The following is a 72,089-nucleotide window of genomic DNA, read 5'->3' as shown; positions in this document are numbered from 1 at the left end:
GCAAGTGGGCTTCAGTAGTTGTGGCACGTGGGCTCTGCAGTTATAGTTTCTGGGCTCTAGAGCACAGCTTAGTAAGCTGGGCTTAGTGAGCAACAGTGCATGGGCTTGGTTCCTCAGTGGGATATGAGATCTTCCTGGACCAGGAATCAAACATGTGTCCCCTGAATTGGCAGGGTGATTCTTTACCACTGAGCCATCAGGGAAGTCCACATCATTATTTAATTCAGTAAAAGTTGAAACAAATGGGAGGAAAGGAAAAACAGAGGTCAGATACTGCTTTGGCTGGGAATGGAATCCATTTCTGCAACATTTGCCTGTAGAGGACCCATGGCAGTATGGATCTGGTTCTCACCAAGCAGGTTATCACCTGAGGAAGAAAACTCTAAAAGAGGGAGGCTTCCAGCTGCTGTCAGAGTTTTCAATCTTTAATAGCCAATCAGTCAACAGAAGATAGAGATTCAACTGGGCCTTTAATGAGATGAAAGGAAAGCTCAAAGGCAGAGGTTAAAAAAAACAATTAGAAAATAAAGAGATAATTCTGGTCCTGATGAAGCTGCTAATCTTTGAAGGAAATATGTAAGCTTTCAAAACCTCTACCGACATGATAAGAATAGGTCTAAGTTAATTAAGAACAGCTGATTTATGAAGAGTTTATGCTATCGGTTCTCAACCCTGGCTGCACATTAGAACTTTAAAATTCACTTGTCCAGATTGCAGCCCAAACCAATTAAATCAGAGTTGCTGAAGGTGCGACTCAGGCATCAAGAGTTTAAAAAACTGGTTACTCCAAGTAATTCCAGTATCCAGGTAAAACTGAAGTGTGAGAAACAGTGCCCAGGATCCTCTTCTCTGCTAATTTAGGAGTTATTCCAACCAACACTCAGGTTCAAGGCATGGGTCAGGAAGATCCCCTGAAGAAGGGAATGGCCACCCACTCCAGTATTCTTGCCTGGAGAATCCCATGGACAGAGAAGCCTGGCCAGCTACAATCCATGGGGTCACAAAGAGTCGGACACACTGAAGCTACACAAGCACCTGTTCCATTCTTAGTTTTATGATCCCTTATGCAGTACTTTGGCTTCCCTGGTGGCTGAGGATGTGACAAAACGACTAACACACACACACACGGTATTTCAGATTATTTTAAGAAGTGCTGAGAAATTACAAACTATTGAACCAAAAGTTTGTTTAAATCTACTTAAATGAGCATGTTACAACCAACATCCACTAGTATGAGTTAGTAGCTCAGTCATGTCTGACTCTTTTTGACCCCATGGACTGTAGCCCACCAGGATCATCTGTCCATGGGATTCTCCAGGCAAAAACATTTGAGTGGGTTGCCATTTCCTTCTCCAGAAGATCTTCCCAATTTAGGGATCGAACCTGGGTCTCCTGCACTGCGGGAAAATTCTCTACTGTCTGAGCCACTGGGGAAGCCAGCATCTATTAGAGCACTCATTAAAGCCCAGCACAAGACTAATGGTTTTTTCTAATTTATCTCACTTAAACTACTGTCCTCCCTTGTTACCGTGGGGTATTGATTCCAGGACTCAAGGTGGATATCAAAAGCCGCCGATACTCCATACTCAAGTTCCAAGGTGGGCCTTCTGCATCTGCAGATTCATCCAAGGGAGGGGAGAGAGGTACTGTCGTATTTACTGAAAAAATCCTAGTATGAATGGACTCCTGCAATTCAAACCTGTGCCGTTCTAAGGTCAATTGAAATTGAATTCTCCCAACCCTCAGGTTTCATTATTATTTTGTTTGATAATGAATAAGCTGAGGTTCGAAAATACATTACCTGCTTAAATTCATATAGCTCTCAAGAAGTGGCAGACAGAATCTGAACTTTCTGCCTGACTTTATGGTTATTAGTTTTTAAACCATGCTGTATATTCATCAGTAGAGAGAAGGGATGATGTTAAAGCGAATAACAGCAAACCTGGTATCCAGGTAGGCTGGGCCTTGCTGGGACTCACTTTACAGCTAGAGAACATAGATTGAAGTTTCATGTCTGCTACTGCTTTCAAAACGTTTAAAATTTTAATTTTTAGGCTTCCGTTTCTTAATAAAAAATGGAGGATGATGTTATTTACAAATTTTATGTAGCTTTTTCTATACATGCTTGTTCTTATTGAAAAATTTAGAGTTCAAAGATGCTTTTAGAGAAAAATCTCTTTTCAGTCCCCATGCCCCAGCCACTGGTTTCCTCCAGAAATAGCGGTCTGGAGATTTTATTATATTCCAGCAGGGAGAATGAATGACTGTGATTGAGTTACACTCTTCAAGACTAATATATCCTAGTGCTGGGGAGAGAATTAGTGCAATATGGGCTGTTAGCACAGTAACTGGTGCCAGTGATAAAGAATCCACCTGCCAATGCAGGAGACTCAAGAGACACGGATTCCACCCCTGAGTTGGGAAGATCCCCTGGAGTAGGAAATGGCAACCCACTCCAGTATTCTCTCTTGGAAAATCCCATGGACAGAGGAGCCTGGTGGGTTACAACACATGGGGTCGTGAAAGAGTTGGATGTAGCTGAGCACGCGCACACACATACCAGAATAGATGTTGGGCAGTAATCACTGAATAGATAAACAAGAATGCTGCCATGGTTGAGATGACTTGTCACTTATTTAAGTGGTGTCTTAACTGATTGCAATTTCCAAACTTTTGCTAATGTGTTGTTGTTGCCCTGATGATCTTTATGTAGGTATCTTTTTGCACACACGTAGTTCTTTCCATCGGATGAATTCCTGGAGGTGGAGTTTCCATAAGTATGTGCATGTACATTTTGATAGATATTGCCATTGCTTTCCATGAAATTTGGATTCATTTACAGACCACCAGGAAGAATTTAATTCCTGATTCACTGTACACTTGAGTCACTATATATCATTAAAATTTTTAAACTTTGCTAATCTGGTGGGTGAAAAATGGAATTTCAGTATAGCTTAACTAGCATTTAAAAATTATTCTTTATTGAAGATTTTTTCATATTTTTAGGAGATATTTGTATTTACCCTTCAGTGATTTACTGTTTCTAAACTTTGCTTGCATTTTGTTGGTCTTTACTTACTGATATTTAGAAGCTCCTGGTATAAGAGAAATTAAACTTTTTTTTGCACATGAATTGCAAATTTTATTTTCAGTTTGTTTTGGACATCTTACTTGCTTTCTTATTTTTCTCCTTAAATATTATCTCTCTGATTACTAGACAGATTGCAGGTTAAAAGCTTTAACTCTACTATGGACAAATACATATAAAGAAATATTTTCTGCAAGTTTTTTGTATCAACTAAATATTCAGTGGCCCACATATATGTTTAAACATCCACATCCATAAAATCTCTGGTTATCTTTCTGTAAGATGAAGTTTAATACTCAGTTTAAAATTTTTTTGATTTAAAGTTATTTATTTATTATAACTCTAACTTGGATTATAGTCTTTTTTTAAAGATGGGTTTCTCTGGTAGCTCAGATAGTAAAGAATCCACCTGCAAGGCAGGAGAGCTGGGTTTAGTTCCTGGATTGGGAACATCCCCTGGAGGAGGGCATGGCAACTCATTCCAGTATTCCTGCCTGGAGAATCCCCATAGACAGAGGAGCCTGGTGGGCTATAGTCCATGGGATCACAAAGAATCAGACACGACTGAGCAACTAAGCACACAGCACAAGCCCAGATCCAAAATTAGTTCCTTACCACCGTTAAGTATGATGTCTCAAAAACATTTTCCATAAACCATTTTACGTCACATCGCATAATAAACAAGTTTACCTAATGTTTTTGTCTCTCTCCTTCTTGTGAGTATGCAGCTTATTCCAAGAATGCTACGTTCTTTTTTCTTTTACAATGACCCGTTCCTTCACCCATTTCTCCCATTCCCCATCCCCTGTTTCTGCTCTGGCCACCATCAATCTATTCTTTGCATTTATGTGTATGTTTTTTTTTCTGTATGTTTTATTTGTTTTGTTTTTTAGATTATACATATAAGGCATCTGGTATTTCTATTTTCTGATGGACTTACTTCACTTAGTATAATGCCCTTCAGGTTTATCTATGTTGCTGTAAATGGCAAGATTTCCTTATTTTTTATGACTGAATAATATTCTACTGTGTGTGTGTGTGATGTATGTCTATATCTCAGATTTTATTTATACAGTTATCCATGGATAGACCCTTAGGCTCTTTATCTTGGCTATTGTAAGTAATGCTGCAATAACCATAAGGATGCATATATCTTTTTAATGTGTTTCAGTGTTTTCACTTTCTTCAGATAAATATCCCGAAGTAGAATTGCTGAATCATACAGTAGATCTGTTTTTAATTTTTTAAGGAAACTCCATACTCTTTTCCACGGTGATTGCATCAACTTACTTTCTCATCAACAACGTAGAAGTGTTCCTTTTTCTCCACACCTTCACCAACACCTTATTTATTGTCTTTTTTGATAATATCTATTCTAACAGGCATGAAGTGAAAAAAATAAATTTTACTCTCATAAAGTCTTGTGAATACTTGGTCCTGAAAGTCTGAACAGGTAGAACAGTTTTAGCAATGCCCAGTTTGTTTTTTGTCTTAAGACACTTGGCTGCTGCTGCTGCTGCTAAGTCACTTCAGTCGTGTCCGACTCTGTGTGACCCCACAGACGGCAGCCCACCAGGCTCCCCCGTCCCTGGGATTCTCCAGGCAAGAACACTGGAGTGGGTTGCCATTTCCTTCTCCAATGTGTGAAAGTGAAAAGGGAAAAGTGAAGTCGCTCAGTCATGTCTGACTCGTAGCGACCGCATGGACTGCAGCCTACCAGGCTCCTCCGTCCATGGGATTTTCTAGGCAAGAGTACTGGAGTGGCTTGCCGTTGCCTTCTCCGAAGACACTTGGCTGGGAAACATAAACTCTGGATTCTAACTGAACAGTCCTTGCGATTTCACAGTGGTATTTTGTAAGTTCTGCTAGTGAGTCTTGTGGCTGTAATTCCCAAAGTTTAATATATCTTGTTTTGGCCTTGAGACTTCACTAGCAATGCCAGGTCATCCAGTTCAGCTAACACTATTGTGCTAAGTCACTTCAGTCATGTTCCACTCTTTGCGACCCTATGGACTGTAGCCTTCCAGGTTTATCTGCCCATGGGATTCTCCAGGCAAGAATATTGGAGTTGGTTGCCATTCCCTTCTCCAGGGGATCTTCCTGACCCAGGAATTGAACCTGTGTCTCTTAGGTCTCTTGCACCGCAGGCGGGTTCTTTACCACTAGTGCCACCAAGGAACACCATTGCAGTTGGCATATTAACATTTTGTAACCAGCCTCACTCTGAGCCAACATTCCAAAAGGACAACCTAAATAAATACTTATTTGCTTGTATAAATCCTGTGTTAAATTCTGCAAATGAAGCCTGAATGTTTTCGAAGTCAACTTGGTGAGTAATAAAAATATTCTTACCAACGTGGAGCATATGCTGTAATCACAGTGTCATTGTTTTGGAAAGTACTTAGATTATGGCTAAATAGTCCTTTCAGTTTGTAAGGAGCCACTGTGCAATCTTGTGAAAGAGTTCTGCCATCTTTGCATGCTCTGACTTGCCATGAAGTAAAGAACTTCCCTCCGTAGCTAACTGAATTTTCTTGATTTCTGACTGCTCTAAGCTTTAGAGTGCTGTTTCTTAGAGATGTACTTGTTTCAGTTGAAATTATTCCTTTTTGCATCATATATGCCAACACCTCTATTTTAGGGATCAGCATTTTTTCTCTTTTTAAAAAAATATGTTTAATTGATTGTACTTTGGGGACAAATGGGAAGTTTGAGGTTAGTAGTAACTTAACCTCATTAATTTGTGCAGATACGTAATTTGGGGAAAATATCCTGAAATGTATTTGGCACGTTTTAATATTTTGCTTTATTGCTGCAGCAGGTCCAGTCAGAATCTATTGGAAGTAAACATGAATTTCATGACCAGATAGGATAAGAGGAGAGCACCGTCTCCTCTTCATTTATTTGATGCTTCGTAACTTTGAGGAGTTCATTCTGCTATCTGCCCATTAACCTGCCTAAGTGTTTTTGTTGTTTCTTTATTTTGACTTGATTGGTTTCATGTTTTGGTCCTTTTAGGAAGAATCCGAAAGGAGTGATTGATGGTTTTGGTGACTTGGTCCAAGTCCAAAATAAAACAGCTTTATGGACTGGAGAGAGAGGATGAAGATAACTAATGTGTTCAGGGAAATGTAGGCTATCTGAGGAGAGACCTGGGTTTCTGAGGGAGTTGGCCATGTAAAGACTCAAGGAAAAGCCTTCCTAGGCAGAGGAATAGCTCAAGCAAGGTGCTAAAGTAAAGTTGAGTTTGGTGCATTCAAATGGAAGATTGCAGTCTCAGGACAGATATCAGCGCTCAGAAGCAGCGTCAGTGTCCTTACCAACCCATTGCTGACGGCCACTTCCGTGAGCTAGGGGTGCGGAGCTGCCATGTTGGCCTCAGCAGTGACAGGAGCTGTCACTACAGAACAGGAGAGAAAGAAAATGGTGGATGCCAAATTGTAGCCATTCCTGGGGACTTTTCTTTTGCTGAGGAATTTAAAATGGGTGAAGTCAAGTGGGCCTTAGAAAGCATCACTACGAACAAAGCTAGTGGAGGTGATGGAATTCCAGTTGAGCTATTTCAAGTCTTGAAAGATGATGCTGTGAAAGTGCTGCACTCAATATGCCAGCAGATTTGGAAAACTCAGCAGTGGCCACAGGACTGGAAGAGGTCAGTCTTCATTCCAATCCCAAAGAAAGGCAATGCCAAAGAATGCTCAAACTACCGCACAATTGCACTCATCTCACACGCTAGCAAAGTCATGCTCAAAATTCTCCAAGCCAGGCTTCAGCAGTATGTAAACTGTGAACTCCCAGATGTTCAAGCAGGTTTTAGAAAAGGCAGAGGCACCAGAGATCAAATTGCCAACATCCGCTGGATCATGGAGAAAGCAAGAGAGTTTCAGAAAAACATCTATTTCTGCTTCATTGACTATGCCAAAGCCTTTGACTGTGTCGATCACAATAAACTGTGGAACATTCTGAAAGACATGGGAATCCCAGACCACCTGACCTGCCTCTTGAGAAACCTGTATGCAGGTCAGGAAGCAACTGTTAGAACTGGACATGGAACAACAGACTGGTTCCAAATAGGAAAAGGTGTACGTCAAGGTTGTATATTGTCACCTTGCTTATTTAACTTATATGCAGAGTACATCATGAGGAACGCTGGGCTGGAAGAAGCACAAGCTGGAATCAAGATTGCTGGGAGAAATATCAATCACCTCAGATATGCAGATGACACTACCCTTATGGCAGAAAGTGAAGAGGAACTCAAAAGCCTCTTGATGAAAGTGAAAGAGGAGAGTGAAAAGGTTGGCTTGAAGCTCAACATTCAGAAAACAAAGATCATGGCATCTGGTCCCATCACTTCATGGGAAATAGATGGAAAAACAGTGGAAACAGTGTCAGACTTTGTTTTTTTGGGCTCCAAAATCACTGCAGATGCTGATTGCAGCCATGAAATTAAAAGACGCTTGCTCCTTGGAAGGAAAGTTATGACCAACCTTAATAATATATTAAAAAGCAGAGACATTACTTTGCCAACCAAGGTCCGTCTAGTCAAGGCAATGGTTTTTCCCATGGTCATGTATGGATGTGAGAGTTGGACTGTGAAGAAGGCTGATTGCCGAAGAATCGATGCTTTTGAACTGTGGTGTTGGAGAAGACTCTTGAGAGTCCCTTATACTGCAAGGAGATCCAGCCAGTCCATTCTAGAGGAGATCAATCCTGGATGTTCATTGGAGGGACTGATGCTAAAACTGAAACTGCAATACTTTGGCCACCTCATGCGACGAGTTGACTCACTGGAAAAGACTCTGATGCTGGGAAAGGTTGGGGGCGGGAGGAGAAGGGGACGACGGAGAATGAGATGGCTGGATGGCATCACCGACTCTGTGGACATGAGTTTGAGTGAACTCCGGGAGTTGGTGATGGACAGGGAGGCCTGGCGTGCTGTGATTCATGGGGTCGCGGAGAGTCGGACACGACTGAGCGACTGAACTGAACTGAACTGAACTGTGCTGAGACTTCCCTGGTGGTCCAGTGGTTAAGAATCCACCTTTCAATTCAGGGGACACAGAATCAAACCCTGATTGGGGGAACTAAGTTTCCACATGCCAGGAATCAACTAAGTCTGTGCGTCGTAACTAGAGAAGCCCACGAGCTGCAATGAAGACCCAGCTCAGCCCCCCAAAATAAAAAAATAAAATGGGTTACACTTTCCCAAGTGGCATAGAATTGGAGAATTCTCATGATCCTATTTTTATCCCCAGGATGTGTTCTCTGGAAAGCAAAGATTATATAAGCAAGAGTCATTAAAGAGGACTTCTGTATTTGTTGAAAAACTGTTGTCAAGAGCTTTATATACAAATATGTATATAACAATCCTAGATGATATTATTAATGTTTATTATTTTAGTCAAGCCACTGATGTGGTCCCACTTCTATGTTCAAAGGATTGATGTAGGTGATTGTATCTCCTGTTTTAGCCCTACCTCTCAGGATGCTCATAGATGAATTTCACTCTCAGTTATATTTTTAGAATATTTGCATCTTCCTCAGTAGTTTTTATTTCATAATTTCATTTCTTAATCATTGTGAAGATGTCTTTTTCTGTGTTCTTTCAAGCTTTTTTTTAAAAAAAGATTTTGAGAGAGATGAAGGACTTAAAACATTTTAAGGTAACACAATATAGTACTGCAAATGTCCTAAGTATTTTCTATATTGTGCAATATGGCACACAGATTTTTCTACATGTCACTAACCTTTTACTTTGAAATATTTCTCATTCTTAGATAGGAAAAAAGAGAAATTCAAATAAAGATTAAGTTTTTCTTTGCCTCTTGCCCTTTTTTCTCAACTAGGGCATTTTGATCTCTGAGTACTTTTAGAAAAATTAGGCAGCCTTGGAGAGGTTAGAGGTGTTTGAAGTATGAGAAAGTTGTTAACTGAGTAAAAAGAGTTGATAGGAAGTACTGAACTAGAAATTAGAACATTTGCTCCAAATATTTCCTCTATTTAGAATAAAAATTTCTTTAATGTAACATTGAATTCTATTTTTTCCAAACCATTCTTTTCTTTTAAAAACTCCTGGTATAGCATGTGATATTGTTTTTCCTAAATGTAGTATTTATTACCTCTCATATTATTTAGGAATTAATAACCAGTAAACTTGATGGCATAGGAAAATATTACTATTTCTTAAAATTTCAGATGTGTTAAGATGAAATTACTAGATAAGTACTAGGAGGTATGCACATTGTATTATGTCGCATTTAAAGACATCTTCATAGATGGGGTGACCTTACTTGTTGACTTTGTACTTATTGGTTTTAAACTCAAGTGATAATTTATTTTCCTTATTTAGAAAATCTTAGGGCACAGGCTTGCTCTAATTTCTAAATAATAGTTTCAATAATTTCTACAGTAGGAATAACTAGCTGAGAATATACATTTTTCTTTCTCCAAGTTGTCAGACTGAGCTAGTAGATTTTCTTTCTCCAGTTCAGTAAATCTCAAAAAGACAAGGTTACACTATATAACCAACTAATTTATTGATAGAAAACTCCAGATCTAAGTTATTAGTTTATATTTCTAATGAATGTGCTTAATTTGGGATTATTGCATAAAGGAATTAATGAGCAAAAGAAATAATCTTAAAATCTTAAAAACTCTGACACTTTCAGACCTGGTTCTTCTTTTTTTAAAAAATGTAGATATCATCTTTTTTTTTTGGCTGTGCTGTCTGGTATGTGGGCCCTTATTTCCCTGACCAGGGATCGGACCCATGCCTCCTGCAATGGAAGCAGGGAGCCTCAATCACTGGATTTTTAGGGAAGTCTCCAGGCTTGGTCTTACATTTTTTGTTTATTACAAATTATAATTTCACCTGATTATAATGTTCTCAGGGATATTTCCCTTATAGTCTGAAGCATAGTTGACCAACGACTTAAGCTACCTGAATGTGACTTTCAGGTTTTATAATCAAACGACAACCCTACAGACTTGTGGTAGAACTGTTGTGGGCATTCTGTCTCTGATCAGCTTCATATGTATGCTAAAAATGTCTGAAGTGATCTGAGATAGCTTTTATACTGAGTCTTGCCTTGTACAAATTTAGTCTAAACTTAACAGATCTCTTTAGAATGTTACTATGTAAAATGGAGACATACTGTAAGTCACCTAAAGCCACAAGTATCTTCAGTTAGGCGTTAAACATTTAAGGATAACTTTTAAGAACTTTGCAGTGTATTTATTCTCAATGTTATAAAAATTGGCACTGTATATGAACAAGAATCAATTTGTGCATGTCTACAAAGAATGTTATAGCAGTTTCACTAAAGGTAGAATTCTCTTGAAAACCAGCAAATAGTATTCTTTTTTAATGTTATGTTTGTTACAATTAGAAAGTTACACGTTCTGCTTCGGTTCAGTTCAGTTCAGTGGCTGAGTCCTGTCCGACTCTTTGCGACCCCATGAATCACAGCACGCCAGGCTTCCCTGTCCACCTTAGATGCACTAAATAAACTCAAGAAACCTTAAGTGTTTCCTGAAAGTAAATCTGAACCACAAATCTATGTTATGATCTACCCTCTTTTAGAATATGCTCCATCTTAGAACACAGCACCATAATCTGTCAACATTTTTTTCAGTTTGAGCTCTGGAATCTTCCTTGTTTTTCAGATTAGGGGCTTTATGAATGATCAGGTCAACTGACAATTTTAACAGGTGGAAGGAAGTCACAGTTGCCAACTGAGAGGTTTTTACAGATGGAATCAGCTCCCAATTTACTGACCCAAGGATACAATGAACTCCAGGGATTGCTTTCAGTATTTTGGAAGAGCTTTTGTGATTTGGGAGTTTGCTGTTTGTGCTGGCCAATGCAGGATTTGAAAAGTTTACACTAAAACATACATTTCAGAGTTCATTTGCCATCTGAATAAAATCGTTAGCTTTGATTTCTCTTCTACAAAATGAAGGAGTTAAACTGAATGCATTCCCAAGTCTGTGTGAGTTCTAAACTTCAAGATTTTGAATATAATGTGGCTCCCATTGCAATGTTAAAATTTATAAGATATGGTGCTCTTTTTAAAATTTTTGATGTATAATTGCTTTACAATGGTGTGTTAGGTTCTGCTGTACAATAAGTGAACCAGTGATGTAGTAGACTTCCTTATTTTTTTAATTGGAGGATAATTGCTTTACAATATTGTGCTGGTTTCTGCTGTACATCAACATGAATCAGTCACAGGTACACACATGTCTCCAGGAGAGTGTTGTTCTAAGGTCTTCATGAATTCCCCAGTTCTTGAATATGGAAATACATCATGTTTCCTAAGTGTAGCTTTATGATATAAGCGACCATCTCATCAATATTAGCTGAAATTTTGTATTTCATTTCATAAACATAACAAAAGTTGAGTGTATGTGATAACTGGTAGAGAAAAAGAAAGATTGATTCAGATAGGAGTGCTGGACTGTTTTCTAGATATAAAATCTGGCTTTGCATGGCTTTGATCTTGGGAACTGAGAAAAAGAAGATACTGAGTCTCAAATTTTATCTTAGATCTGTTGATTCAGAATCTGATAAGTAGGTAAGTACCCAGAGAGCTGTAGTTTTAAAAAGCTATGGTTCTGGGACTTCCCTGGTTGTTCAGCAGTTAAGAGTTTGCCTGCCAATGTGGGGAACGTGGCTCAGTAGTAAAGAATCTGCCTGGCAATTCAGGAAATGCAAGAGACTAGGATTCAATCCTTGAGTTGGTAAGATCCCCTGGAGGAGGGAATGGCTACCCACTCCAGTATACTTGTCTGGAGAATCTCCTGGACAGATGAGCCTGGTGGGCTACAGTCCAGTTCAGTTCAGTTCAGTTCAGTCGCTCAGTCGTGTCCGACTCTCCGCGACCCCATGAATCACAGCACACCAGGCCTCCCTGTCCATCACCAACTCCCGGAGTACACTCAAACTCATGTCCACAGAGTCGGTGATGCCATCCAGCCATCTCATTCTCTGTCGTCCCCTTCTCCTCCCGCCCCCAACCTTTCCCAGCATCACAGTCTTTTCCAGTGAGTCAACTCGTCGCATGAGGTGGCCAAAGTATTGCAGTTTCAGCTTTAGCATCAGTCCCTCCAATGAACATCCAGGATTGATCTCCCCCAGAATGGACTGGTTGGATCTCCTTGCAGTATAAGGGACTCTCAAGAGTCTTCTCCAACACCACAGTTCAAAAGCATCGATTCTTCGGCGATCAGCCTTCTTCACAGTCCAACTCTCACATCCATACATGACCACGGGAAAAACCATTGCCTTAACTAGACGGACCTTGGTTGGCAAAGTAATGTCTCTGCTTTTTAATATACTATCAAGGTTGGTCATAACTTTCCTTCCAAGGAGCAAGCATCTTTTAATTTCATGGCTGCAATCAGCATCTGCAGTGATTTTGGAGCCCAAAAAAACAAAGTCTGACACTGTTTCCACTGTTTTTCCATCTATTTCCCATGAAGTGATGGGACCAGATGCCATGATCTTTGTTTTCTGAATGTTGAGCTTCAAGCCAACCTTTTCACTCTCCTCTTTCACTTTCATCAAGAGGCTTTTGAGTTCCTCTTCACTTTCTGCCATAAGGGTAGTGTCATCTGCATATCTGAGGTGATTGATATTTCTCCCAGCAATCTTGATTCCAGCTTGTGCTTCTTCCAGCCCAGCGTTCCTCATGATGTACTCCGCATATAAGTTAAATAAGCAAGGTGACAATATACAACCTTGACGTACACCTTTTCCTATTTGGAACCAGTCTGTTGTTTCATGTCCAGTTCTAACTGTTGCTTCCTGACCTGCATACAGGTTTCTCAAGAGGCAGGTCAGGTGGTCTGGGATTCCCATCTCTTTCAGAATGTTCCACAGTTTATTGTGATCGACACAGTCAAAGGCTTTGGCATAGTCAATGAGGCAGAAATAGATGTTTTTCTGAAACTCTCTTGCTTTCTCCATGATCCAGCGGATGTTGGCAATTTGATCTCTGGTGCCTCTGCCTTTTCTAAAACCTGCTTGAACATCTGGGAGTTCACGGTTTACATATTGCTGAAGCCTGGCTTGGAGAATTTTGAGCATAACTTTGCTAGCGTGTGAGATGAGTGCAATTGTGCGGTAGTTTGAGCATTCTTTGGCATTGCCTTTCTTTGGGATTGGAATGAAGACTGACCTCTTCCAGTCCTGTGGCCACTGCTGAGTTTTCCAAATCTGCTGGCATATTGAGTGCAGCACTTTCACAGCATCATCTTTCAAGACTTGAAATAGCTCAACTGGAATTCCATCACCTCCACTAGCTTTGTTCGTAGTGATGCTTTCTAAGGCCCACTTGACTTCACATTCCAAGATGTCTGGCTCTAGGTTAGTGATCACGTTATCGTGACTATCTTGGTCGTGAAGATCTTTTTTGTACAGTTCTTCTGTGTATTCTTGCCACCTCTTCTTAATATCTTCTGCTTCTTTTAGGTCCATACCATTTCTGTCCTTTATCGAGCCCATCTTTGCATGAAATGTTGCCTTGGAATCTCTAATTTTCTTGAAGAGATCTCTTGTTTTTCCTATTCTGTTGTTTAATGGAGCTCAGTGGAGAAATAACTATAGAAGGAATAAAGGGATGGAGCAAAAGCAAAACCAATACCCAGTTGTGGATGTGACCAGTGATAGAAGCAAGGTCCGGTGCTGTAAAGAGCAATATTGCATAGGAACCTGGAATGTTAGGTCCATGAATCAAGGCAAATTGGAAGTGGTCAAACAGGAGATGGCAAGAGTGAATGTCGACATTCTAGGAATCAGTGAATTAAAATGGACTGGAATGGGTGAATTTAACTCGGATGACCATTAAATCTACTACTGTGGGCAGGAATCCCTTAGAAGAAATGGAGTAGCCATCATGGTCAACAAAAGAGTCCGAAATGCAGTACTTGGATGCAATCTTAAAAATGACAGGATGATTTCTGTTCGTTTCCAAGGCAAACCATTCAATATTACAGTAATCCAGGCCTATGCCCCAACCAGTAATGCTGAAGAAGCCAAAGTTAATCGGTTCTATGAAGACCTACAAGACCTTTTAGAACTAACACCCAAAAAAGATGTCCTTTTCATTATAGGGGACTGGAATGCAAAAGTAGGAAGTCAAGAAACACCTGGAGTAACAGGCAAATTTGGCCTTGGAGCATGAAATGAAGCAGGGCAAAGGCTAATAGAGTTTTTTCAAGAGAATGCCCTGGTCATAGCAAACACCCTCTTCCAACAACACAAGAGAAGACTCTACACATGGACATCACCAGATGGTCAACACCGAAATCAGATTGATTATATTCTTTGCAACCAAAGATGGAGAAGCTCTATATAGTCAGCAAAAACAAGACCAGGAGCTGACTGTGGCTCCGATCATGAACTCCTTATTGCGAAGTTCAGACTTAAATTGAAGAAAGTAGGGAAAACCACTAGACCATTCAGATATGACCTCAATCAAATCCCTTATGATTATACAGTGGAAGTGAGAAATAGATTTAAGGGACTAGATCTGACTGATAGAGTGCCTGATGAACTCTGGACGGAGGTTCGTGACATTGTACAGGAGACAGGGACCAAGACCATCCCCATGGAAAAGAAATGCAAAAGAGAGAAATGGCTGTCTGAGGAGGCCTTACAAATAGCTGTGAAAAGAAGAGAGGCGAAAAGCAAAGGAGAAAAGGAAAGATATAAGCATCTGAATGCAGAGTTCCAAAGAATAGCAAGGAGAGATAAGAAAGACTTCCTCAGTGATCAATGCAAAGAAATAGAGGAAAACAACAGAATAGGGCTACAGTCCATGGGATTGCAAAGAGTCAGACACGACTGAGCACACATATATAGTATACAGTTTTATTCCTAACCTCATTTGATATGTTATCTTTAGCTGACTTTTGCATGACTCATCCAATATCTATACCATTTTGAAGGGATAGTATCTGTTTTCACATTAGAGTATAAATTATCCCAATAACCATGATTATAAATACAATAAAAGAAGGTTGGGCTAATCACTCTAAAATACAAACATTTAATACAATTCTAAGGGCTTGTTTATTTATTTATTTATTTGAGATAAGCGCTAATTTCAAATAGCAGTATAATGGTGGCTCAGCTGGTAAAGAATCCACCTGCAATGAGGAAGACCTGGGTTCAGTCCTGGATTGAGAAGAGCCCCTGGAGAAGGGAAAAAGGCTAACCACTCCAGTATTCTGGCCTGGAAAATTCCATGGACTGTATAGTCCATGGAGTCACAAAGAGTCGGACATGACTGAGCAACTTTCACTTTCACTTTCAAGGTGTTTGCTGTGACAGCCTAACATCTAAAAGAATGTCTAGCCCATAGGAGAGGCTGAATAATAATTTATGGAATGACTTAATATGTTTGAATGGAGTTTTGACAATGAATACTGTTTTGAAAGATTTTTTAAAATTCCATTTGTGTTCATTCAACAATTTTGGGGGTATGATTTACCCAACAACAGCAACAACAACTTGAATGGCTAGGGGTGTGTCTGGCCCCAAGGACTTCAGAGACTAAAATAATGTTGGGTCTGCTCTTGTCTCTCTGCTCGTCTCTGTTCATTGGCCACATTCTCCCTCTTACAGATGTGCTTCCTTTGTTTGGTGACAGCAGGAGGTCATGGCCACAGACTGCCTTAGGTTAGTGACCTTCACGGGAAGAGGGAGCACCTCCCTATGCCAGCGGCCATATACAATATCCCAAAGAATAACTCTTATTGGCCTGGGTTGGGTCACATGTCCATTCTTGGACAAAGCATGGTGTCCAAGGAGACTCATTGCTGGCCAGAGCTGGTTACATGCCCACTTCTGTGACTGAAGGTGTATGTGATATATGTGACTAATGAATTGTGATTAGCAGCTGGAGCCACACAGAGTGGGGAGCAGGGAGAGAATTTATGTTTTTGTAGATTTATTATTATTTTTTTTTACTATATATGCCTGGCAGGTATTTGCCATATCAAAAAATATTTGTTACATTAATGAATGGACCTGTTAAGCTCACAAGACTCAGTTCCTCCCACTACATTCCCTTCTAAATACCTCTCATTTGAAAGGACAGACACGATGGCTTTCTCACTATTCCCCAAATATGACAGCCGTTTGTGGCCTGTGCAGTCATTCCCTGAAGAAGCAGGAGTGTTGCTGCAAGAATGTTGAAGATGAGACTAGGCAAACAAGAGAAATGATATCTGCAACACAGCTTCCTGTTTACTGGGGTCTGATCTACAGGGTGGTCCTCCGGCTCTGATTGTCCTCAGTGAACTGGAAAGACATGTAAACCAAGAAATAGCAGTTCAAAGAGGAGGTGTCTAGAGGGAAAGTTTCAAGGTGCCATGCCCAAAGGGCCTCACTTATCTTGGGGAAGACTGGAACCCCTTCTTAGGGAAGATGCCATAAAGAGTGAATTGGAGTTGGCAGGGAGCGTTGTGTGTAGCCCTCAATAAATATTTGTTGAGCGAATGGGTGAAAGAAGATTGAGATAGCATTTGAGGCAGAGTGATCAGTTTATTCAAAGGCACAGACTGTGAATGGCTGTCATCTTTGGGGAATGGCGAGAAAGTCATTGTGTCTGTCCTTTCAAATGAGAGGTATTTAGAAGGGAAGGTAGTGGGAGGAACCGAGTCTTGTGAGCCTACTATGTCCATTCATTTATGTAACAAATGTTTTTTGATATGGTAAATACCTGCCAGGCACATGTAATTAAAAAAAAATTAAACATTTAAAACAATGAGAATGAATTTGATTTGGTATGTGAGAAGGAAGAGTCATGTGATCAGATTTGGGTTTTAGAAAGAAAATTATGGCATCCATATGTAAATGTATCTTTCCAAGGAAAGGAAGACATTCATTTATTCATCCACTTTTACCATTTACTTATTCCACTCTAGCTTGCTCATGTCTCTGAGTCTTTTGACTCTTCTTTACAATTAGCCATGATAGCTGTGATGTTTCTGTTCATTCAGTGAGGGCTGTCACTTTCTTCCCAGAGTCAGCCTAGCTACGGATTAGTATTGTCTCTGCAGCTCTTGGCAGGGATGAAGTGCTCTGTCGCAAAAGCCTCCTGCCATCGTAGAAACTCTTTCTAGTCCAGTTTTATGTCCTGCTCCTACTGATGTGTTACCCAGAATTCCATCGTACTCCTCCAGTTTCTGCTGGTACATTATGAGGTCTTGCGGCAATATTAAGGTTTTATCTCTTTGCTTGTTAGAAGATCCTATACTTAGCTAGGATTTTATTTTGACTTAGTCCTAGTTAGTCCTTAGTCCTTGTCTGGTGGGCAGGAAGTTGGAGTAGATCAAGAATGCTGTGTGTGTGAGTGCGTGTGTGATCTCGTAAGGCAGAAGTTCCATTATAATTTTTAAGAAAGGGTGGTCTGTCACTACTGATGACGTATTTAAAATCAGTTAAAAATCAAACGGACAAACTGTGGCTCAGGCATCCAAAATAGAGCCGTGGATAGATATGGCCATTATGGATATGGTTTCAGACTTGTTTCTGCATCAATGAGAACTTGAATTTTCTGAACTGTCAAATTCAAGGACAGCAGCAGCCATTCTCAAAACAATTATCTGTTACCAGCTGCCAGCTGCAACCTTCTGGTCTGTCTTGAGGTCTCCCCTCATTACTATGTGACCAATACTTGTTTAATAAGCATTAGAAGTAAGCATCCTTACTTCTAGCCAGCTCTTGACAAACATTTCATGAAATTTTGCAGTTTTTGCCTGTGTAAGTCTCCTCCATTTTGTAGTCCAGTGGAACACAATTTAAGTGCTTCTTGAATCTCTGTCTCCTGGACTAGAGTCTTTGGCTCAATTAAAACTTTCTTCTATTCCTTATCATAGATTGTTTAGTGACTATTTGCATTGACACTAGCCTTTAACAGGGAGGAGTGAACCACTTATTCAGGCCCAGATGTCTCAGGAAAATCTTAAAATTTAAGATTTTTAATGTTTTAACTTAGATATCACCACCCCCTATCTTACGTTCCCACTCCATCAGAATCAGAATCAGAGCCCTGACTTTGGAGTACTAAATGGCTACACGTTGAGAATACAGCCTCTCCTGGGGCTTTGTTACTCTTAAATTAAGTTCTGGATTGGATCCTAAATTTTTCTTGCCTTCTGGTTGTGAAAGATGAGAGTCTGTATATAGCTTAAGGAGGCCGCCCACTTGCACAATTACACTTTAATTGGTGATCAATCACAATCACTCTCAGGAGTTTATTGTCTTTCCCCGGAGTATCTGTTGATCCCATCATGCATCCAGATGTCTGATATGCTGCATCAGCCCTGCTTCCCCTGTATGGCACACAGGCCCAGAGCTCCACAGGTGAGAGTTCTGACAGCTGCTCTGCTACCTGTGCCTGGTTTTGTGCTTCCCCCAGTGAGGTGGTCCTTATGGCCAGCAGGTCAGCTGTTCATCTATATGAAATCCCTTCCAAGAGAGTTTGGTATGGACATGTACACACTGCTGTGTTTAAAATGGACCTACTGTAGAACACAGGTAATTCTGCTCAATGTTATGTGGCAGCCTGGATGGTGGCGGTGGAGAATAGGGGAGAATAGATAACATGTATATGTATGGCTGAGTGGAACACCTGGGTTCAATCCCTGGGTTGGGAAGATCTCCTGGAGGAGAACTCCCATGGACAGAGGAGCCTGGTGGGCTACAGTCCATGAGGTTGCCAAGAGTTGAACACAACTGAGCCACTAAGCACAGCACACAGCAATATAAAAGGGGCTTCCCAAGTGGCTCAGTGCTGAAGAATCCACCTGCCAGCGCAGGAAACCGCGAGTTCAATCTCTGGATTGGGAGGATACCCTGGAGGAGGAAATGGCAACCCTTTCCAGTATTCTTGTCTGGGAAATAAAGTTTGAGAAAAAAAAAAAAGATCCCTTCCCAGGTAGGATTATATTTATAGTCCTTAAATATTTTATTTAAACAACAGACCCTTCACGATTTTGAAGACTTCTAGCAGAGAAATCATAAAGTCTGAATTACCGATAGCACTTCTTCCACATGTAGTCGTTTTGTGACTTTATTGTTTCTAACAAAGCCTGAATTATTATAAAAAAAAATAAAGACTTACTTTATATCATTCCTTAGCTGTTACACATAATCTTATATACTCTTCCTTATTTTTATATACATTTCCTTAATTTTTGTCATTGTTCAGTTTTGAAGATGTGGACACAGAGGCTTTTAGGAATGAAGTGAGTTATTCCAGAAGTCCACACTTGTGCTTTCTAGAGGCTCTGACCTTTCCAAATCCTACAAGACCTTGGATTTATTTATGATCTCTTGCAGCCATATGGCCTTCCCTGGTGACTCAGATGGTAAAGGATCTGCCTGCAATGTAGGAGAGCTGGGTTTAATCCCTGGGTTGAGAAGATCCCCTGGAGAAGGGAATGGCTACTCCAGCATTCTTACAGCCAGATAATTTAGCAGTGTATCTATAATTCAGGAGCCAAAGGGGAGTGGGAAGGGGAGAGGAGAGAGTGTGAGCCTTTTTGAAATGAATCCAATTACACGCTGTAAAAGAAAAGAAGCCTCATTTTGCCTTGGGCAATGAAATACCTTGGACCCAGGCTGGATATAGGTGGGGGTGGGGGGGTGGGGGGAAAAGACCAAAGGGATGTGAAGAATTCAAGAGATTTACCCCGGGGTAGGGAAGTGATCCTGATGAAATGGCACTGAAAACCACATTTGTTTTGGGAGCCTGAGACCAGGAAAGACAGAGACATTTTCTTGGAAGATGTTCAGACAAAGAGTCAGGAAAATGATTGAGGGGGTTGGAGGCACTGACTCAGAAGGGCTGGTAAGGGAATGAAATAGGTTCACCTTGGCTTAGAGACAACAAAGATAGGCCTTGATAACCATCTGCAATTATTTGGATGTATGAATACCAAGGAAGGTAAAGTGCTACTTGGGGTAGAACAAGGAAAGTATAATTACCTGATAATTAAGGTAATGAAAAGAAACCTGAGTATGAAACAATTCCTATTTACAAGAAAGTACATGGCAGTTCTATTATGAACTCTGTGACTTTAAAGAACCAAGTTTACCAAAGATAGAAACTGTAGAACATAGTTTATTAACCCAAAAGAGAATCTGGTTTTAATGCTATAAATTGTATTGTTGTTTAGTCTCTCAGTTATGTCTGACTCTCTCGAAACCTTGTGGACTGTAGCCCACCAGGCTCCTCTGTCCATGGGATTTCCCAGACAAGAATACTGGAGTGGGTTGCCATTTCCTCCCCCAAGACATCTTCCCAGGCCAGGGATCGAAACTGTGTCTCCTCACTGGCAGGCAGATTCTTTACCGCTGAACCACCAGGGCAGCCCCAAATTGCATTGTACCTGAATTTAACTATTATATAAAAGAAAAAAAAATTTCTACAGAGTTGCACTAGGTAGATGACATGGTTATTCAGGTGGTTGCCACACACACCCTTTTTGTCATTTATTCCTGATCTGTGAAGTGATCCTAGGTGACAGGAAGGCACAGGATGTCCTCTCCAGCAGGGAGGTTCAGTGTCCTAAGGAGTGGTTGACTCGTTGGCTCTGGATGGGCAGGGCTGTGGTTTCTTCTATGTGCCATGAAAAAGCAACTATGAAGAAGGAACTATGCCTTGTCAAACCATGCTGTATCCTTGATGGTAACGGTTAACCTACACCTTCAGATTTGGTCCTTGACATCTGCTATTTAAAGTGCAGTCTTTACCTCTTTGTGCATTGTATGCTGTTTTTTTATAAATTAATTACAAAATTCTCATATGTTGTAAATATTGGCATCTCTTAACTATTACTTACATTTTGAGATGGTATATAGAATTCCTGATACATGCTTATTTTCACCCATACACAGATATGGATTGATTTGTTTTTGAGAGGAATTTGAGTCCAACAGTATATCTCAAACTTTTTGCAGTGGAAGAGTAGTTTTGTTTTGTTTTTTAATTTTCAAATTTTTGTGGATGGATGCTTTTTAGAATATAATAATTTAATTATGAGAAATGAGATTAAAATACTCAAGATCTAAAATACAAACCCTAGTTTATTTTTTTTTTTTAGATTTAACAGAAAGAATGAATTTTGTAAATTGTTGCAAAAGTTTCTAAACAGTCTCAGTCCTGTGTTCCACACACAAGTCTGGGGTTCTACATTCAATTCTGTCATTTCCTAATCATGTTGCCAGTGGCAGCTCATTGACTCACCCAGGGCATGAGTTTTCTTACTCCTGAAATAGATCTAATGGCTCCTGTCCTTTCACTTGGGCATGGTGAAGGTCATGGGGCAGGAAGGGAGGAAGCTTGGCTTGTAACTGCTGCTGCTGCTAAGTCGCTTTAGTCGTGTCCGACTCTGCGACCCCACAGACGGCAGCCCACCAGGCTCCCATCCCTGGGATTCACCAGGCAAGAATACTAGTGAGGTGCTAATTGCATCTTATAGACCACATGGGTGAAAGGGTTCCTGTGTGATGTGCTTGAGATAAGTTTTTATTTGTTTTTGCAAAGAAGTGACTTTTTCATTGAGTTAAATCTTTTACATTTAAGGAATTTTCTTAAATTAAAAGCTACTTAGTTTTGAATGTTTTTCCTTAAGGAATATATATATATATATGTATGTATTTTTTGTTTTTTACACTTAACTGGGCAGTGAATCTTAAAGTCAGGTAGCCATTGGTGGAGGTCTCAAGAAGTTATGTGTGTTAGGATAATATTCAGAAAATTTCAATCATATATATTGGCCTCTTGCCCCAGATTCTGATGTATCCTCTTCTCTCTGAGTGGAATATAGTTTTTCAAAGTTCATATGTTATCCCTCTTTCCTAAAATCTTGTGTCTTATAAGAACATGACAAAACATCAGAAGGGTGGACTTCCCTTGTGGTTCAGTCGTTAAGAATCTGCCTGCCAGTTCAGGGGACATGGGTTCAATCACTGGTCAGGAAAAATTCCACATGTCATGGGGACAACTAAACCGACATGTTGCAATGACTGAAGCCTGTGTGCCCTACAGCTTGTGCTCTGCAACAAGAGAAGCCACTACGGTGAAAAGCACACACACCACACCTAGAGAGTAGCCCCTACTCACAACTGGAGAAAACCCAAGCATAGCAAGGAAGACCCAGTGCAGTGATATATAAATAAAGACAAAGAGAGATGCTGTCTACAGCTGATAAAGCAAAAAGACATTTATAAAGAAACATCAGAAGGGAAGAAGGATGGGGCATGATTGTATGGGTTCAAATAATCTCAGAGGACATTCAACGATGAACCCATTTTGATATCTCACCCACTCAACAGCATAGAACAAGATGTTTGTGAGCATGGAATGTCAGGGAACACTGTCAGTAATATAATTTAATATCTTAGCAGAAGTTGTTGTTCAGTCACTAAGTCATGTCTGACTCTTTGTGACCCCATGAACTGTAGCCCTCCAGGCTCCTCTGTCCATGCTATTTCCCAGGCAAGACTATTGGAGTGAGTTGCCATTTCCTTCTCCAGGGGATCTTCCCGACCCAGGGATCAAACCCTGTTTCCTGCATTGACAGGTGGATTCTTTATTGCTGAGCCACCAGGGAAGCCCTAGGAGCCATCACATTTTTGTGGTCAGTTTTCCCACTCAGCAGGAATGTGAGTGACTTGATATGGTAGCTTTTCATGAATGTAGGTCTGAGGAACACTTACACACAGGATTAAAATAGAAAGACTAGTTTGTAGCAGCATTGTTTAAAACAGCCAAAAGATGGAAGCAGCCCAAGTGTCCAGTGATGGACGAATGGATAAATGTGATACATATATACAACTTAATATTATTCAGCTTTAAAAAGAAAATAAATTCTGGCGTATATGCAGCATGTTTGAGCACTGAGGACCCTATGCTAGGTGAAATAAACCAGACACAAAAAGACAAATACTGTATCATACTACTGATATGAAGTACCTAGAGAAGTCAGGTTAATAGAGATTGAAAGTAGGATGGTGATTGTCAGGGACTGGGCGTGGAGGGAGTTGTTTAGTGGGTATAGAAGTAGAGTTTCAGTTTTCTTTGAAAGATTAAGAGTTCTGGAGATTGGTTGTACATCAGTGTGAGTGTACGTAATACTGAGCTGCACATTTAAAAATGCCTAAAATGGTACAGGTTATATTATATTTACCACCATTTTCTTTTTTTTTTTTTTACCACCATTTTCAAAAAAACTATGATAAATCCTAGGAAATTAAAAATTACTGTGGTCTCCAAATCTTTTTTTTTCCCTGTAATTTATGACTTTATTTGTTCCGTTGCATGATTTTTGAGATGTAATAGCCTTGGTATTGGAGAAGGCAATGGCACCCCACTCCAGTACTCTTGCCTGGAAAATCCCATGGATGGAGGAGACTGGTGGGCTTCAGTCCATGGGGTCACTAAGAGTCGGACACAACTGAGCAACTTCACTTTCACTTTCATGCTTTGGAGAAGGAAATGGCAACCCATTCCAGTGTTCTTGCCTGGAGAATCCCAGGGACGAGGGAGCCTGGTGGGCTGCTGTCTATGGGGTCGCACAGAGTCGGACGCGACTGAAGTGACTTAGCAGCAGCGGCAGCAGCAGCAGCCTTGGTATTGGGCTCCCCTGGTCGCTCAGGCAGTAAAGAATCCGCCTGCAATGTGGGAGACCGGGGTTCAATCCCTGGGTTGAGAAGATTCCCTTTACAAGGGCATGGGCTGCAGTCCATAGGGTTGCAAAGAGTCAGACATGACTGAGCGACTAAGCACAGCACAACCTTGGTATTAGGACATAGGACATAGGAATATAATCTGTACAATCAGAAATGTTATCTCTCCAAATGACCCTCATTGCCCATCATCAAGATATAAGTAAGGTTTTATGGACAGGTTAAAAGCGACTGCTGGTACTTACCTGTTTGCTGGAACACATAATGTGTATGTTACTTTTCTCTGATCTTGGCCATGGTAGAGTAAGGACTTTAACTTTTTTCACAAGCCTTTCCTTTCCTCAGTGTGTTTTTTCCATTGGTTTTCATTTCTGTCAATCAGTGTCACCTTGCACTTCGGTCTCATTCCTGCTTGACAAGGTTAAGCCAGTTGATGATCTACAGTTCTGTGCAGCTTTATTTTCTATAGATTTCTTCTGATAACCATAGCATGAACTCTAGAGTATGTGTTAGGAACTGAAAGGAAGCCAAGAGTTTTTTCATTAGCATTTGTATTCCTGAATTCAGTAATTTTCTGAGGGACAAAAATAATGTCAGTGTCCTCTATGAAAAAACATAGTGGGAAGGAAAATATTTTTTTTTTTCTTTTTGCCCTGCGTGAAGCAAAATTCAGAGTGTAATTTGTACTGATGACATCTGCCTTTATGCTGTTTCTAAATCAACCTTTTTAGAGTTTTCCTTTTTTTTTTAAGAGTTTTCCCAATATAATTAAATGTTCTGCTGTTCTTTGCTCTGTTATGTTCGGAGCTACTATGGGAAACTGCTTTGATTAATTTGATTTTTAGGCTTCAGTAAACATTTTAGGAGTATTTGCCTTCTGTATCAGGTGTTAAAATAAAGATAATACTTGCTTTTACTCAATTATGTTGTGTTGGGTAGACACAAATATGGCTTCTTTAGTGGCTCAGTGGTAAAGAATCTGCCTGCCAATGCAGAGACATGGGTTCTATCCCCAGGCTGGGAAGATTCCCTGGAGAAGGAAATGGCAACCCATTCCAGTATTCTTGCCTGGGAAATCACATGGACAGAGGAGCCTGGCAGGCTACAGTCCATGGGGGTCTCTAAAGAGTCAGACATGGCTTAGTGACCACACAACAACAGACATAAATATGGCCATTGGATATTTTGATTAAGCTCAGATCATAACAGAAAAATAAATGTAAATCCTCTGGACTAATTGTGACTCTTTCTACTGCAAAGAGGATGCTTGTTGGTTAAGTGTTATCTCCTTTCAGAAATCTGTTAACCAACTCTTTTGTCCAACTCAGCTGATACAATATTTTCTTGATATTTGGAGACAGGTATTCTAAAAACCACAGGGATCTTTGTTCTTCTATTTTAAATAACTAGCACCCATGATGAGTAGTTTCCTTAAACCAAAGTCCAAAGCTTTCTAATGGTTTATAGGACCCATATTTTATCCTGAGTTAAGAAGTTCTGAAAGTAAAGCAGCTTTTCAGAGCTCTTATTTGCGGACAGTTAGCAAGATAAAGATCCCACTTCTATATCAGAAAGTCAGTTCAGTCATGAAGTGAAGTCACTCAGTCGTGTCCGACTCTGTGACCCCATGGACTGTAGCCTACCAGGCTCCTCTGTCCATGGGATTTTCCAGGCAATAGGAGTGGAGTAGATTGCCATTTCCTTCTCCAGGGGATCTTCCCAACCCAGGCCTCGAACCTGGGTCTTCCACATTGTAGACAGACGCTTTCCCGTCTGAGCCACCAAGAAGATAGCAATTCCTGTTAAGCTCTGGGGGTGGAGCGAGGAAAGAGGGATCAATGATAGGGAAGGGGATGGAGAGGAGAAAGTGAAGCATGAGGATGAGTCTGTGTGAGGCACAGTCCTTTATAAAATTCACACATCAAGGAACAGACTTGGTCCGGTTCTTGGGAGGAGTCAGTATAGGAGGTCTTATCTACCTCATAGAGTTAATGGACATTTTGCTAGTCCCTGTTCAGGGTTGGCAATTCTCTGTATCGAAAGAGAATCCATAAGAACACCTGAAACTACCACAATATTGTTAACTGGCTCTACCCCAATGCAAAATACAAAATTAAAAAATAAAAGAGAAAAGTGTTACTTGGCTCAGTGATGTCTGACTCTTTGCGACCCCACAGGCTGTAGCCTGCCAAGTTCCTCTGTCCATGAAATTCTCCAGGCAAGAATACTGAAGTGGGTTGCCATCCCCTTCCCCAGGGGATCTTCCCAACCCAGGGATCAAACTTGGATCTCCTGCATTGCAGGCAGATTCTTTACCTTCTGAGCCAAAAAAAAAAAAAAAAAAAGAATCACGTTATAAACTTGGGTTTCATATCAATGAAAGGGTCACCAGAAATGCAGAAACCCACAGAAACACAGACTGAATTCTGGGGGACCAGCTGGAGTTGAGAGCTAGTTCTTCCTCTAAAGATAGCTTCAAATGAGAATACCTGGAGAATATGTTTTCAGAGCCCAGTTACAAATGCACCAGGGTGCCCGGTACTCACTGATCCGGGGAGGAGGTGGCAGCTGGCATGGAATTAGGACAGGTAGGATTTTTGTGAAGCCATGTGAGGAGAGACTGGGAAAGAGCTGAGCTTGATTTTTTCCCTCTAGTGCTTTCTCCTGCCCTGTAGTCAAGTCATTTGACTTCTACCTGCAGGTCTAACCTTACCTAAATTCCAAGGTTTATTTCTGACTTTCAGTTGGAGGTCCTTGTGGGTCAGGGTTTCTTGACTCGGCAGTAAGTCGTTCCTTTGGATGAGGTGGAAATGATCTTTAACTGGACTTCACCGTTTCAGTGACTTTCTGGAACTCTGTCTTCTTCTTGCTGCTGCTGCTAAGTCGTATCAGTTGCCTCTGACTCTGTGTGACCCCAGAGACGGCTAAGACCCCCCAAATTCATCCAATAGTTACTTACTGACACTTACTATCTACTAGGCATAGGGAGTGCAGCAGTGAGCAAAACGTAAAAAGCTCTCCCACCCTGTGATCTCTAACTCAGAGGTCCCCTTGTCTGCTGTTGGCTTCCTCATGCTGAAGCTAATTTATCTGCCTTGGCTGCAAACTTCCTCACTTCTGGTCTCAAGGTTGCTATTCCATCCAGATGTTTCATTCCCTCCGTTTAGTTTTCCTATATTTATCTGATGGCACTGCGGCCACCCACCTAGGTTCTGGCTCCCCGACTCATCTCCCAGCCCTGGCCTTGCCCCACTCACTCCGCATCCCCACCTCAGTCATCACATCTGCTTCCAGGTCTGTCTTCCCAAGTCTGCCTCATTCATCCTGGTTAACATGATCCAGGACGCAATGACAAAAGGATGACGATTTTCCAAGTGCAATGTCACGAGGGAGTGTGTGGGCCAGAGACACGTCTCGATTCAAACTCAGCTCTACTATTTAGCCAGCAACCCAAAACAAGTTACTTAAACTTTCTGAGTCTGTTTCCTTAATGCAAGTTGCTCTCAAAGTTCCTTATCCCTACCAGGGTATTTGAGAGATCTGAATGGGATGTTGTACACCCAGCACCTGGCAACACTGGGTGGGTACTGTGAGAGTTCTGACTCCTTTGGGCAGCTTCATTGTCTCATTTGATGGTGACAATAACCACGGAGAGACAACAGAGCAGGGGATAGAATTCTTCTTCTGAAAACATAAAAACTAAAGCCTTAAGAGGGTTACGAGTTACTCATGTCAAGTAACTATTGGTCAGAGGAGGAGCCAGTCTGAAAAGTCAAGACTTCTAATGTCTATTCAGTGCTTTTCTTCATTAAATGGTGATGCTTTAACATAAAAGAAAGAAATGATATAAAACTGCAAAAATAATCTACCACTACTTATTATATTTTTAAAATGTTGGTTAAAATGGCTTCTGATTATTCTTGGCTCAATTGTTACTGTCAATTTTTTCTTGTTAATCTGAAAGTAAATGCTGTGTGACAAGGAATAAGAACCATTTCACAATAACCAAAATGTATTTAGTTTTCACCATGTAGCAGGTCCTGAAAGTATGTTAAACGTTGACTTATTTACATTCCTTATCCACATTTTAGGATAATAGGACTGAAATAAAGAGAACTTACATGAGCCCGTGTTTACAGAGCTAGAAAGTGGTGGATTGTGTGTTTGACTAAAGTCTGCCTGGCATCAGAGCCTGCAACTGCTTATTTTCTTAATTGCCTCTTTATAGAAGTTTTGAGTATACTTTTAAAATGTGTTGCTCTCTATCTTGGCATTTTACGTTGGTGAGTTAAATATCTGTTTATACTAGCTTGGATTGAAGAGGGCAGAGGCAGCACAAAGTGGAAAGAAGACTTCGGATTTCCTACTTACTGCCAACAGGACGAGCTTAGGATTCTACTCTGCTGCAACCTTGGGCTATTTTTATGGAAAAGGAAGGATGACTCAGAGGGCAGGGCCAAGAGCACAGAGCCAGGAGTTATAGAAAATGATTCACGGGGAGTAGGTCTGAACTGGGCTATAATCAAGAAAGCGGCCCTAGCCTATGCTAGGACCAAGGTGGCAGACAGAGAGGAAGGGAGAAAGAGGACTGGAAAGGAAACATGAATAATATTACTTCTTTCATATGATTTTATAGTCTTTGTGCAAGAAAGGATTTCTTGCTTGGAAAACCCCATGGATGGAGGAGGCTGGTAGGCTACAGTTCGTGGGGTCGCATAGAGTCGGTCACAACTGAGCGACTGCACTTTTCTTTCACTTTCACTTTCTTTCTTTCCATAGAAAAGGATACTTGACTGACTAATAAGCATATGAAAATGTTATCTTTTATTAGTAATCATTAAAATGGAACATAAAGCTCAAATGAAATACCACTCACCAGTTATCAAACTGGCAAAAATTCAAAGTTAGTTAGTGCTAAGTGTTGAAAGGGATATGGATCAATGGAAACCTCACCCCCTGCTGGTGGGAGTGTGAACTGGTAGACGCTCTTGCAAAAGAGTTTAGCTCTATCCAGTAAAGGCAGAATTTGTCTTGAGGACCTTTGATAAAATTCCAACCTATTACAAAGGAGAGGCATCACTTTGGTGACAAAGGTCCGTATGGTCAAAGCTATGTTTTTTCCAGTGGTCATGTACAGATGTGAGAGTTGGTCCATAAAGAAGGCTGAGTGCCAAATAATTGATCCTTTTGAATTGTGAGGCTAGAGAAGACTCTTGAGAGTCCCTTGGACTATAAGGGGATCAAGCCAGTCAATCCTAAAGGGACTCAACTCTGAATATTCTTTGGAAGGGCTGTTGCTCAAGCTGAAGTTCCAATACTTTGGCTACCTGATGTGAAGAGCCGACTCATTGGAAAAGATCATGCTGCTGGGAAAGATTGAGGGCAAGAGAAGAAGGGGTGGCAGAGGATGAAATGGTTAGCTAGCATCGCCAACTCAATGGAAATGAATTTGAGCAAACTCTGGGAGACTGTGAAGGACAGAGGAACCTGGTGTGCTGCAGTCCATGGGCTCTCAGAGAGTGAGACGTGATTTAGCGACCCAACAACAATAACGATGAAACACCTGGAAGGGGGACTTCTCTGGTGGTCCAGTGGTCAAGAATCCACTTTCCAATTCAGGGGACACAGGTTTGATCCCTGGTTAGGGAACGAAGGTCCCACCTGCCTCTGGACAACTAAGTCTGAATGCCACAACTAAGACCCGATTGTTGTTCAGTTGCTAAGTCAGGCCCAGCTCTTTGCGTCCCCATGGACTGCAGCATGCCAGGTTTCCCTGTCCTTCACTATCTCCCAAAGTTTGTTGTATGTGTATTGAGTTGATGATGCCATCCAACCATCTTATCCTCTCCTCTTGCCCTCAATCTTTCCCAGCATCAAACAAACCTGATACGGCCAAATGAGTTAAAAAAAAAAATTAAACTAAACAAACAACCCCCACTCCCAAACAAAACTGACCAACCAAACAAAAAACTCCTGGAGGAATTCCTGCTTGGGAACATTATCAGATATGTACAAGAATGTTCATAATAGCATGATTCTGAGGAGTCAAGAACCAGAAAAAAAACAAAAACCTAAATGTTCATTAACTACAGAATATAAAAATAAATCCTGGTGTATTTATACTATATACAGTAGTGTATATAAATGAATGAAAGCTACAGTGTCAACGTAGATAATCTTAGAAAATATTACATGGAAGAAGCCAATCATGTAAGCATGCATACTTTATGATTTTATTTAACTGAAGCCCAAAGCAAACAAAACTAAACAAATTGTTTATTGATCCACATATAAAAAGTAAAACAATAAAAAGAAAGGAATGATCAATACATTCAGGACAGTGATTGTCCTTGGAGGGAAGGGAGAGGTGTTTGCGGGGGGGGGGTTACCCAGGAGTGATCTAATAAATTGGTAACATCTATTTCTTTATAAACTGGGCTTCCCTGGTGGCTCAGCAGTAAAGAATCCCCCTGCCAATGCAAGAGACTCGTGTTCAGTCCCTGGGTCTGGAAGATCCCCTGGAGAAGGAAAAGGCAACTCACTCCAGTATTCTTGCCTGGGAAATCTCATGGACAGAGGAGCTTGGCAGGCTACAGTCCATGGGGTCACAAAGAGCTGGATACGACTTAATGACTAAGCAACAACAACAAACAAATTTCTCTATGTACATTCTATGTTAAATAAAACAATATTTTAAATATTATTTGGGAGATATATTCATAAAAACATTTTTCAAGGACAGAAAGATATTGCCTGAAAAATAGCTGTTTATTAAAGGCATCTTGTTCTTTTAGCTTCAAGATAAATGCATTGTAGTATAGTCTCTCCCTGGTTTGTTACTTAAAATGACCCAGGGTTTTTTTTAAAGGAGACATTTCACTGTTTAAGAATGGGGTCATGAGTTTTGAAGCTGTTTCTCTGATCAAGAGAAAAAAAAGTGAAGATAATAACTTGGCTTTGGTTCCATCCCACACTTAAGTTACTGAGGAACACACTCGGCCATCTGCCATGCAGTGCTCAGCCAGGGCAGGGAAGGGACTTGTGTGAATTCAGAGACTTATCTCTTTGACATTCTGGTCCAGAAAAGAGAAACAGAAATATAGTGCTGTCCATTGAGCCAACATTTTCCCACAGTCTGTTTCTAATTTCATAGCCTTTGTTCAGTAACTTGATAATATCAGTCCTATTCCCAGTGGGCAAATGTTAATGTCATTTAAATAGAATATGAGGAGGGGATTTGATGAACCAAAAAACTTGCTGAAGGTATTGAGACATTAAGAACAGAGAATGCAGGAAGAAAGCAAAAATTCTCTGCTCCACCGTTTTGCAAATTATTTAACCGTGTGCTCCAGGGTGGGAAAGCAAAGAGGGTCTGCCTTTAATCATTTTGCTTTAGTGTAAGTAGGTGTCACTCTGTCTAGAATACTGATTTTATTTTCTTTCCTTTTTCTCCATCTTTCCTTTATTCCTTCCAATGGAAAAAAAATTCCTCTGAAGATTTTTAGTTAGGAGAATTGGATAGGAACAAAGTCAAGGTTAAATATTAGGTGGGGTAAGATTATGGATTTATTTTTTCCTTTTGGTTCAAACACGGATCGCCACAGGCTGGGTGTGAGAATAACCTGTTTTCACTGCTGCTTGGTCGAGACTTAGAAAAAGAGTAAGCAAAATATGTGACCTAAATGGTGCCTCTTTGATGAAAAGTCTTTCTGTCGATAATTTTTTGTAAGTATGAAGTCAATATTAAATGGAACTTGAGGAAACAAGAACATGGGAATGTAATATGGTCTGTTTTGATGTATGAGGTCCTGGTTTCACAAACACAGACATGGCTGTGTTTCTTCTGTTCATGCCTGTGTGCATTTCTGGGCATCAGAGAGTGAAAGGGATATTTGACTAGTATACAGCATTATTTACCCACTACTAAATTGAAAGGTCAGGCTTATTACTTTCTGTTGATCATGTAAGGGGATAAAAACATCCATATTCTAAACTCTAAAATGCCATTCAGTGGTTTGGAAATAAGATTTTTTTTGGTATTTCAGTTATAGGTAGTAAAATAAATAATTCTGCATGGTTGCTAAAAGGAATAGCAAATGAATGGCATCAGTAATTTTTCTGAAAGACTTCTCATGCTAAACAAAGTCAAAGTATCTCTACTTTTCCTCTTCTAGAAAAAACTTGGGATAGATGGAACTTTCCCAAGTAGTTTTGACTGGAAAACAAGTTTCCATATGAAATCTGATTGAGTCTCTAAAACCATATTCTAATTAGAAGAAACGGAATTTAAGAGATTGAAAAATCATTATCAGTATAGGATGATACATCTACAAAAAAAACTTCCCTGGTGGCTCAGATGGTTAAGAATCTGCTTGCAATGTGGAAGACCTGGGTTCAATCTCTGGGTCGGGAAGATCCCCTGTAGAAGGGAATGGCAACACACTGTAGTATTCTGGCCTGGAGAATTCCATGGACAGGGGGGCCCCTACAGTCCATGGGGTTACAAAGAGTCACATGACTGAGTGACTAAGCACAGCACATTGGCTTGAAAATTTTACCAGTAAGAATGGATTTCCAGACAGTTGCTGTTAACATACAAATTACTTTGGGCAAATAAGACATCAATTATAAGCACAGATATTAACATTCCAGCATGAGTTTGTTTCTCAAACTCAGGAGCAAAAGTGAGAGAAAGAAAGAAAAAAAAAAAAGACATGAATAAGTGAGCATTCACAGTGGGATAAGAGAGAATTAGAATAATTGCAACGAGAATGATGCAGCTTGGCTCTTTACATTTAGATCCTTTGTTACTCTTCTAGCAGGGTTTTCCATTTTAACACAGGATCACACTTTTAAATTAAAGGGATTAAGCACTTACTGGAGGGATTTCAGGCTTCACCCAGTAGGTGAGAGTTATCTGGGGAAGATATGGAGACATTTTTCATGTTCCTAAACTCACATGGAGGAGGCAGCTTCTTATTTCTCTTTATGAGAGATGATTATAAGCTTGAGACGCATTATCTTCTGCAACTTGTAAACAGGGTCTGAAGGCAGTTTCCAGGAAAGAGTTCTAAGTTGAAATTGATAGTTAGAGGCTAACTAGTTCTCTGGATATACCTTCAGGCACAATCACCGTCTGTTCTGGTATATCTGATAAAAGTCCCATTAAAATATCTCCACCTCTCAGGAAGATTGCCACATGGAAACAGAGGATAGAAAGAGTTTGAAGGAGACAACACTGTTTGAAGCTGGCTCTCATGCTTATTAGCTGGGTGAGCTTGATTGTGTCTCAAAACCTCTCTAAGCCTCCGTTTCTGTACCAGGAAATGGGAATAATATCTTGTGTGGGGATGGTTCTAGCTTTTATCAGGAAATATTTTGTGAGATAACACAGTAGTTGTAACAGAATTCTAATATTTAAGGAAGAGTGAGTAAAAATGACTGCATCTTGCTCAGATTAGGCAAACGATGAATGCAGTATTGGTACCTATGAGGCCAACCCACACTAATTACTGGGCATCTCCAAAGAATTAGAAAAAATAGATTAACAAAATTATTTTTCATCGACGTTGTCCTCAACCAAAACACAAAAGAGGAATAGATCCTATCTCAAGGAAATCCTTGATCCCATAGGTATTATTTGCTTATTTGATGCCTGCTGGTACTTTTCATTAATGTCACAACATTGATGCCATTTCTGAATTTGGATTTTTGTAATTGTTTTTCTTACATGTATATAATATATAAGCATGTATATAATTCCTTGCTACCTTAATTAAGAAGAATGGGTGTGTCCAAGAACATTGCATGTGGGGCCATTGCTGATATTCCTTTATTTCTACAGATAGCCCCTGGCAGGGGTCAGCATGGTTTGTTGAAGTTGGTCCTTGCATCCATGCCATCTCTGACCAAAGATGCCACTTCTCAGTGCCAGGTGATTCCACTGTCCCCTAGCCCAGAACAACTGTATGTACAGGTTGGCTACCCCTTATCTTCTCTGGTCACCCACATAGAGATCAGGCTGAACACAAATAGCTGGTTCTTTTTCTCATTGTCATGAGGCAATTAGGCAGGGTTCAGACATTAGCCATCTCATGTCTCTTTAGCTTTCTTGGGTGGAGATGTCCCTGCAACAAAGTACTCAAGATCCTTTGTTACTTGCTAAAGCAGAGAAAATCAAAGTACAAGTAAAATGTCTGGCATATCATCTTCCTACATTTAATCGAATTTTATCTCACTGGAATTCAAGTAGCTTCTTTGAAAGTCAGCTGAATGTTTTAGCCAGATAGATGTACAGTACTTGAATGACTCAAATGAACTTTCCTAGCACTGAAAATTCTATGATGAAATCACAGAATGGATGGATTGAGTAATTTTATACTGTCTTTAATACATTACCTGCTACATGACTGACAATAAATATATTTATACATTTCTCAATGACAGCTCTTCCAACCACTCTCCACCCACCTCAACCCAAATTTACTTTCTTGTATCTCTTTTCAGGTTTTAGAGCCTAGAAAAACTATCTCATTGTTTGATATTTAAATGTTAGCTTTCCAGAGTCAAATATGTGGTTCATTTGTGATACATTTGTGTCTTATAGCTAAGACACAAAAATAAATTTTATTTCTTATTCTTCTGCACACTGCTTTATTGTTTCAAGACTGCTTTATGGTGTAATCTTTATGCAAACTTGCTAAGTAAGACATGTTAAAATGTATCATTTGTTGCACAATTAGCGTGAATAATCTAGGTGACTTGACAATCTGAGCAGATAACTTCTACGCTAGTCTAACTTTACTTATTTACAAGTGATAACAATGTTGTCACCGTTTACTGCTCTGGAGCTTTCCCTTGATAGTGATGTTAAGGCACATCCTGACTTCAAGAACATTAAAATATGGAAAAAATGCATCTTTGGTCACTGTAAAATGAACCAAGTCCCTTCTCTCCCCATATCCAAAGCTCAGCCAGGTTTGACCATCACGATGAGTGAGCACTTGAAGACATGTCCCCCTTTAGACACTGGTTGCAAAAGCCAAAGGCCTAAAAAGAGAAAATTAATTCCTCCCTTTCTCTTGGTGCTCAAAGCCAGTCTGTCAGCAAGTCCCGTCAATCTAGTGCTTGGCCAAAAAGTTCACTCTGATTTTCTGTACCATCTTATGGGAAAACCTGAACAAACTTTGTGGCCAGCCCAAGCCTTGAAGTCTACATCTCAGCTCTGCTTCGAGCTCTATGTGCCTGCAGGGACCATAGCCCAAGACCCCATCATCTCGTCCTTGGTGTCTCTGCCCTCACCTGTCCCCTCGCTGTTCTCTTTGCACCCACGCTCAGCTGTGTGTGACTCTTCGTGACCCCGTGGACTGTAGCACACCAGGCTCCTCTAGTCCATGGGGTTTCCCAGGCCAGAATACGGAGTGGGTTGCTATTTCCTCCTCCAGGGGATCTTCCTGACCCAAGGATCCAACCCACATCTCTTGCATCACTTGCACTGGCAGGCAGGTTCTTTACCGGGTGAACCACCAGTGAAGCCCTATTCTCTTTAGTTCAGTTCAGTTCAGTCGCTCAGTCGAGTCCGACTCTCTGCGACCCCATGAATCACAGCACGCCAGGCCTCCCTGTCCATCACCAACTCAAGAAGACAAATCTTTTAGTACATGTGGTCACATCACTTTCCTGTTTAAAAACCCTTCAGTGGATCCCAAATGCAAATCAAATAGAATCTAAACTCTTCCATGACTGACTTGCTACTTCTCCAGATACATCTTTGTTCCTCTCCCCCATCCTGCTGTAGCCCTGTGGGCTCCCTTCCCCTTCCTTATTCCTGTTTATCTTGTCCTTGGTCCAGAGATTCCCACTCACCAGCACCACCACTTTCTTCTCACTGTGGACCCAGCATTTCTCAGGTCTTGGCTTAAATAACCCCTTAGAGAGGTTTTCCTGACAGCCCTGTCCAAGTAGGTGTCCTCTCCCCATGTCTCAGCATCTGCCACCTGCATTTCTTGTATTTCACTTGTAAGTCCTTTGCAGCACTTAACATTATGTGAAAGTATACCCTTGTTTGTTGGTGAATAGATCCATCTCGGTAAGGGGAAGCAGCCTATTTGTTTGGTCCTCAAGTGCTTGGTAGGTAGTTGTTGCTCAGTCATGTCCAACTTTTTGTGACCCCGTGGACTGCAGCATGTCCTTCCCTGTCTTTCACCAATTCCCAGAGCTTGCTGAAACTCATGTCCATTGAGGAGGTGATGCAATCTAACCACTTCATCCTCTGTCATCCCCTTCTCCTCCTGCTTTCAGTCTTTCCCAGCCTCAGGGTCTTTTCCAGTGTGTCAGCTCTTCTTATCAGGTGGCCAAAATATTGGAGTTTTAGCTTCAGCATCAGTCCTCCCAATGAATATTCAGGATTGGTTTCCTTTAGGATTGACTAGTTTGATCTCCTTGCAGTTCAAGGGACTCTCAAGAGTCTTCTCTGGCACCACAGTTCAAAAGCATCAATTCTTTAACTCTCAGTCTTCTTTATGGTCCAACTTTCACATCCATACCTGACTACTGGAAAAACCATAGCTTTGTAGATAGTTCAGTTCAGTTCAGTTCAGTCACTCAGTCGTGTCCGACTCTTTGCGACCCCATGAATCACAGCACGCCAGGCCTCCCTGTCCCTCACCAACTCCAGGAGTTCACTCAAACTCATGTCCACAGAGTCGGTGATGCCATCCAGCCATCTCATTCTCGGTCGTCCCCTTCTCCTCCTGCCCCGACTCCCTCCCAGCATCAGAGTCTTTTCCAGTGAGTCAGCTCTTCGCTTGAGGTGGCCAAAATATTGGAGCTTCAGCTTTAGCATCAGTCCTTCCAGTGTAGATAGTTCAGTTCAGTTCAGTTCAGTCACTCAGTTGTGTCCGACTCTTTGCGACCCCATGAATCACAGCACGCCAGGCCTCCTTGTCCATCACCAACTCCCGGAGTACACTCAAACCCATGTCCACAAAGTCAGTGATGCCATCCAGCCATCTCATTCTCCGTCGTCCCCTTCTCCTCCCGCCCCCAACCTTTCCCAGCATCAGAGTCTTTTCCAGTGAGTCAACTCATCGCATGAGGTGGTGTAGATAGTAGTGATCCATAATTAACTGTCTATGGGTTAACAACATCAAAGGAACAGAACTCTAGACCCAGAGAGGGCTGGGGACTGTGCCAGCAAATGGGCCCCAAACGCAGGCCTAGAAGAAGAAGCGTATACAGTGGAACAGTATTTCCTAGTAGAAGGAATGAGAGGTCTGATTTCAGGTCTTGGCTCTTCCTTGTAATAGCTGCATTCATTGAATGAGTGCTCACCCTACCTATGATTCTACTTTATTTTTATAAATGGAATCATAATACTCATGATACTCTTGGATTACTGCAAAGATGATATATGGAATCTAGAAAAATGGTACAGATGAACTTATTTTCAGGGCAAGAACAACAGTGCAGATATGGACAGGAAGAGAATGTGAGGGTGGGGCCAGTTGGGAGATTGGGATCGACATACATACAATACCATGTGTAACATAGCTAATGGGAATCTGCTGTAAAGCACAGGAAGCTAAGCTCGGGGCTCTGTTGTGACCTAGATGGAAGGAATTGGAGGGGAGCTGGGGAGGGAGGGAGGACCAAGTGGGAGGGGATACATGTATACACATAGCTGATTCGCTTTGCTATATAGCAGAAACTAATGGACAGGGAGGCCTGGCGTGCTGTGATTCATGGGGTCGCAGAGAGTCGGACACGACTGAACGACTGAACTGAACTGAACTGAACTGAACACAATATTATAAAGCAAGTTCGTGCCAATAATAAATTAAAAAAAAACCCACCCAAACAAAAACATGAAGCCAAACCAAACAAAAAATACTGATTTAAAAAACTAATGATTTAAAACTGTCATGCACAAAACAAATGATCCACAAAACATTTTCCTTTCCTTCTGAAGGTTTTGTGTTGCATTGTTACTACTAACCAGTCTTTCACTATTAAACTTTAAAGGCCAATTGAGACAAACAGTTCTGAGACCGTTCTTCTACCACCGATTAACAGTGAGGTGGTAAGAGGAGGGGAACAAGACTGGGGTGGCAGGTATTACCATGCAAACTTAAGTCATGGAAGCAAAGAGACAGTTACAGGAGCTGTTTAAGGCAAGGACTCTGTCACAGGAGCTGACCAAAGGTCAAATACTAGCCCTGGTTATAGGTCCACAGCCTGATGGGCTATGGGTATGACTGACTGTGAGTTTCCAGAGCCACTGAGTTCAGGAGCTTCATTTTTCATAGTCAAGGTCAGAATTTGTCTGCAGTTTCACTGAGGATGAAAGCACCTCTGGAGGTCCCAGGGCTCTGGCTACAGGTTTCAGAGGAAGGGATTCCACCGTCCTCCTCCTGGTTCTTCTTCTCCCCTCCGTACCCTGAAGCTCTCACCTTCTCATGCCTCTTTTCACTCTGCCAATTTCTACTATAAAGTAAGGAGCGGAAAGCTGTTCACGATATAAGTAACTGAACAGTTGGAAGCACATTTGCCTTAGAACAGGTAGTCACAGTCCTAACCTAAACAAAAGACTGTAAAACTTCAGGCATTGCCCAGTGAATTGGGAAGGCACTTGGGAATAATTTGCTTTGTGTATTTCATCCCTATAGGTTTGTGCTCATAGCAGATGAGCTCTAAGGGGCTCACTGTCCCTTAGAATTTGTGTTCTTCCTTCCAAGGTGTGGACTCCTCGGAAGTGGCTGCCCAGTACGGACTGCATGTAACAGTCCCCTTGCCTCTGGTTTCCTTGCCCATGTGGGCTATGTGTCACTTTGAGGCCGAGGTATCTGATCGGGGCTGTGCCTTCTTCATGCTCCCTGTCCTCTCCCATCGCTGAATGCAGATGATGACAGGGTTCTAAGGAACGGGGGGAGGGGACCCCATTGCATGGGCAGAGCCTGGGTCCTTGACTCCTCATGTGATGGAAAGTTCACTGGTCTCCTGAAATGCCCACCCTGGACTGCTTGATGAGTGAGAAATCAACTCCTGTTGGGTTGAACCCTTGAATTTTCACACTTATTTGTTACAACCACTAGTGTTGTAACTGGCACAGGAAGTATATCCTGAGATTTAAATTGAAGTCAGGAAGTAATTCTGTTTAATACTCAAAACGGTGGTGGTTTAGTCACTAACTCGCCTCTGACTCTTTTAGAGCCCGTGGACTGTAGTCTACCAGTCTCCTCTGTCCTTGGGATTTTTCCAGGCAAGAATATTGGAGTGGATTGCCATTTCCTTCTCCAGGGGATCTTCCTGACCCAGGGATTGAACCCAGGTCTCCTGCATTGCAGGCAGATTCTTTACCAATTGAGCTACCCAGGGATTAGAGGATCTCTAATCCACCGACTCGATGGACATGAGTTTGAATGAACTCCAGGAGTTGGTGATGGACAGGGAGGCCTGGCGTGCTGTGATTCATGGGGTCGCAAAGAGTCGGACACGACTGAGCAACTGAACTGAACTGAATCATATCTTCATTAAACATTTTATGTAACATATAACATAAATTATTTACTGCCCAAGTAGAAGTCAGCACCCGTTATATATATATATAAACATCAGCAAATGTTTCATTATATATATAATATATATATTATATATATATATATATAAAACAATCATCAGTTATTTGGGTTAATAACTACCAAAGATCAAAGTGACTATAAGCCTTAACAGAATAAGATTTCCCATATGTAAACCAGTCTGGAGACTTTTATTTTTCTCCATCATCTAAGAAGATGACCAGACTGCCAAAGTAAAATTGTGAAAACCTGTAAGGCAAGTTAAATAAAGGCTATAATCTTTGTATCCATCAGACAATGGTGATTTATTTTTATTTTTGACATTGCATCTTCCTGCCTTTTTTTCTTTGTCTTCCTTATTGTCTCTAATATTACTTTGAGAGTAAGCCAGAAGGTGGTAAAAGCCTGTGATTCTCCAAGTCACGGAAACAGCTGACATCCTGTCTCTCTGTATTAATGAGTAATGGACAGGTGGATATTTACCACCGGCTCCAGCTGAATTAGGACAAGACCCATCATGAGCTAGGCTGGGAAGCTTGTCTCCTGTGTGAGTGAGGCTTGTTCAACAGAACAGCTCCTGGGTTCCTCAGCAAGTGGGGACAGGTTTGTTCATTGCTGGCTCTCTCTGAATACTCCTCACAGTTGTTTTTGTAAGGAGTCTTACAATTATTCTCTCTGCTGATGTTTGTTCTGTAGAAAATCTTTGTTAGGTCTTTTGTAGGTGAAGCTAAACCATGCAGTTTTTAAAAAAAATGGCTGAGGATCAACAGGGGTATTAGAATTCAGTGTTCCTGAAGACTCTTGAGAGTCCCTTGGACTGCAAGGAGATCCAGCCAGTCCATTCTAAAGGAGATCAATCCTGGGTGTTCATTGGAAGGACTGATGCTAAAGCTGAAACTGCAATACTTTGGCCACCTCATGCGACGAGTTGACTCACTGGAAAAGACTCTGATGCTCGGAAAGGTTGGGGGCGGGAGGAGACGGGGACGACAGAGAATGAGATGGCTGGATGGCATCACCGACTCTGTGGACATGAGTTTGAGTGAACTCCGGGAGTTGGTGATGGACAGGGAGGTCTGGCGTGCTGTGATTCATGGGGTCGCAGAGAGTCGGACACGACTGAGCGACTGAACTGAACTGAACTGAACTGAGGATTCTACACGTTCCAGAGACCCCTGGCCAGAAACTGGCCTTGCCCCTTGGAAGCTCCGCTAACAATGGCAGGGTGAAAGAGTGGAGTCCTGTTGGTGGCACACAGGAATAAAGCAGTTTGTGAAAGTGTTACTTGGTTAAGTCTGTATTTGGTAACCCTAGTTTAGAAAGTGACCAGGGTTTACAGGCATTATCCATTCATTCTTTCATCAAGCTCTTTATGGAGCTGGTGTGAAATATCAACATCCTTTCAGAAAAGTGGACACAGGGTAGTTTGCAGAAGGGATTGTGTGCTTTCTTACTTTTCTGGGGCTCCATCTCGTCTACTCCAGTGAAGCATGTAAAGTGCAGGGGAGACAGTGTAAGTAGCTTGTAAGTTACTCCCTTAGCCACTCTCAGTGTGGTATCCGGCCTGCAGTATGTCTCATAAATACTTGTGAATAAATAAATGGCTGGATGTATGAATTAAAGAGGTGAGACTTGAAATGACTGAAGTTTAGAGGCTGTTGTGCTGTTCCTAAGACCCTGCTTTTGTTAATATCAAAGTCTAGATCATGCAACTCCCACATAATTCTTCTTGCAGGCGGTTTCTTAAATTGGGTCAATGTTGTTTTCACAAGCAAATATTTTGCACACCAGCAGTCTGGCACATTTAATAAATAATAGCAAAACTCCCTGTGTTGTAGGTGGGAACTCAATAACTCTATAAATGTCCATAACCTCAGCAATGGCAAAAACAGTGAAAACAGTTGTTTGGGAATTAAATAATACAGCAACAGGAATGATTACGTTACCCTGATAAATATAAAGAAAAATGAGTTGCACAGGGGAATTCAGAGAGAAGGACAAAACCTAGGCTATATGTGTGTCTTCCTAATCTAATGGCAAGATTACTAGAATGCTAGTGTTGACCCACTGGTCTCTGTCTGGAGAGGAAAGACACTGGAGGCTAAGAGGGCATTTAGATTTTTCAGTTTGAGTCTTTGTATGGAATATTTTGGAAGAAAGTTGTCTGATCTAATTCAGAAATCATGGGCTTTAACTTCGTTCAGACTTGTGTTTATATGGCTGGCTTTGTCACTCACCGGTTCTGTGAGTTCAGCTTTAATCTCTCATTGCTGCAGTTTCCCTGTTTATAAAATACTTACTTCTACCATTATTGTATGTTACCCTTACACTAATTATTATTTTATCACCTTTAACTGTGCTGTTTGACTAGTTTTTTGAAAAGTAAACTATCTTATAAAATATATGAGAGTATATTTTTCCTTGTTTCATGATCATTTTTAAAGATTTTTTAACATAGCAAGTACTGTTATTCTGCTATTTACTCAACTTTAACAAAAAAGCTGCTGCTGCTGCTGCTGCTGCTAAGACACTTCAGTTGTGTCCGACTCTGTGTGACCCCATAGACGGAAGCCCACCAGGCTCCCCCGTCCCTGGGATTCTCCAGGCAAGAACACTGGAGTGGGTTGCCATATTATCAATTATGTAATAAGTCATGTAAAACATAGGAGTTGGGATTGCTTGTGGTGGTTATTGAATTATAAACACTCCCCACCTTATTACACAATCTTCATCCCAAGCCTGATGGATGTGTGTGTGTGTGTGTTAGTTGCTCAGTCGTGTCCGACTCTTTGGGACCCCATGGACTGTAGCCCTCCAGGCTCTTCTGTCCATGGAATTCTCCAGGCAACAATACTGGAGTAGGTTGCTATTCCATTCTCCAGGGGATCTTCCTGACCCAGGGATCGAACCCAGTTCTCCTCCATTGCAGGCAGATTCTTACTGTCGGAGCCACCAGGGAAGTATAAGCCTGGTGGATGGAGAGAGCACAGCAGTAAGAAACAACTGTCTTAAAGCTGGAGAGTAAGTCTACTCAGGAATATTCGTATGAGTCATTTAACCAGAAATAGGTGTATAGCGTCTGCAATTTATAGATACATAGAGCTCTAGTTCCACAGAGAGAACGGCTGTCTACTACTGTCTGTGGTAGCTATGAATATCATGTGAGAGGACTTTATTTAGTAAGCAAATGGTGCCTTAGATTGAGTTGGGTTGTCAAAATCAAGCTTCTTATTACTAAATGTTTTTTTCTACAAGATGTTAAGTTTACTGATGTTTAAATAGAACTGTGGAGGAAATGTCATCTAGGATAGTATTTTTTAATCTCATTTTCTTATTGAAAGTTATTAAAAAAAATGTTTTCAATGGAGAAGTTTAAGCATAGTAAATAGACAGAAGAGCGTAATGAGCCTCCCTGTACCCATGACACAGCTTCAACCGTTATTATTTCTGGGTCAAATCCTGTTTCATCTATTTCCTCATAAATTCCCTCTTCCCATGTTTTAAAAGTTTACTTTTTAGAACAATTCTAGATTTACAGAAAAATTGAGATGATACTGTAGAGTTCCCATATACCTCACATCCAGTTGCCCCTATTCTTATTTTATAAATAATTATATATATTTAGTTATTTTGGGCTGTGCTGGGTCTTTGCTGCTGCACAGGTTTTCCTCTAGTTGCAGCGAGTGGGGGATACTCTCTAGTTGCAGTGTGTAGGCTTCTCATTGCTGTGGCTTCTTTTGTTGCCAAACACAGGCTCTAGGGTGTATAGACTTCAATACGGTGGCTCCTGTTCTCTAGAGCACAGGCTGGATAGGTACGGTGCCTGGACTTAGTTGCTCCATAGCATGTAGGATCTTTCCAGATCGGGGATCAAACCCATGTCACCTGTATTGGCAGGCAGATTCTCAACCACTGGATGACCAGGGAAGTCCTCTCCTAGTATTAACGTGTTATATTGCGTGCGTGCTAAGTTGCTTCAGTTGTGTCCAACTCTTTGCAATCCTATGGACTGTAGCCTGCCAGTCTCCTCTATCCATGGGATTCTCCAGGCAAGAATACTGGAGTGGGTTGCCATGTGCTCCCCCATGGGATCTACCCGACCCAGGGATCGAACCTGAGTCTCTTATGTCTCCAGCATTGGCCAGCGGGTTCTTTACCATGAGCGCCACCTGGAAAACCCAATATCTTATATTCAGTTCAGTTCAGTCGCTCAGTCCTGTCCGACTCTCCGTGACCCCATGAATCGCAGCACGCCAGGCCTCCCTGTCCATCACCAACTCCCGGAGTTCACTCAGACTCATGTCCATTGAGTCGGTGATGCCATCCAGCCATCTCATTCTCCGTTGTCCCCTTCTCCTCCTGCCCCCAATCCCTCCCAGCATTAGAGTCTTTTCTAGTGAGTCAACTTGTCACATGAGGTGGCCAAAGTATTGGAGTTTCAGCTTTAGCATCAGTCCTTCCAATGAACACCCAGGATTGATCTCCTTTAGAATGGACTGGTTGGATCTCCTTGCAGTCCAAGGGACTCTCAAGAGTCTTCTGCAGCACCACAGTTCAAAAGCATCAATTCTTCGGTGATCAGCTTTCTTCACAGTCCAACTCTCACATCCATACATGACCACGGGAAAAACCATAGCCTTGACTAGACGGACCTTTGTTGGCAAAGTAATGTCTCTGCTTTTTAATATACTATCTAGGTTGGTCATAACTTTCCTTCCAAGGAGTAAGCGTCTATTTATGGCTGCAATCAGCATCCGCAGTGATTTTGGAGCCCCCAAAAATAGAGTCTGACACTGTTTCCATTGTTTCCCCATCTATTTCCCATGAAGTGATGGGAACAGATGCCATGATCTTTGTTTTCTGTATGTTGAGCTTCAAGCCAACCTTTTCACTCTCCCCTTTCACTTTCATCAAGAGGCTGTTTAGCTCCTCTTCACTTTCTGCCATAAGGGTGGTGTCATCTGCATATCTGAGGTTATTGATATTTCTCCCGGCAATCTTGATTCCAGCTTGTGCTTCTTCCAGCCCAGTGTTCCTCATGATGTACTCTGCATATAAATTAAATAGGGTGACAATATACAACCTTGACATACTCCTTTTCCTATTTGGAACCAGTCTGTTTTTCCATGTCCAGTTCTAACTGTTGCTTCCTGACCTGCATATAGATTTTTCAAGAGGCAGGTCAGGTGTTCTGGTATTCCCATCTCTTTCAGAATGTTCCACAGTTTATTGTGTTCCACACAGTCAAAGGCTTTGACATAGTCAATGAAGCAGAAATAGGTGTTTTTCTGGAACTCTCTTGCTTTCTCCATGATCCAGCGGATGCTGGCAATTTATTAGTATGATGCATTTGCTGTAAATAATAAAACAATATTGTTATTGTTAAGTGAAGTCCATAATTTAGATTTTCTTAGTTTTTACCTAATGTCCTTTTACTATGCCGGGGTTCCATTCAGGAAACCATATGATAACTAAAAGTGTTCTAACCACTTTACTACACTGCCTCTTGTCAACATCATCATAATGGTCACAGTCAGAATGACCCCAGAAACTCTGCCATCCTCCAGGGCTTAATTCTTCCTTTATGACACACTGGATTCATTTCCTCTTGTTTTCATCATTCATGAAACTATGCAGCACAAGGCTTCAGTTTTCAGATACTTTGTCTACCAGATATGTCCTCTTAGGGCCCAGATAAAGGAATATAAAACATCCAAAGGGACAGGGTTTCAAGGAAACCTGGATTTGGGGTAGCTGATTAAGTGACCTCCTGGAGTACAAAATCACGGGCAGCCTACTTCAGCAGTGGAAGTGGTGTATACGGTTCCTCTTGATAAACAAAGATGATGAATTTGACCTTTGTGGCTGCAACTTCACTGTGCTATCTTCCTTGTCATTTAAATGGGAACCCATTTGTTCACTGGGGCTGTATAAGAGCCTGGGAGACAGACTTTCTTATGGAGAAAGATGCCTGCACAATTCAGTATCTTAAAGAAAGACCTTCTCCTGTGAATGGTCACTAAGGAGGACTCATGCTCAGTCATTAAGTCATGTCCAACTCTTCGTGACACCATAGACTATAGCCAAGAAGGACTAGACCTGATCAAAGGTCTTTCATGGTCCCAGCTCTGCCACTCAAAGGCAGCCGGTTCATGGTCCTGTTTGGTCTGCTGCTGCTAAGTCGCTTCAGTCGTGTCCGACTCTGCGCGAGCCCATAGACGGCAGCCCACCGGGCTCCCCCGTCCCTGGGATTCTCCAGGCAAGAACACTGGAGTGGGTTGCCATGTCCTTCTCCAATGCATGAAAGTGAAAAGTGAAAGCGAAGTTGCTCAGTCGTGTCCAACTCTTAGCGACCCCATGGACTGTAGCCTACCGGGCTCCTCCATCCATGGGATTTTTTAAACAAGAGTACTGGAGTGGGTTGCCATTGCCTTTTCTGCCTGTTTGGTCTACATATCTGCAAAAAATCGTAAGCTGGGCTAAGATGTCATGGGTAAAAACTGAGGCTGGACAGTTTGTATTTCTAGCTACAGTTATTGACATAATGTGATACAGGCCATGCTAAGCAATATATCTGTTATTTCAGTTGATCATCATAATTAGGTTAGAATTATGTGCCCATTGTACAGATGAGGAAATTGAGGTGTAGATGGGTGAAACAACTTAAAATCACGTTACTAGTCAGACTGGCACTCAAAACTAGATATGTTATTGTAAATTTCAAGAGGGAATTCTTGAGTACCTATTCACTAAGCACACAGTAGGTACTCATCCAATAAAACTTATCAAATACCTTCTAAGTACTGAATGTAGTGCTAGATACTGGGGATGTTATGAGGAATAAGGAAGAATCTCAACCTTTAGGAGGAATGTTATCATCTTCCTTTCAGGTCACTGCTCTCACCTTTCATGGATCTTTCCTTCTACACATTCACCCTTCATCTTTGATGACACTCCTTACATATATTCCTACCATATAAATAGACACACATACCTGCTATCTGCTTTCTTTACAGTAGCCATCAACAGGGGAGAGAAAATGTAGTGGATCATGAAAAATATGGGTAACTTAACACACATGTCACCAAAGAAACCTCTAGTTCATGCTGACCTGGTGGAGCCTTAGTTTCTCAAGAAAGGGTAAATTTGGCAATGTTGTCTAGGGAAACAGTTTATACTTAGAAGCATCCCTAGGGTTGAATAGTTATTAACTATTTTGTAGTTTGGAGTGCTGTAATGTATAAGCTTTCTCACCATGTCCTATTACCCAGTTCATTTCCCTGTGTCTATCTCCACTGATAGAATATACTTTTCAAATTAGTACAAGCAGGCCTGTGCATTTACAGAGTCACAGAAATATAAGCATGCCACAGTTGTTTAAAGATGTGAGCTAGTCACTTATGAACCTCCATCAGAGCCAGTCACTTGATCCATGTGAGCTTTCCTGCTTTCTGATCTCAATTCTTAGTCTTGCTGTTTTATATCAGTCAGAAACCCAGGCATCAGTTCTCATTAGATAATTGTGGCTGAAACTGTGGCTTGTGTAATAAGACAGCCTGTGTCTGAACTATAGTTCTACTACTTTCAAGTGGTTGATTTGAACAATTTGTTTTATCTCAATTTTCCCATTTATAAAATGAGAGTAATAGTATTACTTTATAGTGTTGTGAAGACAATAAAAAAAATGCTTATTAGTACCTGCCACAAATAAGTAATAATTTTTTTATTATTTAGTTGTTATTACTTAGTTTACTACTTAGTTGTTATTAATATTATTTTAAACACTATCAAGCTATTAAAGCATATAACCCTTACTGAGCGACTGAACTGAACTGAACTGAACCCTTACTATAATTTTACCTCGTATATCTTGATTTTGATTTTCTTGGTCTAATTTCTTTCCTCTTAGGATTAGTTATTTATTAAAAAATTATTTTATTCATGCTACAATGTTCTTGATGTGCTTGATATCATGGAAGAAAAAGGAATAAACTAGTTTCTGCCCTGAGCAGCTGATAGTTTGCTAGAACATTAGTTAGTAAGTTCAGTCACTCAGTTGTGTCCGACTCTTTGTGACCCCATGAATCACAGCATGCCAGGCCTCCCTGTCCATCACCAACTTCCAGAGTTCACTCAAACCCACCTCCATCGAGTCGGTGATGCCATCCAGCCACCTAATTCTCTGTCATCCCATTCTCCTCCTGCCCCCAATCCCTCCCAGCATCAGTCTTTTCCAGTGAGTCAACTTTTAGCATGAGGTGGCCAAAGTATTGGAGCTTCAGCTCCTAGAATATTAGGTGGACATATATTAAACCTTTATGTAAAAACCAGACAATATGTGATTGATATCATTGATTTGTGTTTCTGAAGCTTTAATGTACATGTGGATCACTTGGGGATCTTGTTAAAATGCAGGTTCTCACTATATACTAGATATCTTGTAATAAAATAAAAAATAATCTAAAGAAGGAAAAAAAATTATATAACCTGAATCACTTTGCTGTATACATGAAATGAACACAACATTGTAAATCAACTACATTTCAATAAAAAATAAAAACAAAATAAAATGTATTTTATAAATGTTAAAAAAAGATGCAGTTCCTGATCTGGCAGGTCTGGGTGAGGACAGAGTCTGCGTATCTAACAAGCTCCCAGTGATGCTGTTGCTGCTATTGGTCCTGAGAACACGCTTTGAATAGCACAGTCAATGCTATAGTATTTCAAAAAGGCCAGAAATTAATGTTGACCCTACCTTGTACATATATTAACAAAAGAAAGAAAACCAATAAGATGTGTTTGTTCTGCATCATCTCCTATGCAGAGGTTTAATAATTTTTTCATGACTATGAGAATAATTATTCTTTACCAGGAGGACCAGGGCAGAGTTTGCAACTTATTCACAACAATCTTCCAAACTATTAAGCACACAGTCATGGTTTTTATTTTCTCTCTCTGGATCTAATTTTTCTTTAAATTTCTATTCTGTTCATTTTATCATGCATTTTTTTTTTTTTTTTGCTGTAAGTCTCCTCAAATCTTTACTTGAACTAGGAAACAATATAAACCAATGTCTTTAATTCCACTGTTTTAGTCTGATAGCACTAGTTTCAAAAAATGTGAGGGCTTTTAAGTTGAGGGTTATATCCAAAGGAAATAGACCACATATTAAATAATTTAAAGGACAGCCCCATTTATCCATTAAAACAGAAGCTCTTTCTATCTTTTTGTGGGGGGAAAAGGAGCTATGTATGAGAACCATATTTTAAATACAATCTCCATACGTTTTCATTTAAGTATTAAAAAGATCAACTAACAAGTTCTGATAATGCTCTTTAGAAATGACATGTAAAAATAAGGACTAGAATCCTGGATGGATGATTCTGCTGAGCTATTTCTTCTGGCTCAAGTGTTGGAATGTCAGCGAGAGTTGTCAAGACATTGCTGGGTTCAAAGGTGTGTGACTTGGGTGGATCTCTTATTTATTTCACGAACATCTCTGACCTATTCACTTTTATCTAAAGAGTTGCTATTATTTCTGCTTTTGTCCCACTTCACTTTCATCTCACGTATCAGGGATTGAAACCCTGGTTCCTCTAATTGTGTCTGACATGAAGCTGTCAATCTTATCTCCCCGGCCTCTATTGAAATGTTCCAGATGTGTGGTATAGACTCTAGGCTTGTAGGCGCGACCGGCCCCTGACTCTTTAAATGATCACTGCATCCTCTCTTGTCCCAGCCTCCAGGCTGTCCGCAAAAGTCATGCATGTAATGGTACTTCAAAGCACCTTATTTTTATCCAGCCTTTTATATTCTTTCTTCAGCAAATGACCAGCATAGTGTGTCATTTTCTCTTATTGGCAGTCTTCAAGTCTCTAGTTTCTAAGAGAGCACACAGATCGATCTCTCCCTACGAGTTCGCATCTTCAACTCACCCATATAAGCTCCTATTAATTGGACTTAGGATCAAATACTGTATAAATACTTTAAAGGAGAGTGTCATAAAAACCTCGATCATCTGCACACTGATTTATTGTTTGTAAGTGACCTTCTGAAATTTTCTTAATAAATTTCCAGAGACTTCTTGTTGGAACCAATCTCTTTATAAATATTCCTCCTCCAACCTTGACAATGGGCAGATGAATAGATCAAACCATTCATTTTTAGGACATTCTCCTCTAATTGAACTATATTCATCTTAGATGCTCAGATCAGTGTGACATGTCTAAAATCTAGCTATACCCATTTTTTTTTTGTTGTAAGCATAAGTCTCCAATATACAAATGAATTTTCTTCCGAGAGCACATTCATAAATCCAATTAGTTTGTTAAGTTCAACAAAGTTAGCCCAGATAACCAACTAGCAAAATCAGTTATATAGTACTGTACTGTTACAGGTTTATAATACTTTTCACACAAATGATACATAAAAAACTAACACAAAAATAAAACAGTTTTATTCTTACCTTGAAAAAAATTCCTTGAAAAATACACAGTACAATAGCTGGCATATGGGCGCTGGAACTCACATTTGCATCTTTGAAAGTTCACAACTTGAAGGTTCCTGTGGAGGGGACTTACTGAATACGATAAACTCAAGATGGCATTGTTACTTTTCTACCCCAAATTTCTTTTTATTTTTATATCACCAGCTTATCTTTCCTCAATGGTCACAATTAAGTCCAATCACTATCCTCTGTCCACTTCTGAGTGGTGAAAAGTCAGCCAGATCAGCAAAGGCAATATTGAATATTCTTTATTTAGCAAAACAGCACATAGACTTTTTGGTTAGTCATGGCTCTTTATCACTTTTTTCCTTGTGTTTATACCATTTTTAGCCTTCTCTGGTGGCTCAGTTGGTAAAGAATCTGGCTGCAATGCAGGAGACCCGCCTGAGTGCAGGAGACCTGGGTTCGAGCCCTAGGTTGGGAAGATCCCCTGGAGAAGGACATGGCAACCCACTCTAGTATTCTTGCCTGGGAAATTCCATGGACAGAGGAGCCTGGTGAGGTAGAGTCCATGGGGTTGCAAGAGTCGGACACAACTGAACAACTAAACTTCCATATACCATTTTTACACATTTTTCATCCATTCCCTTATTCCTCTCTCTTTTACTTGACTATGGGCACTGGAGAACATGGATTCAGTCTTGACTTTCTGTCTCAGTAAAGAGAGGAGTGCCTCCCTTTCGGTGGGAGCTGGGACCATTGTGATTGAATGGTTAAAAATCTGTTCCTAATATGTTTGTCTCTTAGTACAAGTTATAAAATAAAATAGCTATGGATATTTTTCTAACTTCTGAAAATTATTTACATTATTATGAAAAGGAATCAGATGGATGAGGTGACGGAGGTAATAGTTATATGGGCAGACCATGCTTTCTCCACTTAAATGTGACTATGAATATAGACATAGAAAAGGGCCTAAGATCCAGGATTTCTAAGAAGCACCAAGGTGAGCTGCTGTTGGTGTCCTGGGGGCCACATTCTGAGTGGTGAGGCCCTAGGGCCTTCAGCATTCTCTGTTCTCAGATTACAAGTAATGATTGGCTTTGCCTGGCACTTCTATCTTAATTGTTTTTCCAACTATTGCTGCTGCTAAGTCATTTCCGACTCTGTGCGACCCCATAGATGGCAGCCCACCAGGCTCCCCCGTCCCTGGGATTCTCCAGACAAGAACACTGGAGTGGGTTGCCATTTCCTTCTCCAATGTGTGAAAGTGAAAAGTGAAAGTGAAGTCGCTCAGTCATGTCTGACTCGAAGCGACCCCACGGACTGCAGCCCACCAGGCTCCTCCGTCCGTGGGATTTTCTAGGCAAGAGTACTGGAGTGGCTTGCCATTGCCTTCTCCATTCCAACTACTAGGATCTATTAAAACACATTTCAGATATTACAGGAATTAAAAATGTAGGAAGTACAAATTCTCAATAATCTTTCCTCCTAGAAACAGCTGCTGTCAACAACTTGCATATTCTTTCAAATTATATTCTATGTATGAGTATCTTTCAGGAAATGAGCTCATTCAAAACATTCTGTCTTTGCTTTTCTTGCCTTCCAATGTATTGGGGGTTTCTTTCCCCATGTAAAACCCTATAGATTCATTCTATTTTAAGGGTGGTCCATATATGCTTTAGGTGTTATTTAGAAATATTTATGTTATTAAGAAGTATTTATGTAAACATAGATTTTTAAATAAAAACAGCAGTATGTTTGGCAGGAGGCAGTGTTACATAAATGAACAGATTAAAATAGAAAGAAGTTAGCTTGCCTGCAGATGATGCTGTGATGACACTTTTAAAGGAATGAGCAGACAGAATCAAATGAGATATTCTGAAGTTAGTAAGGAGACATGATCATTTCCCTCGGTGAAATGACAGTCTCTGGAAATTTTCCTGGAGGCCTGAAGCTGGGGCATTTAAGGACAGTGATTACATATGGATATAAAGATACCCTGGGGTTTACCCAGTACCCACCACTCAGGGTCCTGAGATCATAGCTACCCTGTTGTTGTTCAGTCACTCAATCATGTCCAACTCTTTGCAACCCCATGGACAGGCTTCCCCGTCCTTTACCATCTCCTGGAGCGTGCTCAAAATCATGTGCATCGAGTCAGTGATGCCATCCAGCCATGCCCTCAGTCTTCTCCTCCTGCCCTCAGTCTTTCCCATCATCCAAGTCTTTTCCCATGAGTCAGCTCTTTGCATCAGGTGGCTGACGTATTGTAGCTTCAGCTTTAGCATCAGTCCTTTCAATGAATATTCTGTGTCGATTTCTTTTAGGATTGACTGGTTTGATCTTGCTGTTCATGGGATTCTCTTAGAGTCTTCTCCAGCACTACAGTTCGAAAACATCAATTCATGGGCGCTCAACCTTTGTTAGCAAGATAATGCTCAAAATCCTTCAAGCTAGCCTTCAATAATAGGTGAACCAAGAACTTCTACATGTACAAGCTGGATTTAGGAAAGGCAGAGGAACCAGAGATCAAATTGCCAACATCTGTTGGATCATAGACAAAAAAGAGAGGGAATTCCAGAGCTACCCTAGGCAATGCCTGTTGCTCATCACCCAGAAGCCAGAACTTGGGTCATTCAAACTTTCCGTCTCAGGCATATGGGGTGAGTGAGTTCCATGCATCTCCCTGGCAGCCGCTGGTTTTGCAGTGTGTGGCCTGAGCAGCTCCCCTGCCCAGGCCTTGTGACTTTCAGAGGCAATGGCTTTCTCAGAGGGAGGAGAGTAGCCCTCACTTTCCCCTGAGGGTGAGGCTGGTGGCCCAGGATCCCTGACCTAGACTGCAATTCACCCAGGAAACGAGGGCGTTGGTGCAGAAGAACTGTTTATACAAACAATAGGCAGAATATGTACAAACGGATCTTCGCACAACAACTTAGGCTACAGGGCCACCTGTATTAGCTGGAACTGTTCACCTTTGATTCCACACCAGGAATTCACCAAGGCAAATATGTGTGTCCTTTCTGTGTCTCTCACTCAACAATCAGGATTTCTGGCTAGAAGAGTCTCTAAATTTCAGTCGGAACGGGAATGAGATCTTTGCAATTAATCTTTGCCTGAGATCTTTGCAATTCATTTGACTGAGAATCTTTCCCTGATAAAAAGACTCTTCACCTCCACCCCACCTGCAGCCCCTGAATCTGGCTGGAAATATGATAGACTCAGTTAATCTTCAACAGGCAATTGCAGCCGTGTTAGATCCACTTCTCCAGGGTGATTAATCGCTTGGCAAGCGCCGAGGGAGAGAGGTTTGTGGGGAGGAAGTGGGGCACAGGCTGCAGCTGGCCCGCTGTTGTTACCGCTCAGGCCCCGCCCCTGTTCACCCTCAACAAAGTGCAGCTGCTTCGTGTCTGTCACAATCAATGGCATGACATTTCCCAACTGGTAATTACCAGAAGGATTCCTGTTGATGCCTTTTGGAACTGCCAATCTCAAAGGTAATGCTTGGCTCCTGCCGAGTTCAGTCCGTCTGCAGGTTTGGCTTTTTATCTCCATTTTCATGCTTGAACTGAAAGGAAGGTTTGTGTGGAGACTTGCAGGCTCCTTCCCCACACCTCTATTCCTTCCCCTCACCTGTCTGCATGGAAGAACATCACAGAGGTTGGAATCCTCTGCACACACTGAAGGAGACGGTCTCGGGGTGAACTAGGAAAGAGATGCCAAGAAACATGAATGAGAGAACCGATGCTTGTGAATGAAACTATTTATATTTTCATGTGCAGTGGGAAAAGTGTACAAGCCATTATTTGGGGGGATTTAATTGAAAGCCTTCCTCATAATTTGGTGTTCACCAAAGAGAAGGATTCTGAGAATTCATTGAATACTGCAATCTAGGAACACACTCCAAGTTGACATATCTCTGTACATTACATATAGCACCAGGATGCTATGTAATAGGTAATTTTTGAAGGAAAATAAGGATACTGACTGGAGAGCTGGGTAGCTCTAAGGGAGGGATAAATCTGTAAACCTGACATAAAGAAATATGTGTATTCCTTCCTTCACTCAGCGATGATTTATGCCAGAGGTGCCAGACACAAGGCATTGTTTCAGATGCTGAGAACTGGAAAGGTACCAGACGGAGTTGGGGGTAGGGGTGGCTTATGAAATTGAAGTCGAGGTACACTCTCATCCTACCTGTCCTTTCTCTTCCAATCCCAGACTCTTAAGATCCCAGATTCTTTTTTTTTTTGCTTTATAGATCCCAGATTCTTAAACACCAACTAGTTTCCTCACTTAGCCTGTTGTGGTAATAAAAGGGCTGTTTCCTCTGAGCTTTGGAGTTAGTATAATAATAATAATAATAATAATGATAATAATAATAATAATAAAAAGGCATTGAGTGTATAGGTGAATTAAAAATCCTGGCACAAGAATATCACTAAGATGGACAGGCAAGGAGAAATTCAGGGCAACATAGAAATTTTAAATGGTTAAGAAAATTTAAAATAAGTGAAAAAAAAGAGAAGAAAAATGAAGATTACTTGGTACAGATTTGTTGTTCAAAGAACATGGTGCTTTGACAAGAGTGCCAAGACCAAAAGTAGATTGGTGGCTGCTAGGGACTGGAGGTGGTGAGGGGTGGGGAGTCCTTGCTAATGGGTTTAGGGATTCTTTTGGGGGTGATGAAATGCACTAAAATTAGATAATAGTGATGTTTGCACCTAGTTCAATTCTGAATATACTAAAATTCATTGAACTGTATACACTGAAGGGGTGAAGTTCATTGTATGTGAATTCTATCCCAACTAAGCTGTTGTTAAAAAAATGATACTGGTCCAAGCTCAACTGCCACCATCTTCCTGCAAGGTAGGAAGTTAAGCACATATCCCTTCAACTGAGTCTTATTTTGGAATATCTAATAAACTTCATTTTGTAAGCAGTGATTTTTGGAGAAGCTTGACCAAGTATGTATTTTAAGGGCTAGACTTTGGTAGCTTAGGAAATGGGAGAGAGAGAGAGAATATCAATTTCTAGAAACTATTAATATGGGGCTTCCCTGGTGGCTCATATGGTAAAGAATCTGCCTGCAATGCAGGAGACCCAGGTTCAATCCCTGGGTCGGGAAGATCCCCTGGAGCAGGAAATGGCAACAAGCTCCAGTATTCTTGCCTGGAAAATCCCATGGACAGAGGAGCCTGGCGGGCTACAGTCCATGAGGTCGCAAAGAGTTGGACACGACTGAAGTGAGTGAATACACATTAATATGGCACAGTTCAAAAGCATCAATTCTTCAGCGTTCAGCTTTCATCACAGTTCAACTCTCACATCCAGTCATGACCACTGGAAAAACCATAGCCTTGACAGACAGACCTTTGTTGGCAAAGTAATGTCTCTGCTTTTTAATATGCTATCTAGGTTGGTCATAACTTTCCTTCCAAGGAGTAAGCGTCTTTTAATTTCATGGCCGCAATCACCATCTGCTGTGATTTTGGAGCCCCAAAAAATAAAGTCTGCCACTGTTTCCACTGTTTTCCCATCTATTTCCCATGAAGTGATGGGACCAGATGCCATGATCTTAGTTTTCTGAATTTGAGCTTTAAGCCAACTTTTTCACTCTCCTCTTTCACTTTCATCAAGATGTGAGAGTTAGACTGTGAAGAAAGCTGATCGCCGAAGAATTGATGCTTTTGAACTGTGGTGTTGGAGAAGACTCTTGAGAGTCCCTTGGGCTGCAAGGAGATCCAACCAGTCCATTCTAAAGGAGATCAGTCCTGGGTGTTCATTGGAAGGACTGATGCTAAAGCTGAAACTCCAATACTTTGGCCACCTTATGCAAAGAGTTGACTCATTAGAAAAGACTTCGATATTGAGAGGAATTGGGGGCAGGAGGAGATAGGGACGACAGAGGATGAGATGGCTGGATGGCATCACCGACTCGATGGACATGAGTTTGAGTGAACTCCGGGAGTTGGTGATGGACAGGGAGGCCTGGCGTGCTGTGATTCATGGGGTCGCAAAGTGTTGGACACGACTGAGCAACTGAACTGAACTGATATTATAAACATTTATATATGAAAAAGAAATAGATATATTCTTGGTGGGAATGTAAATTGGTGCAGCTGCTATGGAAAACATTATGGATGTTCCTCAGAAAACTAAAAATAGAAGAGTTACCATATGATCCAGCAATCCTGGTCTGCTTAATAGACTCCAAGCTTGCTCCTCATACAACAGTGTTGATTTTTAGGGTAGACAGAGAAAAGGTTATTCTAAAGTAGCAGCACACTGGATAAATGGAAGCCTGGCAATTTATACGGAGAAGGCAATGGCACCCCACTTCAGTACTCTTGCCTGGAAAATCCCATGGGCGGAGGAGCCTGGTAGGCTGCAGTCCATGGGGTCACCAAGAGTGGGACATGACTGAGCGACTTCACTTTCACTTTTCACTTTCATGCATTGGAGAAGGAAATGGCAACCCATTCCAGTATTCTTGCCTGGAGAATCCCAGGGACGGGGGAGCCTGGTGGGCTGCCATCTATGGGGTCACAAAGAGTTGGACACGACTGAAGCAACTTAGCAGCAGCAGCTGCAGCAATTTACAACCTCACAGTTCTTTTATGGAATTAAAATATCAACTCAAAGGATGAGGAAATCATTTAGCCATGAGCAAAATCCAATTTAAATTGAATTTATTCTGTGTATGCATGCATGCTAAGTTGCTTCAGTTGTGTCTTACTATGCAACCCCATGGACTGTAGCCCACCAGGCTCCTCTGTCTATAGGATTTTCCCAGGCAAGAATGCTGGAGTAGGTTGCCATGCCCTCCTTCAGGGGATCTTCCCAACCCAGGGATTGAATCCATGTCTCCTGCATTGGCAGGTTGGTTCTTTACCACTAGTGCCACCTGGTAAGGCTGAATTTATTCTGATTTTAGAATAAATTTAGGTTTATCTTTACCTGTCAAAACACCTGCTGCTGCTGCTGCTAAGTCGTTTCAGTCGTGTCCGACTCTGTGCGACCCCATAGAGGGCAGCCCACCAGGCTCCCCCATCCCTGGGATTCTCCAGGCAAGAACACTGGAGTGGGCTGCCATTTCCTTCTCCAATGCATGAAAGTGAAAAGTGAAAGTGAAGTCTTTCAGTCGTGTCTGACTCTTAGCGACCCCATGGACTGCACCCTACCAGGCTTCTCCGTCCATGGGATTTTCCAGGCAAGAGTACTGGAGTGGGATGCCATTGCCTTCTCCGGTCAAAACACCTATTACTTACTAAATCTTAGGGGAAAAGGTTTGGTAATAAGTGTCTTATATCCCCTTTGCATCAAATAGTTCTCCAAAAGTACATTTAGGAAAAGAAGCATATAAATTATATATACCTTGAAATATGGATTTAAAAGCAGTCATTTAATAAATTAAAAAAATAAAAACAAAATCATTTAAACACTTCGGGTTATAGTCAATCATTTTATTTTAGAAGATTTAAAGACTTCCAAATGTAGATTTCCTCACTTTTTTCTTCTGAGATACCTAACAAATGAGTAGAATTGGTTGAGTTTCTCCAAGACAGCTTTTCAAGCATTCTTTTGAGTTCCTCTCTTGTAGTCTCTCTTTAAAAAACTGTATGTGTTTATTTATTTGTTTATGGCCACATCATGTTTTAGTTGTGGCATGCAACCTTAGTAGTTGCCTTGAGGCATGTGGATCTTAGTTTCCCTACCAAGGATCAAACCTGCTTCCCTTGCATTGGAAGACAGACTCAACACTGGACCACCAGGGAAGTCCTCTCCCAGGTTCTTTATTAAAGCAAGTTTAACTTTAGCCAGGTCTAAGACACACCATTTTCTCTCCTGCCATCACTGTGGTTCACTTAAGAAAAAAGGTGTTTGAACAATGAACCATGCTATCTTTCTGCTTGGGCATTTGAGCTCCCCTGCTGCTTAAGGACCATTCACATCTTTCCAGGCTTCAGACTCAGTGGAGTCTTCATAAAAAACTGAAACTGTAGTGAAATAAATCATAAAAAGATCTGCTTACTTTAGATCAGATATGGAGAAACTACTGATACGTAGTCATTAAGGTGAGTGGAAGTAAACATCCTCTTAACTATCTGGGATGAAGAAAGTTCACAGTCATTTCTCTTGTTCCTTATCTCTTTTTCAATGAGGTGTCACCAAATGGCAGAGACTGGAATGTGGCCACTTCCCCTGCTATGTGTTCACGGGCAGATCTGTATCAGTTGCTTTTAGGTCTAGCTTTCCTGTTGTTTAACTATGTGATGAAATAACTAGTGGTAACTTATTTAATCAATACATCCTCTTGCTATGCTTTGAGTGTAATCAAAACCAGCTTTATGAAAGTATTGGGAACTGATTGCATCTTTTCCCCTTCCTTCTCTTACTAGCGACCTTCTGTCATTAGAGTTCAATTTTCCTATGAAAATCATGCTATTGAGTTAAGAGTTATGCAGAATGAAAGATGACCTCACAGCCATGGTTTATCACACTATATTGGGCACATTTTATAGGGCTTTTCCAAAAGCACATTGCATCTAATTATAAAGTGTTCTGTAGGATCAAACTATTTTTTAATATTGGTATGGTGCCTTTCATCTTTAAAGAGAAACTATTATATAACTTCAAATATTGACACCACCACAACAGATTGGCTGGTTTGCAAAACAGGTGGCAATAGCTATAGATAAAAGGCATAGTACAAAGAATGAAGCACACTACGTACAGCAAACCCTTTATTTAGATTTGACAAAAAGTAATGTTCAGGAAGAAATTTTACATGAGCATTACAAAAGCATGCTTGAACATTTCTTTGACATGACATCAATGACAGAAACTCCTGGTGATAAAGGCAAGTATCATGTTGCACATTTGTATAAGCAACTGGTTTGCAAAAACAAGTTTGTGGCTCTTGAGCACAAAACCTGCTGGAACGTCTTTTTAAAATTGTATTTGTTTATTTATTTTTCAGTGTGCTAGATCTTCACAGCTGCACAGGCTTTTCTCTAGTTGAGATAAGTGGGGGCTACTCTAATCAAAGTGCGCAGGCTTCTCGCTGCAGTGGCTTCTCTGGTGTTGTGGAGCATGGGCTCTAGGACTCTAGGGCTTCAGTAGTGCAGCTTGTGGGCCCTAGAGCACAGGCTCAATAGCTGTGGTGCTCAGGCCTAGTTGCTCTGCAGCATGTGGGATCTTCTCAGATCAGGGATTGAACCCATGTCTCCTGCATTGGTAGGCAGATTCTTTACCACTAAGCCACCAGGGAAGCCCTGTTGGAAAAATCTGAATGATAATATTCTTCCTCCTGGTAAAATGGGTTGTTAATCAATGTAATTGTTCCAATAAATTCATTTCACTCCATAGTTACTTGTGTTTATAAAAACTTCTATAACAGCCTTCCTACAGTTTTACTGGATACATTAGAACACACAGTTCGAAAGGCGGTGTGCCAGGAACTGTGGAGAGAGCCATGTTTTAGATCACAGTTGTATCTCTAGAGGAAGAAGGACAATGATACATTATGACCAACACCAAAACATTTATATTTTGGAGCTATATTCAGAGTGATATGGTGAGAGTACTGAGGAAATCTCTAACTCCTATAGGAAAATGAGGGCTTCCTAGGTGGCTCAGCAGTAAAGAATCTGCCCATGATGCAGGAGATGTGGGTTTGATCCCCACATCAGGAAGGTCCCCTGGAGAAGGAAATGGCAACCCATTCCAGTATTCTTGCCTGGAGAATTCCATGGCCTTGGCGGGCTACAGTCCATGAGGTTGCAAAGGGTTGGACATGACTGAGAAACTAAACAACAATGGGCAAAGGAATGTAGGGAGATTTTTCAGAGAACACGTTCTGCCCTTCACCCTCACTTGGAATCCTCATATCCTGCCTCTCCCACCTGAGGGTTGTGTCAGACTCTTCTGAAGACAGTCTTCCCCTTTGTCAAAATATTCCAATATCCCTCCCCGCTGCATTCATTAGAATCTTGGAGGCAGAATCTTTAGCCATACTTAAAAGATGCTTCTAGATCTTTCCTCTTTCTTTGCAGACCTGTGTGTGTATGTAAGTTGTTTCAGTCTTGTCTGACTCTTTGCAACCCCATAGACTGTAGCCCACAAGGCTCCTCTGTCCATGGGATTCTCCAGGTAAGAATACTGCAGTGGGTTGCCATGCCCTCCTCTCTTTATAGACAACAGGACTCAATTTTGTTTTTCTTTTCAAAATTAATACAGTCTTGGCCTTTTTCCACGTGCATCTGCTGGGGTGTTGTGTCATGTAGCACTGAGTGGGGGAGGGGGGAAGCCGAGGAGAGGTCAGAGCTTTCCCGTGGAAATAGTTCCAGATGGTATTTTTTCTTTTTAATGATTTTTTAAAAATAGAGATATTTGTCTGTGTCCTTGGAGAACTCAAGGAAAAAAGTTTCTGAGAAATTTTGCTGAGGACTTCCTTGACTGCTTTTGCCCAGACTTTCTGTATGATTCTCCAGGCGTTCGTATTGTTTTCACTAATGGTTTGTGGTTAATGCCTAAGAAAGCCAAATATAAATGGACTGAAAGCCAGCAAAGCAAGACTAAGTCCTAAAATTCAACCTAATGGCATAAGGATGATGGTTCCACTTAAGCAAATTCTTACCAAGGACAAAAAGATTATTTATGTTACGCCAAACCACTTCAACTATCCATGGAATAGTAGCACAAAGGAGTCATCCCCATGGAACACAAGCTGCACATAATCACACGTTCCCTCCTGACCACAGGAAGTTACTGCAGCCATTTCTAGAGTACTTAATGGAAGAGAGTTGTTAGACTAATCTCCTTTACAATGGCAATTTCAGTCCAGAGGCTTGATGTAATAGGATTCCTTGAAAAGAAATAATCTGATTGTCCACAACTTGATACAGGAGGATTTTATAAAGTAAATTCCAAAGAGCATGAAATAATGCCTACCAAACATCGATGCTCCATTTGAAAATCCTCAGGTGATGGTTTGTTTCTGGAGACATCTTTTGAAAAGTAGCTTTATCAAGGTGTATTGTACAAAGAATTTTCACCCGTAAGTCTTCACTTTAGTGACTTAAATTCCCTTGTGTCTGTAGCCTAGGCTATTACTGATCTGCTTTCTGTTTCTCTAAATTTCCCTTTTGTGGACATTATATTAATGGATTCATACAATGTGTGGTCTTTTGTGTGTGCCTTCTTTAACATAATATGATGTTTAATATAATGGTATACATGTGTGGTATAACATGCCATCAGTAGTTTATTTTGATTGTTTTGTAATTTTCCATGTTTTGTGTCTGCATGGAATCTCATGTAAAGAATGTATACTCATTGTTTTATTGACGTATAATTGGCATATACGTTTTGTGCAAATATTGTCCAATTCTCGGTGTCTCTCTCTTCAGCATAGAAACACTGTAGTAGCTTCTCAATGGCAAGAAAAACAAAACAAAACCTCCAAGTGTCTCTTTTCCTGACGATTAGCATTTTTGGAAAGACTGATTTATAATAGCAAAATGGAAGGGTGGAAATTGTTTTTATGTGTGTCCTCGTCCTTCCTCTTCTTGACTTGGTATCCTGGAATCCTGGAACCAGTGAACCCCATTAAATTCTATGCTAAAATTTGTTTTAACATTTTTTCCCCTGGAGAGAAGATCCATAGATAAACAGATTCTCAAATGGTCTGTTAACTGAAACCATTTAAGAGCCAACCTTTGTGTTCTATCCTTACCCTCTTTCCGTCCCACTCGTCTATTTCTTTGGAAAATACTTACTTTCATGGCTTCATAACTTTAACTACCAGTAGGTAGGTTGCTTGGAAGAACCCTGATAGAAATTTTATTATCTAAATTATGGGCCATATGGACGTTTTCAATGTATTTAGAAAAAGAAGCCATCCTTTTCTAAGCATGAGCAGGGGATATGAAGCTTGTGTCCCCTCTTACCTTTATCCCTCTACCTTAAACTTTAGTCTCAAGCTTTCCCTCCAAGGCACAGATGGCTGGAAACTTCTTTCCGTTTTCTCTCCATCTATCACCTTTCACCATTTGCATCTGCCCCACTGAGGCTGGAAACCACTGCACCTTCCTTAGCACTTCCCCGTGCACATACAATAAGTACTGATGTGTGCTCGGTTGTTTAGTCATGTCTGACTCTTTGCAGTCCCAGGGACTGTAGCCCACCAGGCTCCTCTGTCCATGGAATTCTCTAGGCAAGAATACTGGAGTGGGTTGCCATTTCCTCCTCCAGGGAATCTTCCCAACCCAGGGACAGAATCTGGGTCTCCTGCTTCTCCTGCGTTGCAGTCAGATTCTTTACCTGCTGAAGGAAGCCCCACACATGTAGTAAATGACTCCAGTTTGATTTATTTGCCATTTTAAATTCATCAAGTACCTTTTATTTGGTTACTTTTTATTTTTCATTGGAGGACAATTGCTTTACAATGTGTGTTGGTTTCTGCTGTACAAGAATGCAAATCAGCCACATAGCCCTTCCCTCTTGACCCTTCCTCCCCCTCCCATTTCACCTCTCTAGGTCAACACAGAGCACCAGGCTGGACTCCCTGTGATATATATCAGATTCCCACCAGCTATCTATTTTACACATGTAGTGTATATATATCAATGCTGCTTTCTCAATTCAACCTGCCCTCTCCTTCCCCCGATGAGTCCATGAGTCTGTTCTCTCCATCTGCGAAAGACACCACTTTTAAATGCACAGTTTGATGTTTAAATGGAGAGAATGAATCCCCATGTTCAGATCACACGTTCATTGGTCTACTCTTTCGGATCTACCTACCTTCTACCTACCTGTATTTTTTCTCTGTCATTTTTCTCAATCCACTGAACTCTTAACTGTGGATATTTTGCTCTAAGGATTCTAGGAAATGGTCTTGGGATGTGGTATTAGACAGGGATGCTTTGTTTAGGATTTACTTCCATTCCAAAAGATGGAATTACTTCCCTTCCAAAAGAATTCCCTCTGTTTATAAGTCCAGGTCCCTTCCTCAGATTTTAAGATAAAACTGCCTTTCATCCTATGGATTTTTTGACAAGTAGGAATACCACAACCACTCATGAAGTCAGTCAACCTAAAAAGCATTTCTGGAGGTTCTAATCCTAGCAGCACTGTGCAGGGGATGTAAGAAAAATGTTAAGGGGAGAAGCAGCAAAGTCAATGCATCTCTACCATCTAGATGCTATTATGGATGTCCATGTTAACCTCTAAGTTTTTTTTTTTTTTTTTTTTTTGTGGGGCAGTTTTCTTTTAAATTGAAGTGTAGTTGATTTACAATGTGTTAATTTCTGCTGTACAGCAAAATGATTCAGTTACACACACACACACACATACACACACATATATTTGTTGTTCAGTCACTAAGTCATGTCCAACTCTCTGTGACCCCATAGACTGCAGTACAATAAGCCTCCCTGTCCCTCACCATCTCGGGAGTTTGCCCAAGTTAGTGTCCATTGAGTTGGTGATGCTATCCAACATCTCATCCTCTGCTGCTTTCTTGGTGTGTGTGTATACACACACACACATATACACATACACATATATATACACAAAATATTCTGTCCCATTACGGTTTATCACAGAATATTGAATATAGCTCTCTGTGCTATATAGTAGGACCTTGTTGTTGATCCATCCTATATATACTAGTTTGCATCTGGTAACCCCAAACTCCCACTCCATCCCAACCCCACCTCTCCTCCCCCTTGGCAATCACAAATCTTTAACCTCCAAGTCTTGACCCATTTCCTGAACTCTAGACCTGACTATAACCTCCTGATGGATAGCTCCATCTGCACACTCTCAAGACACTTTAGGCACCACCCAGCCCCAGTCGAACAATCTCATCTTGCCTTCATAACGGCTCCTCTACCTCCACATGCCATCTGAATGAGTGGGACCAACATCCAGTGGTCTGTTTCTTCTCTTTCTCTCCACCCGTATTTAATGGTCAGAAATCTCTGTCATATATGGCCCCTCTTCTGCTTCCTCACTGCATCTTCCTTATCTTGCATCTGCCTTTTCTCTTGCTTACATTCTGCAGGAGTATCCTGACTGACCTTGCCACTGCCAGACCTGCTATCACCAGTCCATCCCCACCCAGCTGCCACCATGCTCCCAGGCTTCAGCACCTTCACTGTATCCCATTGCCTGGGTTAAGTGGAAACCCTGAAACATGTAGGGCTCCTACACAATGTGGTCCCAGCTTCTCTTTCTGGTTCATCTATTGACATTCCTTACCATGCACTGAGTTCCAACTAACCCCGGCATCTCCACCATCCCCCAAGTGTCATGTCTTCTCCTGTGTCCGTGTTTTCACAAATTGGAAAAGACTCTGATGCTGGGAAGGATTGGGGGCAGGAGGAGAAGGAGACGACAGAGGATGAGATGGCTGGATGGCATCACTGACTCGATGGACAAGAGTTGGACAGGGAGGCCTGGCGTGCTGTGATTCATGGGGTCGCAAAGAGTCGGACACGACTGAGTGACTGAACTGAACTGAAAGAACTGACAGTACATTGCCTTGTTGTCTGTTTTCTCTGTTTGGCATTCTCCCCATCCTCAGCCCCTCATCCTGTCCTTGCTGTTTGCCAGATCACCTCTAACTCCATGAGTCCCTGTCCAACTGGACCTCTCTTTTGCACTCCCCTGCCCCACTCCCATTTCCAGGAACATTTAGGTTTCTTCCATATGTATCTTCCAAGTTCCTTTTCCTCTGTGGATATTGTTTCTCCATCTCATTTGCTCCGTGGGCTCCTGGAGGCATTTTATATCTCCATTGCAGGCATTGCAGGTTTTCACTAAATACTGAATTAATGAATAATGAAGTTTGCAGAGTGTGGTAATCATAGCTTGCCTTACTCATTTTACTAACGAGGAAATTGGGACCCAGTGGAATTAGAACTGCAGAATTAGAAGCAGGTTCTGGAACAGAACCAAGGTGTTTTGACTTAATTGAATGCGCCTTCCCTATGCAACATGCCACAGTTGATTTGATGGATTTCTAAGGTGAGAATCTTTAGTTTTAGTGACGAAATGTAACTTGGGAGGACAAGGAGATTTGCTGGTGGGACAAGAAAGGAAACAGTTTATTTCACAGTTTATCATATTCTATTAATTCTATTTATTATATTCTATTAATCTTTGCATCAGAGTCAAAAAAGTATGAAGGTGATTGGAAGAAAGCAATGATGCTGTCCCAGAGAATGATTCTAAGAAAGAAATAACAGCATTTTATCCAAACTGATCACTTAGTCCTGGGTACTTTAGGAAAATTCCTTCTCTTAAGCTCTAAAATAAGTGAGATGTGGAAACTTCACAGATCCCCAGGGATCAATGTTTGGCTGAGGGACTGGCCATGAGAGGAACAGGAAAGCAGTATTTCTTTTGACAGGGAGCCAAACACATGTTTCATTATGCTGGGATCCCTGTCTGAAGCAAGTGACTCAACTGAAACTATACAGCTTTGGAAAGAAGCTATAGTTTTTGTTTAGGTTTTCATGAAAATTTGAAATGCATACGGTCAAAAAGAAGTCTGGAGAGAAGAGCCAAGATTAATATTTTATTTTTAAAAGGCGATGCTCAGAATTGGGGTACATATTGTGGATAAGAAAAGATGGAACTTGAGGTATTTGTTTTACTCAGAGTAGAAACAGCTAAAAATGAGTGTAATTTGGTAGGGAAATAATCAGTTTCAAATAGTTCTTTTTTTTTTTAAACAAGAATGCTCAGATTTATTGATCACTTTTGTTGTGCCAGTTGCTGTACATATATACAAAAATTGATTACTTACTCTCATTTATTTCTTTTTTTTTTTTTTTTAGATTCTAACAATATTTTTATTACAACTGCTTTAACGTACACTTCTCCTTTTACCCATGCTATGTAGAAAAATTTTTTTTTTGTAGTTAATTTATTTTTTATTGGAGGCAAATTATTTTACAATATTATATTGGTTGGTTTTGCCATACATTGACATGAATTTGCCCCGGGTTTACATAAGTTCCCCCTCCTGAACCCCCCTCCCACCTCCCTCCTCCCTTTATCCTCCCTCTGGGTCATCCCCGCATGCCAGCTCCGAGCATCCTATAACATGCATCGACCCTGAACTGGTGATTCGTTTCACATATGACAACATACGTGTTTCAATGACATTCTCCCAAATCATCCCACCCTCACCCTCTCCCATAGAGTCCCAAAGACTGTTCTATACATCTGTGTCTCTTTTGCTGTCTCGTATACAGGGTTATCATTTGCATCTTTCTAAATTCCATATATATGTGTTAGTATACTGTATTGGTGTTTTTCTTTCTGGCTTACTTCACTCTGTATAATAGGCTCCAGTTTCATCCACCTCATTAGAACTGATTCAAATGTATTCTTTTTAATGGCTGAATAATACTCCATTGTGTATATGTACCAAAGCTTTCTTATCCATTCGTCTGCAGATGGACATCTAGGTTGCTTCCATGTCCTGGCTATTATAAACAGTGCTGCAATGAACATTGGAGTACACGTGTCTCTTTCAATTCTGGTTTCCTCGCTGTGTATGCCCAGGAGTGCGATTGCTGGATCATATGGCAGTTCTATTTCCAATTTTTTGAGGAATCTCCACACTGTTCTCCATAGTGGCTGTATTAGTTTGCATTCCCACCAACAGTGTAAGAGGGTTCCTTTCTCTCCACATCCTCTCCAGCATTTATTGCATGTAGACTTTTGGATAGCAGCCATTCTGACTGGTGTGAAATGGTATCTCATTGTGGTTTTGATTTGCATCTCTCTGATTATGAGGGATGTTGAGCATTTTTTCATGTGTTTGTTAGCCATCTTTATGTCTTCTTTGGAGAAATTTCTGTTTAGTTCTTTGGCCCATTTTTTGATTGGGTCATTTATTTTTCTGGAATTGAGCTGCAGGAGCTGCTTGTATAATTTGGAGATTAATCCTTTATCAGTTGCTTCATTTGCTATTATTTTCTCCCATTCTGAAGGCTGTCTTTTCACCTTACTTATAGTTTCCTTTGCTGTGCAGAAGCTTTTGATTTTAATTAGGTCCCATTTGTTTATTTTTGCTTTTATTTCCAATATTCTGGGAGGTGGGTCATGGAGGATCCTGCTGTGATTTATGTCGGAGAGTGTTTTGCCTACGTTCTCCTCTAGGAGTTTTATAGTTTCTGGTCTTACATTTAGCTCTCTAATCCATTTTGAGTTTATTTTGGTGTATGGTGTTAGGAAGTGTTCTAGTTTCATTCTTTTACAAGTGGCTGACCAGTTTTCCCAGCACCACTTGTTAAAGAGACTGTCTTTTCTCCATTTTATATTCTTGCTTCCTTTGTCAAAGATGAGGTGTCCATAGATGCGTGGATTTATCTCTGGGCTTTCTATTTTGTTCCATTGATCTATATTTCTGTCTTTATGCCAGTACCATACTGTCTTGATGACTGTGGCTTTGTAGTAGAGCCTGAAGTCCGGCAGGTTAATTCCCCCAGTTCCATTTTTCTTCCTCAAGATTGCTTTGGCTATTCGAGGTTTTTTGTATTTCCATACAAATTGTGAGATTATTTGTTCTAGTTCTGTGAAAAATATTGTTGGCAGCTTGATAGGGATTGCATTGAATGTATAAATTATTTTGGGTAGTATACTCATTTTTACAATATTTATTCTTCCAATCCATGAACATGGTGTATTTCTCCATCTATTAGTGTCCTCTTTGATTGCTTTCAGTAGTGTTTTATAGTTTTCTATGTACAAGTCTTTTCTTTCCTTCAGTTCAGTTCAGTTCAGTTCAGTTCAGTTCAGTCGCTCAGTCGTGTCCGACTCTCCGCGACCCCATGAATCACAGCACGCCAGGCCTCCCTGTCCATCACCAACTCCCGGAGTTCACTCAAACTCATGTCCACAGAATCGGTGATGCCATCCAGCCATCTCATTCTCCGTCGTCCCCTTCTCCTCCCGCCCCCAACCTTTCCCAGCATCAGAGTCTTTTCCTTAGGTAGATATATTCCTAAGTATTTAATTCTTTTTGTTGCAACAGTGAATGGAATAGTTTCCTTAATTTCTCTTTCTATTTTCTCATTATTAGTGTATAGGAATGCAAGGGATTTCTGTGTGTTGATTTTATATCCTGCAACGTTACTGTAATCATTGATTAGCTCTAGTAGTTTTCTGGTAGAGTCTCTAGGGTTTTCTGTGTAGAGGATCATGTCATCAGCGAACAGTGAAAGTTTTACTTCTTCTTTTCCAATTTGTATTCCTTTTATGTCTTTTTCTGCTCTGATTGCTGTGGCCAAAACTTCCAGAACTATGTTGAATAGTAGTGGTGAGAGTGGGCACCCTTGTCTTGTTCCTGACTTTAGGGGAAATGCTTTCAGTTTTTCACCATTGAGGATAATGTTTGCTGTGGGTTTGTCATATATAGCTTTTATTATGTTGAGGTATGTCCCTTCTATTCCCACTTTCTGGAGGGTTTTTATCATAAGTGGATGTTGAATTTTGTCGAAGGCTTTCTCTGCATCTATTGAGATAATCATATGATTTTTATTTTTCAGTTTGTTAATGTGGTGTATTACGTTGACTGATTTTTGGATATTGAAGAATCCTTGCATTCCTGGGATAAAGCCCACTTGGTCATGATGTATGATCGTCTTAATATGCTGTTGGATTCTGATTGCTAGAATTTTGTTAAGGATTTTTGCATCTATGTTCATCAGTGATATTGGCCTGTAGTTTTCTTTTTTTGTGGGGTCTTTACCAGGTTTTGGGATTAGGGTGATGGTGGCCTCATAGAATGAGTTTGGAAGTTTCCCTTCCTCAGCAATTTTCTGGAAGAGTTTGAGTAAAATAGGTGTTAGCTCCTCTCTAAATTTTTGGTAGAATTCAGCTGTGAAGCCATCTGGACCTGGACTTTTGTTTGCTGGGAGAATTTTGATTACAGTTTCAATTTCCGTGCTTGTGATGGGTCACTTACTCTCATTTAATGACAGAGTAACCTACGAAACAGAAAAGCCAGGCATCTTGCTTAATAACAGATTCAGGAAGTGGTTGAGATAGGATCCATCTTAGGTTCTCATGACTCTGGAGTCTGAATCTTTACATTCCGTTTCAAAACTGCTTAGACCTCTAAAGCTGAAAATTATCAGAGAGATTCAGTTCAAATCAAAAGAATTTCTAGTAAAAACCTCCAACTACCAGCACATATCCATACATAAAGCAACTTAGTATTTTTAACAGAGGGAAGATCAAAAAGGTTTATCAGAAAACATGAGTTATACCCAGCATATTTGAGAAAAAACTTTTTTGTCCTTCTCTCTTTTTTAAAATTTATTTTCTAATTGAAGGATAACTGCTTTACAGAATTTTGTTGTTTTCTGCCAAATGTCAACATGAATCAGTCATAGGTAGTTCTTTGAAGGGAATGTGTCGTTTACCTGACTAAATTGAGAAAGACACAGATTATATGAGAAAGGTTCAGATTACATCTGAGAGGTAGATTTGGGGAATTGAAATTAATTTGAAAGCTCACATCTTTGGGAGAATGATGCATTTCCATGCCACCAGCTGAGTTGTTGATGGAAGGGACCAGTGACTTCCTATTGGGAACCAGCTGTTGTTCTTTAAGAGGATGGGGAGTAGGGAGTTATGGGAAATCTATGATGAGGCTGAAGGTGGTACGGAGGCAGGGGACCACGCTGAGACCACAGAAGAAGGTAGAAGCTGGTCTGAGATGCTGAGGTCTGAAAGGAGAGATGCCAACAGGCTTCCAGGAGGAAGGAAGAAGGATTTGGAAACTGGATAGAGCGTGCTTATGGGAATTATCCCTGGAAATGACTTCTAAGGTTATGAAAGAATGGAAATCTGCTGTATTCTCTACTGTATATGCAGAAGAGTTCTGTTGAGATGGTAGAAAAATCAGGCAGGGTTAATTTTTCTGTCTTGTTTATAGCTAAAGTCCCTTTTTATATTTTCTAATATCACTAAGATCATGAGTTCTAGGGCATCTTCTGGTTTCATTACTTCTCCAGCAGTTGTTTGGAGCACTTCGGTTGGTTCTACCTACAGCTGCCTGCAATAAACTCAGCTTGGGCTAGGGGGCGAGCTCTTTCTCTCTGGCATTTATTCCATCGCTGACTCTAACTTCATTTAGCTACCTCATTACCCAGTCATCTCACATTCACCCCTTCTCATGGTGTGAAATTTTCATTCTCTCTTATCCTACTCTACCCAAAATCTTCACTTATTCACTTTCTTTAGGAACTTCTCTACATGTAAGGAAACCAGGCTGGGTCTAACAAAGTGCTCTCTTAGTTTGTGATACTGTTGCTGTTCAGTTGCTAAATCATGTCTGACTCTTTGTGACCCCATGAACTGCAGAAGGCCAGGCTTCTCTGTCTATCACTATCTCCTTGAGTTTGCTCAAACTCATGTCCATTGAGTCAGTCATGCCATTGCAATGTTACTCATTCCAAACCATGCCTTGTGTGTGTGCTATGTCACTTCAGTCATGTCTGACTCTCTGAGACCCCCTAGATTATAGCCCGCCAGGCTCCTCTGTCCATGGGACTCACCAGGAAAGAATACTGGAATGTATTGCCATTCCCTCCTCCAGGGGATCTTCCCAACCCAGGGATTGAACCCATGTCTCTTACATCTCCTGCATTGGCAGGTGGGTTCTTTACCACCTGGGAAGCCCCAGGTAATGTCTTTGCCCATTGGAAATGTAAGAGTGGCTCTAGTGGTTGTAGGCTCAGGTATCATGAGGTCCTATAGGTGGGTATTTTGGGGACTAGAACCTGAGGAATTGTCAGAGGGACAGAAAACCTTCCAGAAGCATTTTTAAAATGCAAAATTCTAATGAAGAATTATAATAAGAAAATAAGTGTGTAGAGTTGCTGGGCACCTTTCATGGAAAGGCCTAGGCAAATGTCCACTGCTAGCATTCCATACTTTGGCCACCTAATGTGAAGAGCTGACTCATTGGAAAAGACCCTGATGCTGGGAAAGATTGAAGGTGGGAGAAGGGGACGACAGAGGATGAGATAGATGGATGGCATCACCAACTCAATGGACATGAATTTAAGCAAACTCCAGGAGACAGTGAAGGACAGGGAAGCCTGGTGTGCTGCAGTTCGTGGTGTTGCCAAGAGTCAGACACGAGTGAGTGACTGAGCACCAACAACAGTTAGCATTCCTGCCAGAGTAGAGTCCCAGAGAGGGAGGCACCGAGGAATTTGCAGTTGAATATCTTCCTTCAGGCCCTTTAGCACCTTCTAAAGATTTCATAAATCAAGGAATATGCCACGGTGTGCTGAAGGGATAAGTGTTTGAGAGGTGATGAAGTTTACTCAGAGAATTTTGAGTTCAGTTTTATTTGAACTCAAGCTGTGAATGGATCTACAGTGCTCAGTATCCTTCTGGGCCTGTTTAAATAGTAGCTCCAATTCCCTTCTCCAGCAGTCTGGCCCGTCACCCAGTGAGCGCGACAAATGCTGATCTGTCCTGCATGGTGCCCTGCCCTGGGACAGGCCACCGGTCTGAACTCCTTGAGACCTAATCCTTCAAGCACCAGCTCAAGTCACACTCTTGCCATGAAGTTTTTCTTGACAACTCCAGGCCCCACGGGTCCTTCCTGCCTTTGAAGTCAGAGGCGCTTGTTGGCATTACAGTATTAATTTAGCCTTTCAAGTATGTGTGGCCAGGAGAATTTTGTCCACCAGAAATTCTGGGGGCTGCAGCTACTTGAGGGAAGAATGACCTTTCCAGTGGCTGCCTGGTGAGGGTGGTCACTCATGGTGAGGGCTGTCTGGTAAGGGTGGTCACTCGTGGAGAGCAGGGTGGGAACGGGCTTCGAGAGGACAAAGGAAGAAAACAGAGAACACAGCATGGGGTGAAGGGAATTCCCTGGATGACAAAGAATAGGGCGGGAGAGTAGGACAGAATATGAGTAGCTTCTCTCAGTGAGAGCTTTCCCAGGGGAGAAAGAAATGGATACCTAGAAATGAGGAGCAAAAAAAAAAAAGTGTTTTTGTTTTGCTGTTTCTGGTACTGCCAGGATGTAGTTTAGTCTTAGAGTTGCTCTTGTCTTTCTGTTCATCTATTTACTTCTTCATGTCTACGGCCATCACATCTTGACTGAATTTCCTTTATGAGCCACACTGTTCTAGGTCTGGAAACTGAGAGAATAAGATAGATTCTGGGGGGAAAGATAGACAATAAGTAACAGACAAGGAAAGCAGAAACAGATGAGATGAT

The sequence above is a fragment of the Moschus berezovskii genome, chromosome 13, assembly GCF_049115385.1.
Source record: "Moschus berezovskii isolate FMDL1 chromosome 13, NW_MosBer_1.0, whole genome shotgun sequence".
NCBI lineage: Eukaryota > Metazoa > Chordata > Mammalia > Artiodactyla > Moschidae > Moschus > Moschus berezovskii.
The sequence above is the reverse complement of the archived record's forward strand: the minus strand, read 5'-3'. Positions refer to the sequence as shown.